General features: G+C 36.1%; 4 protein-coding genes and 1 non-coding gene across 9 annotated transcripts in view; 3 read left to right on the top strand and 2 right to left on the bottom strand.

Annotated features, from left to right (window-relative positions):
- Positions 1-10,448: 10,448 nt before the first annotated feature.
- LOC112282104 (cystathionine beta-lyase, chloroplastic) lies at positions 10,449-15,377 on the bottom strand. Of its 2 annotated transcripts, none has more exons than XM_024519321.3 (13): positions 15,168-15,377; positions 14,294-14,474; positions 13,981-14,090; positions 13,775-13,845; positions 13,519-13,610; positions 13,165-13,252; positions 12,634-12,869; positions 12,269-12,350; positions 11,946-12,063; positions 11,630-11,737; positions 11,164-11,266; positions 10,903-11,009; positions 10,449-10,713 (listed from the first exon to the last, which is right to left on the bottom strand). In XM_024519321.3, the coding sequence occupies exons 1-13, from the start codon at positions 15,363-15,365 to the stop codon at positions 10,645-10,647; spliced, it is 1,563 nt and encodes a 520-aa protein (XP_024375089.2). In that variant the 5' UTR covers positions 15,366-15,377; the 3' UTR covers positions 10,449-10,644. The 2 variants fall into 2 exon arrangements, with proteins under 2 accessions (XP_024375089.2, XP_024375090.2); XM_024519322.3 differs by having other exon boundaries at positions 12,634-12,842.
- A 33,432-nt stretch (positions 15,378-48,809) lies between these two features.
- LOC112282722 (putative wall-associated receptor kinase-like 16) lies at positions 48,810-52,716 on the top strand. Of its 3 annotated transcripts, none has more exons than XM_024520723.3 (5): positions 48,810-49,078; positions 50,081-50,318; positions 50,489-50,610; positions 50,838-51,042; positions 51,140-52,716. In XM_024520723.3, exons 2-5 carry the CDS (start codon positions 50,099-50,101, stop codon positions 52,216-52,218), a joined length of 1,626 nt encoding a protein of 541 aa, XP_024376491.1. In that variant the 5' UTR covers positions 48,810-49,078; positions 50,081-50,098; the 3' UTR covers positions 52,219-52,716. The 3 variants fall into 3 exon arrangements, with proteins under 3 accessions (XP_024376491.1, XP_090106334.1, XP_024376490.1); XM_024520722.3 differs by having other exon boundaries at positions 48,811-49,738; XM_090250208.1 differs by having other exon boundaries at positions 48,810-50,318.
- A 263-nt stretch (positions 52,717-52,979) lies between these two features.
- On the bottom strand, positions 52,980-54,817 carry LOC112282723 (polyubiquitin 4). The gene is given in 3 exon segments (XM_073534343.2): positions 52,980-53,525; positions 53,528-53,617; positions 53,619-54,817. Coding segments are annotated over 3 exon segments (1,173 nt in total). The 5' UTR covers positions 54,615-54,817; the 3' UTR covers positions 52,980-53,438.
- Positions 54,818-55,459: 642 nt separating this feature from the next.
- On the top strand, positions 55,460-62,145 carry LOC112282431 (uncharacterized). The gene is made up of 14 exons (XR_016502816.1): positions 55,460-56,741; positions 57,159-57,384; positions 57,721-57,948; positions 58,307-58,425; positions 58,578-58,676; positions 58,780-58,867; positions 59,070-59,284; positions 59,458-59,642; positions 59,998-60,197; positions 60,428-60,757; positions 60,867-60,968; positions 61,245-61,542; positions 61,654-61,802; positions 61,948-62,145. It is a non-coding gene; the product is annotated as an uncharacterized LOC112282431 (transcript).
- A 4,525-nt stretch (positions 62,146-66,670) lies between these two features.
- LOC112282668 (serine/threonine-protein phosphatase BSL3) overlaps positions 66,671-72,089 on the top strand; it is a 9,104-nt gene continuing 3,685 nt past the window's right edge. The window contains exons 1-13 of one of the 2 annotated variants that reach the window (XM_024520591.3): positions 66,671-66,839; positions 67,502-67,936; positions 68,102-68,162; positions 68,591-68,669; positions 68,806-68,885; positions 69,277-69,371; positions 69,459-69,558; positions 69,965-70,034; positions 70,327-70,428; positions 70,610-70,691; positions 70,908-71,087; positions 71,434-71,701; positions 72,087-72,089. The exon at positions 72,087-72,089 is cut by the window's right edge and continues 277 nt beyond it. In XM_024520591.3, coding sequence (XP_024376359.1) covers positions 67,618-67,936; positions 68,102-68,162; positions 68,591-68,669; positions 68,806-68,885; positions 69,277-69,371; positions 69,459-69,558; positions 69,965-70,034; positions 70,327-70,428; positions 70,610-70,691; positions 70,908-71,087; positions 71,434-71,701; positions 72,087-72,089 — 1,439 coding nt within the window. In that variant the 5' untranslated portion in view covers positions 66,671-66,839; positions 67,502-67,617. Of the gene's footprint in view, positions 66,840-66,879; positions 67,361-67,501; positions 67,937-68,101; positions 68,163-68,590; positions 68,670-68,805; positions 68,886-69,276; positions 69,372-69,458; positions 69,559-69,964; positions 70,035-70,326; positions 70,429-70,609; positions 70,692-70,907; positions 71,088-71,433; positions 71,702-72,086 lie in introns of those variants that run through there. The other variant, XM_024520590.3, reaches the window with a different exon arrangement.

Genomic DNA, 72,089 nt, shown 5'->3' with positions numbered 1-72,089 from the left:
TCCATACGTCGCTTTTTTTCTTCTATAGTAAGAGATTTGATACGTACCGCATCAATTTACATGTCTTCGACCTCTGAATGCGAATTCACACCGCTTGCCGACATAGTTGGAGCATGACGAATTGTATGTTGTCTTGAACATTGGTCTTGGCGACATTGGAATAGGCGATTATCGCACTTCATAGCTTGGCTAATGGCTTCATTGAGCGTTCGTGGATCAGGAAGAGTTAACAGCAAATCCTTCACATCATCTCTTAAACCCCAATAGAATTGACTCATCAACGCTTCTTCATCCCAATTGATGTCGCATACTAATTGCATGAAATCTGAAGCATAGACTGATGTAGAATGCATCCCCTGTCGTAGCGACCGGATCTTTGTTGTAGCCCATCAAACCTTATCGTGTTCACCAAATGCTTCCGCAAATGCTTCCAAAAAGGTTTCGAAGTTGTTTAATATGGATGATCGTTTCTCAAACAAAGGAGCAAACCATGATAGAGCTTGTCCCGTAAGTAAGGTTCTAACAAGCCCAACACGTGACTCCTCCGTTGGATATCGTTCGGGTTATAAAACTGTTATCAACCTGATTTGATTGACGAATCCTCGAAACTTGGAACGTGTTCCATCAAACTTATCTGGAACGCTAACTCGAGGCTCCTTATGTTGTAGAACTAGTGGTTCTTGTCGAACCTGAGGTAAAGTTGTTTCTCCAAGTGCCGAAATTTGAGGCTGGTGTAGTTTAGATTGTGCTATCCCAGATACTCCATCATTATGAAGCCTTGCCACCACTCCTTCAATCTCTGCAGTTCTTTGTGATAACGTAGCGAGGGCATTCATAATAGCATCTAACTTAGACTCCGAACTTTCTGTCATACTAATGTCTTGACCTCCGGCCATTCTAAAAGAAGGACAAAAATGACCCTATAAGAGGCAATATTGGTTTATAGGAAGGTAATCCACAACCAATAAAATGCCTTAAGAATTTCAAGAAGAGGGGTAATCCACTCTCTCCAAGAAGAATAAGACTCCAATATTGTAACAGAAGAAGTATCAATTTAGAGGAGGATAATCCGCAACCTCTAAAAAATGCTAGTATACCTTCAAGTAGAGGGGTAATCCACACTCTACTAAGAAAGAACTAGCTCTGATATCTCAAGTTAGTGTAGTCTCGACAAACTGTCACGGACACAAAATACAGACTTGAAATGTAACAAGAAGTTTAAGAAGAAGTGGCAGAATTAGATTAAACAGATGAGTACAAGAACAACACCAGAAAGGTGAGCTAGAACTCTAAGAGATGTGTTGTCGAGACTGAAGAACTCTTCAGCCTCGATTCCTATATATACTCCTACTTAGGAAGCTTTTCGAGCTACTTCTATTAACTAAGAAGCTTCTAGAAAGTTCCAGGGGATTCCTTTCTAGAAGCTTTTAGAAACTTCTCTTCTAGAAGGTTCCAGAGACTTCTTTTCTAGAAGCTTCTAGAAACTTCTCTCTAAAAGGTTCCAGAGGCTTCTCTTCTAGAAGGTTCCAGAGGCTTGTTTTCTAGAAGGTTCTAGAAACTTCTCTCTAGAAAGTTCTAAGGAATATGTCTCTAATAAGTGGCCACGTTCAGTCACCGCGTTACAGTCAGCCGGGGCATACTGAAATGCTCCATTCGATTCCAATAACGGGAGTCAGCAGGAAGAGAAAGGACCAATTCACACCACAGGTGAGCTGATTCGAAGAGCCAATTGGATCCAATTTCAAGAATCCAATCCGGGTCCTCTTACCTAATATGAGACCTGCATTGGTCGAGCAACCCAATGCAGTCTAGTTACGAGAAAATCCGAGTCTTGCTACGAGCCTCAGCCAGTCTGACGCGAAGGACCAATTTGACCCAATTACGTGAACATCCAGGTTACTATGGGCATCTTACCCAATATGAGACCTGAATCGGTCGGGCGACTCAATGTGGATCCGAGTACGGGGTTTCGATTCTGTTTCAGGCTGTCCTATTATCTGTGCCGTTTCAGGGAACGTTGTTTTTGGTAAATGGATTTCTTAAAGGTAAAAACGAAGGAGGAAGCTCTGACGGCGGGAGCCAATTTTGGATCTAAGCTCTGACGATGGGAGCCAAGTCCGGATCCAAGACAAAAGATTGAAGAAATTCAGAGGATAAAGTTAGGGGGAGAATAAGTTTTGGGGGGGGTTTTTTGGATCAAGGAGCTAGCTTCAAGCTCTTTTCAAGGTTACTAGTTCGGTTTCATTGGAGGTTTTTGAAGATCAAGAGGATTGGAGAGGAGCTTCATGCTTCGGGTCGGGGAAGAAAAGATGGAAAATTGGATTTTTCTTCTTCATAGAGTTTTGGGAAGACTGAGGCAATCGTTGCTGAAGTCAGTGTTGTAATGGTGAATCGGTATTTTTTAATGAAGTGGGTTTGATTACTCTTGACTGTTTTATGAAATCGAGTTACGTCTGTGATTGAAGGATTAAAAGGATGTCTATAGGATTGAGTATGCGGAGTGAATGAAATTTATTGGGTTAATCTAACAAGACGGTCAGTGGATACAAGATCGTAAGTACAAAGCGGTATCGGAGATTAGCAGATTGGGTTGTTTGGGGTTCTCTATAACGTCTAGAGACCTACCGGCTGGGATAAAAAGGACTTCGACAAGCAGTCGATGGGCATCCGTATAGATTTGTGGTGTATTCTTGCAGTCGTTTATATTCCAGCAGTCAAAAACTGATAGACTGCTTGACTATTGGCGAATCTCCATACTACCTTCTACAGCCAGACGCCCGGTGCATTCTCGAGCAGGAAAGCACGTATTACGACAGCGGAGAGAAAATTTTGACAATAAATATACTGGAGCAATATAAGGATTTTGAAGACGTGTTTTAAAAGAAGAATGTCAACATGCTATCGGAGCATCGACCATACAATTGTGCCATAGACTTGTAGGAAGGAGCACAACCATCTTTTGGCCCAATTTACAATTTGTCGCAGATGGAGTTAGCAAAGTTGCGGAATTACATTGACGAGAATCTAGCCAAGAACTTCATTCATCATGCAAAGTTGCCAACTAAGGCACCAATCTTATTTGTAAAGAAGAAAGATGGCTAATTGTGGATGTGCATAGATTATCGAGGTTTCAACAAGGTAACAAAGAAGAATCATTATCCATTACCTTTAATATCAGGTCTTCTAAAGGAACATGGGCATCCAAGGATCTTTACAAAGATTGATCTAAGAGGAGCTTACAACCTTGTGCAAATCAAGAAAGGAGATGAATGGAAGACATCTTTCTGTACAAGGTATGGCCATTTTGAATATAATATCATGTCTTTCGGTCTTACCAATACTCCGGCAGTCTTTCAACACATGATGAATGACATCTTCAGGAGCACCTTGATGATTTTATTGTCATCTATCTAGATGATATCTTAGAAGTTTTCAACCAAGATCAACTATGAGATCCATAATAAAGAACTTTTTGCGATAGTAGATTCTTTCCAAGAGTGGTGTCACTTTCTTGAAGGAGCTACGCATCTGGTGACCATATACACGGATTAGAAGAATTTAGAGTACTTCATGTCGACTTGGATTTTGAATCGTCGTCAAGCTCGATGGAATATATTGCTATCCAAGTTTGACTATGTTATTATTTATCGGCATGGGAAGCAACAAAGACTATCCGATATATTATCAAGGAGATTGTATCTAGCACCAAAGGTTAGAGAAGCAGCGTTTGATCAACAATGTACAATATTATTGAAGTTGAAATAATTCAGGCTTTGCTCTGCTATAGTGCCAATTGATGATGACTTCCTCAACCAAGTACGTATTACAACTATTGGAAATTTTGTAGCCCTCGATATCATGCAACGTGTCAATAATGACAAGTTTAAGGTGGAAGGAGTTTTTTTATACTTTGAAGAGCGGTTGTATATTCCAAAGGCACTAGCACGACTCTGAGTTCTCTAATCTCGACACGACTTTCCAACTGTGGGACATTTTGGATTCAATAAGACCTTAGAACTTATTTCCCAAGATTTTTGGTGGCCCCAAATATAGAAGGATGTCAAGGATTTTGTCCTCTCTTGTGACATTTGTTCAAGATCCATGAATCCTCAGCATTGTCCTTATGGTCTTCTTCAGCCATTGCCTATTCTACGTCGACTATGGTCTTTAGTTTCTATGGACTTCATTACGGACCTACTACCATCGAATTCATTTGACAGCATCTTTGTTGTGGTAGATTGGCTTACAAAGATGGCACACTTTATCCCTTGCAAGAAAACATCGTCAAGCAAAGACACAACAAGGTTCTTCTTTGATAGTGTATATCGATATCATGGTTTACCAATTGATATCGTGTCGGATCGAGGAACCCAATTCATATCAAAGTTTTGGAGATCTCTCTTTGAGATATTGAAGGTAGATATCAAGCTTTCATCGGCTTTCTATCCTCAAACTAACGGCTAAACGGAATAGATGAATCAAACTGTGGAGTAATATTTATAATGCAGCATCAACTATCAGCACGATGATTGGATTGCATATCTATCGTTAGTCGAGTTTGCATATAACAACACCCTTCATGCATCGACTCAACAAACACCATTTTTTTTCAACTATGGGTATCATCCGAAGCTTGATTTGTTGAGTCTGTCAACCAATAACAACTTGATAACTGAAGGATTTATGAAACAATTATCAGAGCTTCAAACTACATTGAAGCTTCAATTGCAAACCATCCAAAAAGCTTACAAGGCGTCCGTAGAAAAAATTTGGAATTAGGCACCTATTTTCAAAATTAGAGAAAGTATGGCTGCTTCGATGGAATATCAAAACCAAGTGGCCATGTGATAAGTTGGACTACCAGAGATTGGGACCATTTGTCATCTAGAAGCAAATCAATCTAGTGGCATACTGTCTGGGGTTACCACTTGCTATGAAGGTACATCCAGTCTTTCATGTTTCTTTGTTGGAGCCTTATCGAGAGTCGTCTTTTCCTAGAAGAGTGCAATGTCCACCACTTAGTATTGAAATTGAGAACCACGAGGAATACGATGTGGAAAAGATATTAGATTTGTGGCATAAGTGGGAGAAATTGGAGTACCTAGTACATTGGAGTGGCTATGATATCAATGAGTGCACATAAGAACCAGCGGAAAATCTTATCAATGCGTCACAAAAGGTATAGGAGTTTCATCGATGCTATCCTCAGAAACTTAAGCCCTTTCGATGAAAGTTTTTTAGTGAAGTCCCTTCTCCATGAAGCCTCTTAATCCTCGGTCTTACAAAGAAGGAGGAGGAGGAACCTCTAAAAGACATAGTTAGAGACTATAAATCTGTAACCTGAGCCCATTCTTTGATGTTTAGTGCTTGTTTTTTTTGATCTGATATGGATAGCCAAGAAATTGATACCATACCAATCATGTCCTCTCAACCAAGTATTTCACAAAGACAACCTCAAGATAAAGAACCACCTGTACCATGAAGATGACGGAGGATACTTAGTAACAAGTCGCTAGTGATTGTGTTTGAGGTAGAACCTACCTATGGTGATCTTTGCAAAGGAGTGTTTGCAAGGCATTTTCACAATGAAGACACAGAAATTCATGTCTGGTCAAAAATCAAAGGCATAGGACACTATCATTGGTTACAAGGACCAATGAACTACTTGCCGCACGAACAACAATTGGAGTATATTGCAGACACTATGTGACAACTTTTCAACTTCTTTCGTTGGTACTGACTTGCAATAGGAGTGCTTCTTGGAGACCTCGAAACTAAAGGATGGAGGTGATGTCAAGGACATACACTAAGAAGTTTTAGAAGTTTTTAGAAGGTTCTAGAGAAGCTTTGTAGTTTGTAGAGGCTACTTGAGAAGTTTTCAAGTTTGTGGAAGTTACTTAAGAAGCTTCCTAGCTTATAGTATATATAGGAACCAAGACTGAGGGGATCCTTTGTCTTGACAACATACTTCTTGGAGCTCTAGCTCACCTTTCTAATGCTATTCTTGTACTCATCTGATTAATCTAGTTCTTGTCGATTCTTCTTGAGCTTCTTGTTTAGATTCCTAGTCAATATTCTAAATTCGTGACAATTAGAGCAAATTTGATGGATATGTATGCCATTATGAAGAATATGAAGATATTTTTTATATTTCAAAAAATTTCAGGGATACTTTTAAAATTTTTTCTTTAAATTGTAAAAACATATTGTATATGTTGTATAAAAAAGAATAAAATATGTAGATATTTTAAAAATAAGGATAGCAAGTGACAACCAAGTTCTATGAAAAATGCACTATGTTAGTTGTAGAAATTTTAAAAAATCTTTAAAATAATATGTTTTTAAATAATAAGTTTAAAAGCAAGTATTGTATGAGACATAAATATAATTTATTTAGAATTAAGAAATATAGGTACATTATTTATTGCATTTTTTGTGTTAGTATTGAAATCACAAATTTCTTAACATGTACATATTTAGAATATATATAATGATGAAAGTAAATATTTGAATATAAAATAATCTATTAGAAAATATATACTTTTATTATATTTGGTATTTTTATTATATAATCATAATCTAATTAAAAATTAAAAAATATTTTTCTTTAAAATATAAAGTACTATAGCTTAAAATTTCATTTAATATAGTAATAAATTAACTAATTGTCTTTATAAATAATTCTATAGACATCAAATCTAAAGAAGTTTAAATTTTATTATTGACTTATTTAAAAACTTCTTTTTATATGGTACTACCAAATTATATATTGCCTTCCAACTTAGATGTATTTTTTACTTACTATTATAAAGATATTATACACTTATTAGAGCATAACTCAAATCATTAATAATACAAGATATTCAATAACATTCAACTCGTTTTTTATATCAAAGATTACATTACATTAATCTAAAAATATTTTTAATTTATTTTTTAAGTTTATATTTTAAATTTAGATAATTTATGAATATATATACATATATATATATATATATATATATATATATTTTTATATATTTTTATTTTTATCTAAAATTATATTATAAAAAATATTTTTAATGTAAAAAAATTAATTAATCCATTTAAAGGGCATCAAATTAAAATTTATCTTCTATGCTTTTATTTGCTTTTCTACCTCTTTTCAAAAATAATTTCTTATCCATGTCTTTCAATGTAATGTTTATAATGTATACATTTATAATAGAAAAATATTTTTTAATGCTTGGCTTTTATATTATTTAAGATTTCAACTAAAATTACTTGCATAGGAATATTTTTTAAAATAAGAATCTGTACTTAATCTCATTAAGGTAACATATTTGAACCATCAATTTTTTTGTATATAATTTTATAATGTATTAAATTACTAAATAAAATTATATTTTTAAATTATTAATTTAAAGCATTTTAAGAATTATACAACTTATGCTTTTTGGTACATACTTGAAACTATGTTGACTTAATAGATATTAATGAGGTTGTTAATATATTCTTAAAGCTATTATAAATAAAATAAATCTTTAAAAAATAAATAATAATTCAAATTTTATTATTTTTAGTAGTACCACTAATATTACTTTAGTTAAAGATATATTATTACCACCCTAAATTTCTAAATCATAGCAATGTTTTTACTTCTTTTAAAATTTAAAAAAGTTTTAAGCTTGTTTCTATGACTTTCTATCAATTCTATTAAAGATGTTTTAATGAATTTGGAAAAAATATTCAAAACCAATGTAGCATATGGAAATAGCTGAAGCTTAACATATCTATACTTAAAGTAGTCACTATCCTAACAAATTGACAATTAACAATAATCTTTAAAAACAAGTATTTAGATGCAAATTCTATATATAAGGAAGATTTGATTCCTTGAAGTTATAAAATTCATATGTATCCCATCTACCATTCTTTTGAAAATGATAAGTGTTATTAATAACACTATCTTAGAAACTAAAAAATACTTACATAAAGCCTATATTATATGAAAAATTTTAAAGGTCTTAAAATTTATAAAAATATTTTTTTTGTGTACTTGAAATTATCTAAAATATCTTCAACTTAGATCCAAGATGTTTTGCTTATAGTGCACTTAAAAAAACTTATAAAACATATTAAGATTTATATGCCAATTTAAAATATATTAAAGATCATATGTAATCACTTAATAAATTTTATTTAATTTTAGCTAAGAAAAGTAAATAAAAATATTACCAAGTTAATTAGTAACCATTATAACAATAATTTGAACAATTAGGATCTTATTTTTGTTTGACAAATAAATCCTAAGTTGTAGATATGCCTAAGATAGATTAATAAAATTATTGAATTGAACTTATTTACATTTTTCTTATGAAGCTATAAGGTAATTGTGTATAGATTTTAAAAAATTAGATTCAAATAATAATTTTGTATTTTAAAATTTCTATCATTTTTAATATATTGATGTTGGTTTGTTGTGTAAGTACATTCTTTCACAACATTGATTTGGAAAAAATATAGGATAGAAATGCTTGGAAATCTTATCTTATTACATTGATTTTTATAAGTATTAATATTAATAGACTTTTTCTTATATTGCCAATCTTAAATTTTAAGCTTCAATGGCTATTATTTTAATTTTTTTAATTTTTTTAATATTTTATCTATTTTGTTTCTTTAATATTTTTTTGTAATATGTTGTATTACATTTTTTAAAACAAAAATTTACACTATTATTTTTATATGTATTTTAAATTTCACATCAATTCAATTTTGAAGTAGAATAGCAAAAATTAATTGTAATATAGGAAAAAAATGGTAGAAAAATGGTTTTATGATTTCTTCAAAGAATAAGTGATTTTTTTTCTAAATCAAAAATAAGATTTTTTCTTATTTTGATTCTTTTGTGATTTATTTTCAATTTAGTTATTATCATGTTTTTTGTGATATTGACTACTTAAAGAACTTCATAAAACTACATATATATAGGATATAACTAATGCCACCATAATTTTTGTTACTACCACCACAATCTCATAAACATTTCAAAAACCAATTTGTCAAAATTTTCTTTTTTTTATTTCCACTATAACCATTTTATCATAGTTAGGATTAAAAAAAACTATAGAAATATGTCAAATGGGTGGCAAAGTTGTAATGGCAATAGCAAAGATTGTAATAGCATTAGCAATGCCCTCTATATTTAACTATCTACATATATACATACATACATATGTATATATATATATATATATAGCAAAATTGAGTCAGCTATCCAAAAATAGAAATTTGAGTCTTTTAAAAAACTCAATGAAAATTTTTTTATAGTTCTATTTTCATAAGATATCATTTCAATTTTGCTACCTAATATCAGTTAATATTCACAAATATACAAGTTGTGATTAGAAATTGCTATTTCAGCTTTATTACATGTCATGACTTAGTTTTACATGTCTCTTACCATCAAATACAATAATGTTAAAGAAGAGGAATTTAACATTGCAAAACTCAAATTCTCATGTACATTTGGACTATTAGCTCAAAGCTCTCTACATATTCTTTATAGATCTTGTTCAATAAGCATGGTATACCTAGATATGCTTTTTGCTAGCATTAGAATAGATCTTGATAACTCTATTTTTGTGAAGTTGCAAGTTGGTAGTTCCACAAGGGATGTAGCAAATGAATTGTTAGTGACTCAAAGTTATGCTCAAATCAAAAAGAAGAAATTGTCCAATTTTCAAACTTGTCTTAGTGGTAGACCACAAGTGCTTACAAATACACAAAAGAGAGTATGTATCAAAGCTGCTATGTTAAATGGAAGCATATTAAGAAATGTTGGGCTCCCATTACACCAGAGGAGTGTAAAAGGTTATGTGAAAGCATGCTGAAGCAAATCCAAGTTGTTTTAGCTAGTAAAGACATGATACAAAGTATTAAATTGTTTTGTGATGGAGGATACAAAAGTGAGTCAAAAAATATAATTTCCATAAAATATAATTTTCTTGGACATATTGATGTAAAAGAGACATTTTTTCCCATCAAAATGTAACTCAAACTATTATCTTGCACAATTTAAAGTTTGTAATGACCTATTGCCAATTTCTCTACATTGTTGATTGAATTAGGAATTTCAAGAGTTTGATTCAGTTTTCCTACATTTTGTGTGTGTGAATACATACATACATATATATATATATATATATACTAAATTTATATTCTCCAGTGACTGACTGGAAAAACTCCTACAGGCTGAGATGGTTGGAAGTCTTTCAACCATTTTACCGATGTACGTGCATTACGTGCACCACCCAGATGCGACTCGTCCGACTCTAACCATTTTATCGATGGAATACTCGATTGTGGTACTTAAGACACACCAATCGAGCAATTTCGGGAGAAAACAAGATACAACCACATATTCAATCACAAAACCTCCATCCAGAGTTGCACGAATAAAACGCTTTGTAATGTCCAAAACGAAAATGGGAATAGCTGGTTCATCACAAAAAAATGGTGCACATTGAAAGGTATGCTACTCTACTAAGGATCCAGCTACGCGACAACTAAAACTCTTCTCAACCTCAGTCTTGACTATGTCATTTCATTATGTAACATATTGACGAGTCTCAGTTCTCTGCCAGATCGTTCTAATACATTTCACTTGGGAGCTGTCGTTAGCGCCTGCTCAAGATCTGCAACCAAATCATCCACGTCTTCGATACCAATCTGTACAGAATCGTGCGCACAGTGATCACGTCATAAACAATAGTAAATAGACGACAGAGGATATTGAGGATTGAAAGACTCGTAACTGTAATATGTCTTACGAACCCCCATCATTTATGTACTACACTCCCAAATTTTTCACTGTGATCAACGCAATCATTATCAACCGCGACAGTGATAGTTATTTACCGAAATGCGTATGAGGTCTTCGGTCAGACCACGCGCCTCCCGGACACCTGCAGGAATGCTTGCGTGTGACATGAAGCATGGCAGGCTTATCAAAGACTTCACACTTCCTGCAGTATTCGCAAGTCTAAACACTGTTAAATAGAATGAAACTCTTTAACTATACATTAAAATTCTTGCTCTATTACATAGTCATCAAGGAGTGCATGCATTGATATTATCGAAAATCAAGCCAAAAATTAAGAAGCAGGTCAGACAACAGACCAAAACTGACGGTGATGCTAAATAGCTTGGTTTGTTCAACCACATGCTTCGATATCGCCAAAGAGCCAGTATTGAAGCTGAAAACGGACCCAGCCCCTTTACACTGCAAACAATCCAATAAACTCAAATTCAGCTTCATCCCTCCGGACCTCGGGTACCTCACTAAATCACTAACCAGCAGTGGTGAAGCGTCCCTACACGCTAGGGCATGCAGGTGACTAGTTGAGGGGTAAAAAGACAACCCAATCTTCACAACCCTTCAGCTCTTTATATGGAAGACTACACCAGAACAATTTCATACAACAAGGTTGTCAAAAGGTATTTTGATTTTCCTCTCTTCAATTCTCTTGCACCACATATCCCAATAAATATTGATGAATAGTAATGTCGTATGCGCAACTAATTATTGTTGAATAAAATAAAAGTTTGCTCGTATATCACAAAAGCAATGGTAAAATAGACAAACCTGCGAGTAATGAAGATCACGGCCAGTGTGCTTGGGAAGGCCTGCATAGTTCACGCGAGTGACAAGTGGATGATCCACTAGAAACTCAGCAATTCTCTGCGCATTGGCCTATCATGGAAAACAAACACACCATAAGGGACGAACTGATAGAGTGCTGATAAGTCAGCTCCGATTCAACTACCGTAACTGATAGGAGCCGCAGCTGGTCAAGTTCTAGCACAATCTATATAACAGTGACTAGCTTCCTCAATTCGATAACGCCGATTGCATACGTCAAACAACTTTAAGTTCTGTTTCCACGGTCCGCGTATCAAACCTGTTGTTTCTCGACTCGAAGAGCCATCGTCTTTATTCCACGTAGGCACAGCCAACAATCGAACGGAGATAGACCCGTCCCTTCCGCATTTTGTAAAAAGTAAATCTCTTTCGCCAGACTGCAGATCATGGTAATATTCTGAGCGCAGATCGCACGAAGAGGGGAGACCACTAAAGTTATATCAAGGTTCTTAATATAACCTCAACCACCGACACCTTCACGGTTCTCAACACGAGACCTACACAAAATAATGTATCCACACCCCAGTCCCATGCAATCTCAAACAGAAATTGTCAACCGTCCCACACAAACTCGATGCCCACCTCTCTCCCTTGACAGCTAGAACTCCAGCCATTACATCGCTGTGTCCGGCGATAAACTTCGTGGCGGAGTGCATCACTATGTCTGCACATGAAAACCATAAATGGGACTCGGTCTAGTCAGCCTTCCGTTCCCGAAGCCCCATAACCCAACACACGGTTGTGAAGCACACCATTACAAACCAACGGATGCGTAGACAGTGCCGACACGTAGATTGTGCTACAGCGTGATACACTCCTACACACTCCTTAATTCCATGTGCTACTCGCAACACAATAAGCATGACCCCCTCACTCGCTCTGAGACATTACACATCCACTTGAGGTGGGTTTACGAGTCCTTCACTAAACATGACCAAAAATCTTACCAGCACCCAGATCCAGAGGTCTGGAAAGAACAGGTGACATTATGCTGTTGTCAACAATCACCAGTGCACTATACTCGTGCGCAATTTTAGCTATCTCCCGGATATCGGATATCATTTGCCGTGGATTCGTGGGGCTCTCAAGCCACACGATTTTAGTTTTGGGTCCGACTGCTGCCCTAACTTCATCCAAATTGCCAGTGTCTATTCGCCTGTGGAAGAACACTCGAAGCCGTTCACTTCAATACACAAACACAAAATCTGGTCGATATACATGCGACTTGCCTTACTAGTTCCACTATTCAGCTCCAACCACTTTTAACTCAACAACTAGTGGCATGCTTCTTGTTCTTGTGTCTTGCTGGGCTGAGCGGATGAAGACCGTCACAGGATGCCCGCATCAGAGGTGTCTGTCCTAAAGAGCAGCAGGGCATAAACAACCGTTCGTTCATGCCTTCAGGAACCATGCTACCGTTAGCACTACGCAAGGTACTAAATAATCGAGCAAAGAAAATAGCGCCCAGATTTACTTACTTGACTATCAAACCAGACTTGGGAGCTACTTGGGAGAGGAGTCGGTCCGACCCACCATAAATATCGTCACCAGCAACAATTTCTTGACCTGTTGATATTCAAACAAAGTATCTCATGTAAAGAAAGCAACACCATCTCATCTACTTCAATACAGTTGCCGTTATGAAATGAGCAGTGCGGTCCGAGAAATTACAAGAAACAAGAGCATAGACTTTTCTGGAATGATAGCGTACGGTGAAAAGTGGAAAAAAAGAGGAACATAAGAATGAACAGTGCGTAAGATAAATGGCAATTCCAATGGCAGCATAAGTGGACGTTGTGTCCATGGTATGACAACTCAAAATCGATATTGACCTGCTTCAGCGAGCCGCATGACAGTGGCTAGAGCTGCCATTCCTGTCGAAAAGCAAAATGCTCGATCTGCACCTTCCAATTTCGCTAAAGTTCTGCTTGAAAGACGGTAAAGAGGGTGAGGAAAAGGCTAGAGATGAGCGGATAAACCAGTTCCCAACAGCAGCAGGGGAAAAAACACGGCCCATTCTGAGAACCAACCATAGTCGCCGAGTATATGTAGACCACGTCAAACAGCCGGAGAACGGACCAGACTTGCCTTTCAAGAGCATCTCGTGTCGGATTACCACTTCGAGTGTAGTCATATGGTCCACCTTCGGTGGCTGATGGCTGCCATCATCACACCAAAAGGATCGGCAGTCAGAATGTTTACACGTCTCCTTCGAAAGCGGAGAGATTCAGATCAATGACAATATTCACTACATTGTCGTAGAAGAGAGTCCAAATGGTACTACTTCTGCATACCTGTTTAAAAGTGGCGGTTTGATATAAAGGTGTACTAAGGGCACCATATGGATCGAAAGGATTGTCTAATTGTTGAAGTTGAGTGGAAACATGAAGTTTCCTTTCTGATTCTGGGCACAATTAAGATCCTTTACATCAGCAGTTTAGATTTGGGCGCACATCCTTGCATTGCAAAAATCTTAAGTTAAAAATTAGCTAAATAAAACGATTGTGAGAGGATGTTGATACATAGTCAACCAGTTCAACATATAGTTTCGAAGCAAAAGATAACACGGGCAAAGTTTATGATACTCTTGAGGAATGTGAAGGAAACCTGGTATCCCATCATCTTCCCACATAGCGCCTCCCTCTTCCAATTCACTCATGCGTGTAGACACTGCCCTCGCTGGTGAAATCAGTATTGATGCTGGCGTCTTGACAACAGTTTCGAAGTCCCGAAGATTGCTAGCTATAAGACTCGATTTCAATGGAAGAGTTAACCATCCAACAGAGGCCTGCATAGAATGAAGTCCAAAGTTCAGGTGAGATACGTAACTAAGTGGTCGTGATTGCTTGAGGTTTCAAAACTGCACTATACAGAATTTTCTAACGCAGCACAAAAATGATCACTACATCAAATTTTGTTTTGTGCTCTTAAACCCTAAACCCTGACATGTCCAACCACATCCAATTACTTACGTAAAGATCCGTTCAGTTGAGCTAAACCCGGAGGGAGAACCTACACGTAACTAGTAAAGACATTCGACGCTTGAAATCATCTCGGTCATTCCAATTATCTAATACGCTCACTTGCGCCATTTACAGACAATGAGCGAGGGCAAGTTCACAGAAAATGTTCCAACAAGCCTCAGAAGTAAGAAATGTGTGTCTCGAAAGCAATTCGCGACGAAATTGTATCAATGCTGCATCGCATCCAGAGCAACAATAGACAGGTCATCCCATTCAAGCGACAAAAGATGTAATGAAACACGATTATGTTGGAGAGCAGCGCCCGATTCGACCTCGCGAACACCGCAAACGAGGCACAAACCACCGCTTCTACGTAAAAATCACTCAAACCACAAATGAAGAGATCGGTTCCCCATGCACAAAAATCCCGAGGAGAATTTGCGGCACCATGTAAGAGCGGTGGTCTGCAAATGTTACCAAAAGCGAGAACAAAACATCGAATGTCACCCGCAATGCACCTGAGAAGTAGTAAATTGAGCAGAGGAAGAAGTCGAGACACTGTTGAATTTGAGACTGGCTCCGATAGCGGAAACTCCGAGAGCCGTAGCAGCTGCAGCCTCTGCCATCGCCAACGCCATCGCTACAAGAGATTTAGCTTCTTCGAACCAAAGCTCGAGCAAGTCCCCGTCCTTCCTAATGGCCACTTTCCGCATCATGGACGGATGATATTTTTCATGTTCATCCATCAGCATCTCGTGCTGCCACTTTGTTGATGAAGTCTTGTTTGTGGCAGCCAGCTCAGCTTTTGGATGAATCAGCTTTTGGGTGAATCAGTTTTTTTATTTATTACCCCGAAATTATATTACATTTAAAAAGCTCTTGTAATATTCATGTTTATATTTTTTTAGGTAATTTTGGATATCATTCAATTCAAGATTGTGAAGAGTTTGGAGTAAAATTTTGAAAAAACACCTTCAAAATATAAAGTTAATTACATGTATTTTAAAAAATTAAACACAAAATTTGTACAGTAAAAAAATGTAGTGCTCAACATACACTTAGAATTGAAAAATTAGTGAAAACCCTCCAACCAACACATATCTCAAGAAATACATAAACGTAAATATTTAATACATTGTAGTTTTAAAAAAATAAAACAAACAATAATATATATGGCTCATGAAACTTAGAATCAAGTATGTGTCAAAGAATGAGCATTTGCCATGCATTTAAATATAAAAAATTATTACACATTATAACTTTAAGAAAAATACAAAGTAAATTAAACATTCAGCAAAAAATAAAAATAAAGTATCATTTTAAGAATTAACCGTCAATGTGTATTTTGAGGAAAAGATAAGAATAAAGATTATGTGTGTATATACATAAATATATACTAAAATAGTAATAACTTGGTCTTGAAGTATGCTTCAAAGAATTTGCAATTAACATTGATTTACCAAAAACATATCAAAACAAAACCAAAAAAATATTAAAAAATAAATCATAATACTAAATTGTTCTTTGAAGTTTTGTTTACAATTACTGTTAAGACAGTAGCTTTGTATTATCAGGTCAATCTCAGGTTCACAATAGTTGCTAGCAACTTGTTAGCAACCGACTCAACATTATAATTACATTTTTTTTAATATCCTCTTTTGCTCATTGTTTGCTGTTTGTGCTAGTTTCAGCTAGAGAAGTGATAATTTATGTAAAATTCAATATATATATATATATATATATATATATATTAATATAAAAAAAATGATATATTTTGGCATAAATAAAAACTACAACAAAACCACAAACCAAACTAGAATTAAAAGATCTGAAATGAACCAGAAAAGAACAGTGAACAGGAAAATACAACCACTCGAATAAGTAATGCAACTAGAAACAAGGACAATTGATGTTATGTTTTTCCTGGCTTTAGGGTTTTGCAAAAATCATACAACAAAGTGAAGGCTGCTATTGGCCAAGTTGGAACGCAGCATTCATCGCTGGTTTAATGTTGATTCATGGATTGTTTACGTCGCGAGGTGATTCTAGAGTCCGCACATGGTCTTCGGAAGGAGATTGCAAAAGGCAGGAAGTAGGTTGAATGAATGCTTGAAGAGGGTGTGCACTTTCGGAGACAGTTTTTTGGAGAGTATACCGGAATAGTGTAGATATGAGAGTAGTGCAGGTTGTTTCACAGCGTGTAAGCAAGCACTTCGGTGTAGAAACATGTGAGAATCGTCGCTCGCGGAAATGCAGACCAGCAACTAGATGGAGGCCTCTTCAGATGCAAACCACAAACCCATGCACCCACTAACCCACGAACCTCAAAGTCACAAAAACCATGAACCAGAGACAAGGAATCACCAAAGGGCAGTGGCCACTTGGAAGGGAATTGCATGCAGGGAAGGCAACTTGGAAGTGAAAATGAGGGCGACAAGGTGAGCTCGCCGGTGGAATTCCTTTCGACGTAAGGGATGTACTGTCAACTTGGTCATATCAAGCGCCGCTTCAACCAAAATGATACCGAAATGGGACTTATAGTACATGTTCAAGAGTTTTGCCGCGCGCTACCGACACTGAGGTCACGACTTCCATTCAGAGCTCCATGAGAGGTGAAACTGAACGTGGTCGGTTTCGGGGGGCGATGACGGATAATCTGGTTCAGAACCTGGGGACCTAGAAACGAGATTGTTTGCAACTGCACGACACTTCCACTCAACTAGATTCAACAAAGCCTGGAGACTTTTCGCAAATTGAAGTGGATTTCTTGACAGTTCTGAGTTGAGGAACGAGGTCTGACGTTTCTGTATGGCGTTTCTGACTATCGTGACCAGCCGGACGAGGAGCTGTATTTATTTTTATTTTTTATGTAAGAATCAGTATGCCGATTTCCCATGGATATCGTCTTGTGCGAAGCAGTGCCGCCAATCATCCCAACATTCTGTTCGGACGTCAGGGGAGAACTGTTCCGAAATGGACAGTTATCAAATCTGAACTGTTTACATGATTTGAACATGATTTGTGTGTTTCAAGTTGAAATTTGTGTCCAGATTAATGAGATTTAGAGATCTGTACAGTATTTGGGAGATAGATTATTCCAAAATTAAGATCAAGTCCAAGTTGTGGTCAAAGTGAACCGTGGGTTGACTTGGTTAAGTTAAGAACCAACTTCAATCGGTGTGTAACAGCACAATCAGAGTCACGATTCTAGTGAAATAATTTATTTGCTCATAGCATTTGTCGCTGTCAGCGGGAACTGAGCATCATATTCTGAATCCGCTTTCAGCACATTTAAAGATCCATCTTACGATTTGCGTATATCGCGTATATTCGAGGCTTTTATTTTGATTCCATTTCGGGTAAGGCTGGATGCTTTCATGGTATCAACGCCTCTACTGCTTTAAAGGGTCAAAGTTGCCAAGTATCCTAACGCAGAAACAATGTCGGCTGTATAACCACCTCTAGATGATCTTCCACGAAGTACTACTAGAAGTTTACTGGAAGAAGCATGCGGATGGCAGTGACCATTCAAGAAACAAAGTTGCATACTTGGCACGGGGTGACGACACACCGCACAGTCTCCAGCATAATGAAAGCATATATTGCTAAACAGCATGTGTAGTAGAATTTCATTATGCAGTGGCTTTCAATACATGAAGATTCGACGAGTTTTCTGTTGTCACACGATGCGCATCTTAGCATCAACAAACATGTTGACTGATACTACAACATAACTGAGAGGTCAATTTGAGAGAAAAACCTGCGACTGACGATCGTGGAGAAGCTGGAATTGACCCAAGGCCATCACGCTGAAAGTAAAAAAAAAAGTTGGTCTCGTGCTTCAAAAGCTCTGCAATGGCGTTCACTGTGATATCATGTCCCACTCTGAAGCCATGAATCAAACTTTCTCAGATTATCATCATCTAGCTTCACATGCACGATTAGTGTGATTGCCTGGTTAAGTGAAGGACTTGTTCACTCGACGACATCACTTCCAGCAACACCAAGAACTGACTGCAAAGGCTCAGTATCGGCCGCAAGGATCACTATCGCCTTTGCCAGTGCCCATTATTCAACACTAACTCCTTCCTTCACAACCTCAACGCCACAGTCCTTGCTTGTGCCTCTATGCAGAGGCTTGGTGTTGCACAGAATGCCCCATTTGATCATTCAGCAAGGAAAGATAAATGTTGTGAGAAAACAAAGAGGAAGTGTATTGCTTAGATAGAAGTTTTATGAAGCAAATATAAAAGAATTCTCTACCTTACTATCAAGGATTCAAGAGAACAATCGCTTAAAATGAATCTCTACTTCTATTCTTCATATAGTACAAGTCCATGGTCTAACCACATGGACTTTTTAGTATGAACATACAAACAATTAGCTTAGTCAATAATGACCAATTAACATGTGGACACTCGTTTTCTTAGGTCATATGATGGCTTAGTAGGTTACACTCGTTTTCCTAGGTCATACGATGGCTTAGTAGGTTACAGCGGCAAAATGATATTACCACCACCAAATGGCAGCTATAACTTGTCAACTAGCAAAGCGGTGTTAGGATAGAGAGAATTTGCATTAAGAGAGTGTTAGACTTCTAGCTATCACCAATTGCTCAATTAAGCCTTAAGATTAAATAAAACAACAAGTTTATATATAAAATTGTTCATATAGAGGCAATTACATCAATACATAAGTCCTAAGCATTAAAGATCACCAAAAATAAGATAAAAATATTATAAAACCTTCTATATCCTTATAGTGAATTTTTTCCAAACTTCAACAGCTCATATCTCATGATCGGACTGTTTAAAAAACCAAAATTTTATATAAAGTATTGATATACTTTTAAAAAATACCACAACAAATTTTAAATGTAAATTTGTTACAAATCTTGAAATATTATCAAAATCCTAATAATAGCTTCAAACCCTTGCATTCATATATCCATGTGTAATTTTCTTTATATTTCACAAATTAAGTATTCAAATACCATAAAATTTTGATATATTTCTTTTTAACCTAATAACACACACTTTTAGAAATTTTGAGCCAAAAGTTCATCTGAAAACTTAAGAAATGGCTCCAACCATTACTATCAACAAAATGGCTCACTTTCTACCTACAAATTATATGTGTTATTTTTAACACTGTATAACTTTTACATATAAACTTCAAATACAAAAATTCTTTTATAAAAGATATAAATCTTGAAATTACCCTTGCGGTTGTATCTCTCGATCTCCCAAATCTTTTATAAAACTCATATCTTCAAAAGAGCAACAATATATGTTGAAAAGACACCTTAACATCAAACGGCTATAATTTCATCATCCTAATTTCAAATCCTCCAAAATTTGTGCAAAAATTTTAGCTCAAATCTTAAACATTACAATACTTGCTTTTGATTCTCAAATGCCTCTACTAAAGTCGCCAAAATCCATATTATGGTTATAGACAGCCTCGTGAATGCCTATTGGACATGACCTTATAATAATACAATTGAAGAACTTTACCTTTTTTCTTCATCCATCCATACCTTACTTTCATCCTTCCAAATAAGTTTCTTAGAAATTTAGATCTTTATCTTTGAGCTCCAATCTTTTCCTTAAATTTTATATTAAATATCTAAATTTTATATAATTTAAATATTATAATCAATATAAGTAAACCTCAAAATAAATTTTCTTATATCAACTGTCTTTAAATTAACCTACTAACTACTCTAATATACATCAATAATTATAAATATATTATATATTTCAGTTAATTTTTACATACTATAAATAATTATAATACAATAATAGTGCTAATTGTTCATTCTACTTTATGTCTAATAGGAGTTACACTCCTATTAAGATTCCCACTTAATGATATATTAGACTAACTCAATTTGGTGATATCCATCATCTCCTTGAATTTATAATATTTCTCATAAGTTAGACCTTTGGTCAAAATATCCACAACTATATTTTGAATTTGGTAAAAAACTAAGTTGATATCACTACTTTTAATTTTCTCACAAATAAAGTATTATAAAATTTTAACATGCTTAGTATGAGCATATAATGTAGGATTCCTTGAAAATAAAATATAAATTTGATTATTACTAAAAAGAGTTGAAAAAAGTGAAGAAGGCTTCACTCTTGTCTCTATATATACTATCTAATTAGGGGCTACATGGCAATTTTCTTTAGGACCTTCAATATGTGTTGACTTTTTAGGACACTTGCTTTGACTTACAAGGTAAGTTTTTTTATATGTGGGCCACATAGTTAGCTTGGTCTTCAAGCTTACAATATGTGTCGCACATGGCCAACTTGTTGACCACGTTTCTAATCCAAAAAGTCAACTAAAGACACCTATAAAGTCAAAATAGCATCTATAAAGCTTCTAAAAAGCTTCCATAGAAGATATTATAGAATTAATTTACTTTTACCTATTTATACATGTAAATATTGGCTAACATGCATATATCCGTGACATTACTCCTCCTTCTAGTGATGAGTTCCACGAGAACCAATCATCATATGTTGAAGAAATCTATGATGCGATGAATTGTATTTGCCACATACTCAGATCTTTGTTCTCTTCGAAGATGGTTGATAGGACCTCTCAACCATCGATAGTATCCCATATCAACAGGAAAAGACTATCCTATTATTTGATCATTGTTGAGGCCTTCAGAACTTCCTTCAAATAAAATATTTGGAACACCGTCAAGAGTTGTTCCCACCTCTAATAAAATCACCAAGCATCGAGAGTCTCTTCTAAGGTCATGATACCAAATGCATTGTCATGTTGTAGTTCGGCTACTATATGAAAATAATGTAATTATGTACTTAATATATAATTCATTAAGTAACATGGTAAGAGCTATGTTAGTAGATTTTAGTTAGTTGTAGATTATAATTTGGTTATTATCATGAGAAGAGGTTGTTTATAAAGACTACTATAGAATTTGTATAACTTTAATTTTCTTTTGATAGTGGCTTTTAAGATTGGTTTTGGTTGATAGTAACTTCTAAATATTTAAAATCACCTTTATTAGACATTGGTGACCTTTAAAAACTTCTTTTGGTTCTTCTATTTAGTGTTTAGAGCATAAATTATGTAAATCTTATAAGAAAAAGGATTGAAGAAGGATTTTGGTAGCAAAGGGAGTAATTAAGGCACCAATATAGATGAATGGAGATGAATAATGAAAATCTCCATTCCTATTGGTCAAAAATCATGACCAATGGGCTTTGAGGAGGCTGCACGAGGCCATATTAGGGATTAGGGTTAGTTTCTCGAAGCCATTCGAACTTTGGAGGCTCGGATCAGAAGGTTTAGGGTTTTGGATATGGTTTTGGTGCAAAATTTGTGTCATTTGGGGTTTTTATGAAGAAGTTATAGGCGCTCAAAGTTAAAGTGTTAAATTTTGGACCTACTATCACTCTTTGGGGCATTGCGCACGCATATAGATAGCAAACGAGGATCGGCGATTGGAGTTGGAGAGAAAACTTTTTCAGCTACAATTTATGTCTATTTTTTGTCAAATTCCAAGCTTTGATGAAGGAGATATTGGCACTTGAAGTCAGCACTTGGAATCTTAGGGAAGTAGCCCGATTTACTTGTACTTGTAATTTGAGCTATATCTTAGACAATTTGACGAGGTTTTGACTCAAAATTTCCAAGATTGTGTATAAACTTGTTATAAAACTTTCTAGATAAGATTTGTGGAATTTAGAATTTGGATTTTTGAAATATAGGGAAAATAGTTTTTGGGTGCTTGTAAGTTAGGATTTTGTGCACCTGCTAGGGTTTCTAAGATTCTGAAAGATCGGTGATAGATGTACGGTTCATATTTGTTGTGATAATGGTTAAGAATAGCATCTATTTTATGTAGAAATTTGAAACAAACTGAATGGTTGAATCGAGATATATGAGATCCTAAAGTCTGATGTAAAAAGGTCTTTGTGGGAAGAAAAATGTTTTGAAGGATTTTAATATATTTTGAGTTTTTATACCAAGCAAAGAGGATTTTTGGGAGCTAAGGCATAATATACAAGTGAAACCTAAACTCTCTATAGCTAGATACCTAGTGTATTCTCAGATAGCATATCATGCCATACGACAGCATTGTATCTTGTAATCTATTTGAGGAAAAATATGTCGTTCTTGAAGATCTTCATCTCGATTGCATTGTATATTGCCATCTATTTGAGAAAAAATATATCATTCTTGAAGATCTTCATCTTGATTGCGTTGTATCTTGCCATCTACTTGAGAAAAAACATATCATTCTTGAAGATCTTTATCTCAATTGCGTTGTCTTGAAGGATGTGATAATCACAATGTCTCGTCTAACAAGTCAGCAAATAAAGGCTCTTGAGTCGAATCCACTAGTTATTGGTTTTTCATCTCTTTAGCTACAAACAAAGATTGAAAATACAATGTTATCTTGTTTAGATTTTGTTTCATTTATAGGAAAGGTTTTCATCTTGATTTTGATAGATGTCATCGATGAAAAGCCTCTACCGTCTTTATTGCATTTGCAAGATTCTTTACTAGCTCCTATGTGCATTCACTAATATTCATATCCATGCCAATAGACAAAATATTTTAATTTATTTTGCCACCACATTGAATCTAAGACTTCTTCCTTATCGAATTCTTCATCATCGTCCACTTCTATAAGAGGAGGTGGAGCTTCTCTTCTTCTTGGTATGTCCACTGACTTGTATGGTTCAAGAAGAGATACGTGGAATATTCGATGGATTTTCATTGACTCTAGTAGGTGTAAATGATATGCAACTGGATTGATTTGTATAGAAATAAGAAATGGTTCAAGTCTATAATAGTCCAACTCGTCATAAGAACCAATGGTCATGATATTGCAACGAAGTAACCATACCTTATGACTCATGTAGAATGGTGGTTGTTCCTTTTGATAGACATCCGCATTGAACTTTTGTTGTTCTTGATCTTTTTTTAACTACACCTTCATTCTTGCATATAGCTTTGACAAACGAATTGCTAATCTTTTGCTACACGATTATGAGCTTTTGAGAAGTCAAAAGTATCAAGTCATGGATGATAATTATATTTGACAAAGAAAGGTATTTGTTTTGTATAAGAATGTACTATATTATTATAAGCAAACTCTGCTAATGGCAAAAGAGTTGTCCAATCATCTTGTTGATAGTTGATGGTACATCTTAAATACTGCTCCAAAACTTGATTAATATGCTCCGTTTGTCCATTAGTTTGAGGATGGAATGCCAAAGATAGTTTTATATCTACTTTTAGAATCTTGAAAAGAGTCTGCCAAAATGTTCATACAAACTGAGTTCCCTTATCCGATATAATATCCTTGGATAATCCATGATAGCGATAGATATTATTTAAAAAGAGCTTAGCTATTTTTTCACCTAAAATAGATTTTAAACATAGTACAAAGATGCCATTTTAGTAAAATGATCTACTATTAGGAATATTGAGTCATAAGAACTTGAGATTGGAAGATTCGTGATGAAATCCATAGAAACAAAAGACTATGGTTGTTTTAGGATAGATAATAGTTGAAGAAGTCCATAAGGTCAACAATGAAGAGTTTTTGATCTTGAACAAATGTCATATGAATGAACAAAGTCTTTCACATCTTTTTACATTTGTGGCCACCAAAAATCTCTAGATATAAGCTTCAAAGTCTTGTTGTATCCAAAATGTTCTACTGTTGGAAAGTCATGACATGCTTGAAGAACACGTAATCATGCTTTTTTTTTTGGAACATACAATTGACCTTCAAAATAAAGTAGGTTGTTTTTGAATTCAAATTTAGAAGTATCTTGGAACTTAGAAGAAGGATTCTTGATATCGTAAACAAGAGGATCAGAAGACATACTTGATTGGATATGTTTCACAAGGGTCGAATCAACAATCAATGTTGATTTCATTACTCAAAGATGAAAATACTCTGGCTTCAAGAGAATTATTCTTTGTTGATGAAAAGATACATCTCTTTCTTTTGGTACAAGTTAAAAATGTCTAAAAAGGGCATTTGACAAATCTTGTTGTTTTTTGGATCGATATGTGATCTTGAAATCAAATCTTAATAAAGACATGCTCCAACGTGTTTGACAACAAATTAAAATACGTGCTGACATAAAGTACTCAAGATTCTTGTGATCCATATATATGATGCATAGATTAGAAGCGCCTTCTAGATGATGACTCCATTCTTGAAATGAATCTACAATTGTAAGAAGCTTTTTATCATGGATTTCATAGTAAACCTCGGCTGTTGAATATGATTTGGAATGAAAAGCTAATAGGTGAAGTTTATCATTTTCTCCCATTTGTGATAATATAACACCCAAAGCAAAGTCTGATGCATCTGTTTCCATAAAAAATGTCTTAAAAAAGTTGACACGATATAAGATTGGTGTAAATCTAAAGATTGATTTCAAATTTTTAAAAGATGTTTCAGGTTCTTTGCTCCAGTGAAGTTTTTCTTTGCAAGTCAAATGTGTAAGTAGAGTTGCAACTCGAGAGAAGTCTTTGATGAAGATTTGATAATAGTTGGAAAATACCAAAAAGAATTGAATATCTCTTACCATTTTTGGAATCTTTCAATCCATAATTATTTGAATTGTCTTAAGATCTATCATAAGTCTATCATTTAAAATGATGTATCCTAAAAATTAGACTTGAATAGTATAGAATACACACTTTTTTATCTTGGCACAAAGTCCCACATCTCTTAATTTTTGTAATACATGACAAACATAAAGTTTATATTCATCTATATTCTTAGAATAGATTAAGATGTCATCTAGACAACAAAATCGTCTAAAAACTCTTGAAAAACATCATTCATTAGATGTTGAAAAGTTGTCAATGCATTTATAAGTCCAAAAGGTATGACATTGTATTCAAAATAGCCATATCTAGTTCGAAACACAGTCTTCCATTCATCTCCTTCTTTAATACGTACTAGATTGTATGCTCCCTATAGATCAATTTTTGATTAGATCTGTCACGGACACAAAATACAGACTTAAAATCTAACAAGAAGTTCAAGAAGAAGTGGCAGAACTAGATTAAACAGATGAGTACAAGAACAACACCAGAAAGGTGAGCTAGAACTCCAAGAGATGTGTTGTCAAGACTGAAGAACTCTTCAGCCTCGATCCCTATATATACTCCTACTTAGGAAACTTCTCGAGCTACTTCTATTAACTAGGAAGCTTCTAGAAGGTTCCAGAGGCTTCCTTTCTAGAAGGTTCTAGAAACTTCTCGAGCTACTTCTATTAACTAGGAAGCTTCTAGAAAGTTCTAGGGGATTCCTTTCTAGAAGCTTCTAGAAACTTCTCTTCTAGAAGGTTCCAGAGACTTCTTTTCTAGAAGCTTCTAGAAACTTCTCTCTAAAAGGTTCCAGAGGCTTCTCTTCTAGAAGGTTCCAGAGGCTTGTTTTCTAGAAGGTTCTAGAAACTTCTCTCTAGAAAGTTCTAAGGAATATATCCCTAACATCACCCCCTCCTTTAGCTTCGAGGTCTCTGAGAAGCAATGTTGTTGATCAGTACCAACGCAAGAAAATGAAGATCTGTCGCATAACTTCTGCTATGAACTCCAACTGTTGTTCACGAGGCAAGTGGTTCATCGACCCTTGAAGCCAACGGTAGTGGCCCACGCCTTCAACTTTTGACCAAGCATAAAATTCCGTGTCCTCATTGTGAAATTATCCTGCAAACACGCCTTTTGGTTGACCATCGTAAGCAGGCTCGATCTCAAATACGATCACCAGTGATCGGTTACTCGGTATCCTCCGTCGTCGTCGTGGTATATGTAGTTCTTCATCTCGTGGTCGCCTTCGTGAGCTACTCGGTTGCGATACTCTGACTGGCATAGTATCTATCTCTTGGCTATCCATATCAAAAGACCAAACTACGATCTATCTTGGAGAAAATAACTACATCAACTATGAATTTTGCTGGTGCTCTCCCCTTTTCTTATATTGTTGGGAGAACAAGCTTCAGAAAGAAGCTATCATTGAATTGATTTAAGTTTATCGGGATGTCGTTGATGAAACTCCTATATCTTTTGTGGTGCATTCACAAGATTTTCAGCTGGCTCCCACGTTCGCTCATTAATGTCATAGCCGCACCAATGAACAAGTTATTCTAACTTTCTCCACCTTCGCCGTAAATCCAATACCTTTTCAACCTCGTATTCTTCGTGGTTCTCGATTTCAATACTAGGTGGCGGACATTGCACTCTTCCAAGAAAAGATGACTCTCGATAAGGTTCCAACAGAGAAATATGAAAGACTGGATGTACCTTCATAGAAGCCGGTAACTCCAGCCGGTATGCCACTGGATTAATTTGCCTCTGGATGATAAATGGTCCCAATCTTCGATAGTCCAACTTATCACATGGTCGCTTGGTCTTGATATTTCGTCGAAGAAGCCAGGCTTTGTCTCCAACTTTGAAAGTAGGTGCTGGATTCCGAAATCTATCTACAGACGTCTTATAGGATTCTTGAGCGGATTGTAATTCAAGCTTCAACATAGTTTGAAGCTCTGATAGTTGCTTCGCAAATCCTTCAGCTGCTGGATTGTTATTTGTTGACGGACTCAATAAATCAAGCTTTGGATGATACCCATAGTTGGAAAAGAATGGTGTTTGTTGAGTCGACGCATGGAGGGTGTTGTTATATGCAAACTCGGCTAGCGGTAGATATGCAGTCCAATCGTCTTGCTGATAGTTGATGCTGCATCGTAAGTACTGCTCCAAGACTTGGTTCACCCGTTCCGTTTGGCCATCAGTTTGAGGATGAAAAGCTGAAGAAAGCTTGATATCCACCTTCAATATCCCAAAGAGAGATCTCCAAAACTTTGACACGAACTGGGTACCTCGATCTGATATGATATCATTTGGTAGTCCATGATATCGATACACATTATCGAAAAAGAATCTTGCTGTGACTTCACTGGACGATGTCTTCTTACAAGGAATAAAGTGTGCCATCTTCGTAAGCCGATCTACCACGACAAAGATGCTGTCAAATGAGTTTGATGATGGCAAGTCCGTGATGAAGTCCATAGAAATTGAAGACCATGGTCGACGTGGAATTGGCAATGGCTGTAGAAGTCCATAAGGGAGATGCCGAGGATTCTTAGATCTTGAACAGATGTCACAAGAGAGGAAAAAATCTTTCACATCCTTCCACATTTGGGGCCACCAAAAATCTCGAGAAATAAGCTCCAAGGTCTTGTTGAATCCAAAATGTCCCGCAGCTGGAAAATCATGGCAAGATTGAAGAACTCGGAGTCGTGCTAGTCCTTTTGGAATGTACAATCGCTCTTCAAAGTATAAAAGATCTCCCTCCACCTTGAACTTGTCATCATTGGTACGTTGCTTGATATCAATGGCTACTGAATCTTTAATGGTCATAGCACGTACCTGGTTTAGGAAGTCAGCATCAAATGATACAATAGCAGCACAAAGTTGAAATCTCTCTGACTTCAATAACGTTGTACATTGTTGATCAAACGCTGCTTCTTCGGCCTTTGGTGCAAGATACGATCTCCTTGATAAAGCATCGGATAGTCCTTGCTGCCTTCCAGGTCGATAAGTGATAACAAAATCGAATCTAGATAGCGACATATTCCACCGAGCTTGACGCCGATTTAAAACTCGAGCCATCATGAAATACTCCAAATTCTTGAGATCCGTATATACGATTACTGGATGTGCAGCTCCTTCAAGAAAGTGACGCCATTCTTCGAAAGAATCCACTATAGCAAGAAGTTCCTTATCGTGGATCTCATAATTGATTTCAGTAGCAGAGAACTTCCGAGAATAGAATGCAACTGGATGGAGCTTCTTATCTTCACTCATTTGTGAAAGCACAGCTCCCAAAGCAAAATCTGAAGCATCAGTTTCTAAATAGAAGGCCTTTGTAAAGTCTGGATGTACCGAAATTGGAGCTGTAGTAAATGCTGTCTTCAAGTCTTGAAACGCCTTCTCCGCCAAAGGTCTCCATTCCAACTTATCTTTGCATGTTAATCGAGTGAGAGGAGCAGCAACTTGAGAATAATTCTTGATGAAGATTCGATAGAAGTTAGCAAAACCAAGAAAGCATTGTACGTCCCTAACCGTCTTCAGAACCTCCCAAGACATGATTGTTTCTACTTTCTTGGGGTCCATCTTCAAACCTTCTGTAGTCGCAATGAACTCCAAAAATTCCATCTTCGTTTGGTGAAATAAACACTTTTCTAATTTGACATATAGTCCTCGCTTGCGTAGTTTCTCCAAGACCAAACGAACATGCTCCTCATGCTCTTCCTCGTTTTTAGAGAATATTAGAATATCGTCCAAGTAGATGACAACAAAATCGTCGAGGTGTTCTCGAAAGATGTCATTCATCATATGTTGGAAAACCGCTGGAGCATTGGTAAGACCAAAAGGCATGACATTATATTCGAAATGACCATACCTTGTACGGAATGCTGTCTTCCACTCATCTCCTTCCTTGATTCGTACGAGATTATAAGCTCCCCTTAGATCAATTTTTGTAAAGATCTTCACACGTCCAAGTTGTTCTAAGAGACTAGAAATCAAGGATAATGGATAACGATTTTTCTTTGTTACCTTGTTGAGGCCTCGATAGTCCACACACATCCGTAATGATCCATCTTTCTTCTTCACAAATAAGATGGGTGCTCCAGCTGATGATTTTGAATGACGAATGAAGTTCTTGGCTAGATTCTCGTCCATGTACTTTCGCAACTCTGCCAACTCTATTTGCGATAGATTGTAGATTGAGCCAAAAGGTGGTTGTGCTCCTTCTTGCAAGTCTATGGCACAATCATATGGTCGGTGTTCCAGTAGTATGTCGGCGTTCTTCTTTTGAAACACGTCTTCAAAATCCTTATATTGCTCCGGTATACTTGCTGTTGAGATCTTCTCCTCGGTAGTTGGAGCTGCATAAATGAAAAATGGAGTGCCTTCCTTAGATGATCTTATAAACGCTCTTGCTCCAATGAATAAGGATTTCTTTTTTCGAGGTTTTTTACTAGGTTTTTTCTTGGGTGGTTTTGTGGGAAAAGTCATCTTCCGCAACCTCCAATCTATCAATGGATTATGTTTTTCCAACCAAGAAAGACCAAGAATAATAGGATTTGATGGGGTTCTAATAATATTAAAAATAATATGACTACTATGGTCTTTAAACGTTACTTCTATAGGTTTTGATTCATGGGTGATGCTACCAGACAATAAAGGTCGCCCATCTATGACCTCAACATGAACAGGTTTTGATTTTTGTACTAAAGGGATCTTATGACGCTTTGCAAATTCTTCGTCTAAAAAACAAGCAGATGCTCCTGAGTCTAGTAGTGCTAAGGTTCTCAGTTTTTGAGGGCCGATAAACAGAGGGATTGTAAAACAAAGTGCAGGTTGGGCAAAAAGAAAGGAACCTGATTGTTGTTGGGATATTTCATTGTCCACCCGCACGGTTCCTACTGTGGCTGGGCATCCTCGTTTTCCTGAACAAATACTCCCCTAGTCTTGACTATGCCTCGATTTTGCTTTTTGGGACAGTTTCCGACTTTGTGGCCTTCTCCACCGCAATACAAGCATAAATTTTCCTCCATACGTCGCTTTTTTTCTTCTATAGTAAGAGATTTGATACGTACCGCATCAATTTACATGTCTTCGACCTCTGAATGCGAATTCACACCGCTTGCCGACATAGTTGGAGCATGACGAATTGTATGTTGTCTTGAACATTGGTCTTGGTGACATTGGAATAGGCGATTATCGCACTTCATAGCTTGGCTAATGGCTTCATTGAGCGTTCGTGGATCAGGAAGAGTTAACAGCAAATCCTTCACATCATCTCTTAAATCCCAATAGAATTGACTCATCAACGCTTCTTCATCCCAATTGATGTCGCATACTAATTGCATGAAATCTGAAGCATAGACTGATGTAGAATGCATCCCCTGTCGTAGCGACTGGATCTTTGTTGTAGCCCATCAAACCTTATCGTGTTCACCAAATGCTTCCGCAAATGCTTCCAAAAAGGTTTCGAAGTTGTTTAATATGGATGATCGTTTCTCAAACAAAGGAGCAAACTATGATAGAGCTTGTCCCGTAAGTAAGGTTCCAACAAGCCCAACACGTGACTCCTCCGTTGAATATCGTTCGGATTGTAGAACTGTTATCAAGCTGATTTGATTAACGAATCCTCGAAACTTGGAACGTGTTCCATCAAACTTATCTGGAAGGCTAACTCAAGGCTCCTTATGTTGTAGAACTAGTGGTTCTTTGTCGAACCTGAGGTAAAGTTGTTTCTCCAAGTGCCGAAATTTGAGGCTGGTGTAGTTTAGATTGTGCTATCCCAGATACTCCATCATTATGAAGCCTTGCCACCACTCCTTCAATCTCTGCAGTTCTTTGTGATAACGTAGCGAGGGCATTCATAATAGCATCCAACTTAGACTCCAAACTTTCTATCATACTAATGTCTTGACCTCCGGCCATTCTAAAAGAAGGACAAAAATGACCCTATAAGAGGCAATATTGGTTTATAGGAGTGTAATCCACAACCTATAAAATGCCTTAAGAATTTCAAGAAGAGGGGTAATCCACTCTCTCCAAGAAGAAGAAGACTCCAATATTGTAACAAAAGAAGTATCAATTTAGAAGAGGGTAAACTGCAACCTCTAAAAAATGCTAGTATACCTTCAAGTAGAGGGGTAATGCATACTCTACTAAGAAAGAACTAGCTCTGATATCTCAAGTTAGTGTAGTCTTGACAAACTGTCACGGACACAAAATACAAACTTGAAATGTAACAAGAAGTTCAAGAAGAAGTGGCAGAACTAGATTAAACAGATGAGTACAAGAACAACACCAGAAAGGTGAGCTAGAACTCCAAGAGATGTGTTGTGAAGACTGAAAAACTCTTCAGCCTCGATTCCTATATATACTCCTACTTAGGAAGCTTCTCGAGCTACTTCTATTAACTAGGAAGCTTCTAGAAGGTTCCAGAGGCTTCTTTTCTAGAAGGTTCTAGAAACTTCTCGAGCTACTTCTATTAACTAGGAAGCTTCTAGAAAGTTCCAGGGGATTCCTTTCTAGAAGCTTCTAGAAACTTCTCTTCTAGAAGGTTTCAGAGACTTCTTTTCTAGAAGCTTCTAGAAACTTCTCTCTAAAAGGTTCCAGAGGCTTCTCTTCTAGAAGGTTCCAGAGGCTTGTTTTCTAGAAGGTTCTAGAAACTTCTCTCTAGAAAGTTCTAAGGAATATGTCCCTAACAAGATCTTAGCTTAATTCAATCGATCGTGAAGTCTGACTATCAATGGTAGACAATACCTATTATTGATGGTGATCTTGTTGAGTCCTCGATAATCAACACACATCTGTAATAACCTATCTTTCTTCTTCACAAATAAGATTGGAGCTTGTGTTGGTGATTTGGAATGGCATATGATATTCTTGGCAAAATTTTCTTCAATATATTACTTGAGTTCAACTAATACATTTTGTGATAAACTATAGATTGATGCAAATGGTGGTTGTGCTCCTTCTTGAAGGTCAATTGAGCAATCATAGAGATGATGTTCTAGAAGAGTATCTGCATTCTTTTTTTCAAATACATCTTGAAATTTTTGATATTGGCTGGAAATGCCAGTTGAAGACTTTGCATCATTAAAAATAGTTGTGGTATAAGGGAAACAAGGTGACCCTTTTTTAGCAGCATGCAAGAAAGCTCTTGCACCTACAAACATAGGTTTAATTGTACTAGACTTATGACTTTCTACTAGATTAATTTCACTCTTAATTATGCTTTTAGAAAAGTCAAGGGTATAAAAAATCCAATCTATGCAAGGATTATATTTTTCTAACCATGATAAACCTAAAATGACTGGATTAGAGGGAGATCTAATTATATTAAAGATTATGCAACTACTATGACCATTTATTACTACATCTATAAGAAGTGTTTTATGAGTAATATCTCCAGAAGACAACAGATGACCATCTATGACTTCTACATGAACATGTTTGATTTTTTGTACTAATGGTATTTTATGACTTTTAACAAATTTTACATCTAAGAAACAAGTTGAGGCTCCTGAATCTATCAAGGTGAAGGCTTTATGATTATTAGGTCTTAAATGTACATCTATTTTAAAATAAAGAGAGGATTTTGAAAAAACGATAGGACCTTCGTTAGAAATTGTATAAGATTCCAACTGCATGGTGCTTATTGTAGCTAGACAAATTTATTTTTCGACACATTGTCTTCGTTGAGAGATGTCCTCTTCATTTTGTGATTTTTTTGCTTCTTTGAATAATGGTGAAGAATGTGTTTAGATTCTCTACAATATAAGTACAATTCTTCTTGACGACAATGATTTTTTTCTTGCTCGATACGAGGTTTAAAACATACTGTATCAATTTATATATCTTCTACTTTTGAATGTTTGTGTTGAGAAGATATTGGTGTTGCCATCGAATTGTAGTAATATTGAGGCCCATTTGTACAACTCTCAAATTGAAATTCAAAAAGTCGATTGTCACATTTCACAACAAACTCAATTATTTGACTCAATATTTGAGGCTCATTTAAGTTGAACATCAATTTCTTTACTTCATATTGTAATCTATAGAAAAATTGGCTAATAAATACAGCATCATCTCACTTGATATCAGTTACAAGTTGTCAAAACTGTGAAGTATATAACATTACAAATCGATTGCCTTATCGCAAAATACGGATCTTGTTGGTTGCAACATGAGTTGCATCATGCTCTCCATACATGGCTCGGAATTTTGCCAAAAATGCCTCTAGATTATCCAATATTGAATCTCATTGTTCAAAAAAAGATAAAAACCATGATAGTGTTGAACTTGAAATAAGAGTACTAATGAATCTAACTTATGAAGTTAGAGTTGGATAGCTTTGAGGTTGAATTTCAATCACAAGTTGTACTTGATTGATCAATCCTTAAAATTTGGATCTTGTACCATCAAACTTCTCGGGCATGGCAACTCTTGGTTCTCTAATATTTAAAGGATGTTCTACCATGGGTAGAGAAACATGATTTGGTGAAGATATTGAAGCAGCTCTAATCATCTCTATATCCTCACTTCCTGCCATTCTTGTTGATACTTGTGGTAGTAAGCTAAGTTGATACATTGCAAGTATCAACTTCCTCAATTGCTCTTGCATTTGTGCCATTGCACTCTTTATTTCAACAAGTTCTGCCATAATAACACTCAAAAAAATATCTAATATCAGTCAAGATAAGTAGAAGAAAGAACTTGAGGACAAAGAAAATACTAAGAACAATATCAATTTAGAAGAAGGTAATCCGCAACTTCTAATATGCTTATGATTTATCATGAGAAAGACATAATCCAGTCTTAATCAAGACAAGAGAAAGCTTTGATATCATAAGTGTACTCTTGTTAATCTATCAAGGATATGAACTAAAAGATGATGCATAAACTAATGAAATCTATGTCAAAGAAAGAGTGACAAAATAGAAATAAAGAAATACATATATTTAAAAGTAATTAGAATGACTTATTGCCAAAAGACAAGAAAACTTGAGACTCTTGAAACTAGACTAGAAGTGAGAAAGGAGTTGACAAGAGTGAAGAGGGCTTCACTCTTATCTCTACATATACTATCTAACTAGGGGCTACGTGGCAATGTTCTATAGGACCTTCAATATGTGTTGACTTTGTAGGACACTTGCCTTGACTTACGAGGCAATTTTTTTTATGTGTGGGCTACATAGTTAGCTTGGTCTTTAAGTTAATAATATGTGTGGTACATGACCAACTTATTGACCACGTTTTTAATCCAAAAATTCAATTAAAGATACCTATAAAGTCAAAGCAATATCTATGAAGCTTCTAGAAAGCTTCCATAGAAGATATTATAGAATTAGCTTACTTTTACCTATTTCCATTTACTTCTATCTATTTATATAGGTAATTATTGGCTTTCATGCATATGTTCGTGACATAGCATATGATTTATTGTACCTTGAAGATATGACAAAATGCGTTTCACCGCTATTTAATATTGTAGATAAGGATTTGTCATGTATTCATTAATAACTCATACTAGATATAAAATATCAACCTTAATACCTATCATTGTATAAACTAAATTGTCCATTGTATTTTGGTATGGAATCTCCTTCATTGCTTCAACTTCCTAAAGAATCTTTGGAATCATATCTTTTGATAATTTATTATTAAAATCCAAACGTATAGCCAAAGTTTTACAATCTTTCATGCTAAACCTTTTAAGGATATTTTCTACATATTTTTGCTGATTCAGGTAGATTTTACAAATCTTTTGATTCTTCATAATCTATACACTTAAAATATAGTGGATTTCTTCCAAATCCTTCATTTAAAACCTGTCAACTAAGTTTTTCTTTATTTCTAAAAGAAATTCTTTGTTATTGGACATAAGCATCAAATCATCTACATAGAATGCAATGATCATGAAGAATCCATTAATTATCTACAACACATAAATGTTAGAATTGGTATGGCTTCTTTTCAAACTTTGTGAGGCAAAATAATCATCTATTTTTTTATACTATGGTCTACGAGATTGTTTGAGCCCATAGAGAGTTTTAGACAATTTACACACCAATCATTCTTCACCATCTATCAAAGATACAAACTGAAAGAAGATACATAAACTCGTGGAATCTATATCAAAAAGATAGTGACAAAATAGAAGAAAGTATGTATATTCAAAGAAGAACTAGAATGGCTATCGCCAAAGACTAAAAAACATGACTCTTGAAACTAAACTAAAAGCAAGAAAGGAGTTCATAAGAGTAAAGAAGGCTTCATTCTTACCTCTAAATGTACCACTTAAGTAAGAACTATGTGGCGACATGCTACAATATGGAAGAAGCTCTTTGAATTATACTTACTTTGATATTTATTCCATTCAAAGGTAGTTGGTAGGTCCCTTCAACCATCATTAATATCCCATATGAGGGCGAAAAGACCACCCTGATATTTAATCATTATTGAGACTTTTATAACTTCCTTCAAATAAAACATTAGTAATACCATCAAGAGTGGTTCCTACCTCCAAAAGTATCACTAAACAACGAGAATCTCTTCTAAGGTTGTGGTACCAAATGCATTATATCTTGCCATCTATTCAACGAAGAACATGTTATTTCTGAGGATCTTTTTCTCAAATTTGCCGTCTTGAAGATTATGATAGTTGCAATGTCTTATTTAGTAGCTCAAGAAATGATAGCTCTTGAATTGAATCTGTTGGTTGTTGGTTCTCCATCTCCTAAGCTCTAAAAAATCTAAAGAAATAATAATACAAGATAGAATGAAATCTCCATTGAACTTGCTTTACTTTATAGCAAAGAATTTCTTAACTCTTCATCTTGATTTTGATGGATGTCATTGATGAAAAGATTTAACTTTAGCTGATGCATTTACTAGATTCTTAGATGGCTCCCATGTACATTCATTAATATCATATCTATACTAACGTACCAGATATTCTAACCTATTTTGGCGCCGCCTTGAATCTAAGACTTCTTCCACCTGAAATTCTTCATTATTTTCTACTTTTATAGGAAGTGGTGGCATATGTCTCCTTCTTTGTATATTCATTGTCTTGTATGGCTTAAATAAAGATACATAGAATACAAGATGGATTTTCATAGACTCCAATAGGTGTAAACAATAAGAAACTAGATTAATTTGTCTACAAATTAAAAATGGTCCAAGCTTATGATAATGCAACTTGTTACAAGGACAAATAGTTTTAATATTACAATGAAGTAACCATATCTTATCCTCCACATAGAATTATAGGTTGTTCCTTGCAATAGACATCTGCATTATTTTTTTGATGTTCTTGAGCTTCTTTTAATTATGCCTTCATTGTTGAATGTAGCTTTGAGAAACGATTTGCCACATCTTTTACTCCAAGATTATCAACTTTTAAAAAGTCAAAAATATCAAATCATGGATAATAATTGTAATTGGCAATGAAAGGTGTTTAATGAGTAGAAGAATGTACCAAATTATTGTAAGTAAACTCTACCAATGGCAAAAGAGTTGTTTAATCATCTTATTGATAGTTGATGGTACACCTCAAATACTATTCTAAAACTTGATTTATTCGTTGTGTCTATCCATCAGTTTAAGGGTGAAAAGCCAAAAATAGTTTTATATCCACCTTCAATATCTTGAAAAAGTTCTCTAAAATCTTGATAAAAATTGTGTTCCTTTGTGTGATATAATATGCTTTAATAATCCATGATAGCAATAGATTTTGCCAAGGAAGAGTTTAGTTGTTCCTTCACCTGTGATAAATTTTGTACATAGTACAAAATATGACATCTTGGTGAAATAATCTATAATCATGAATATGGAATCATATGAACTTGAAATTCGAAGATCTGTGATAAAATCCATAGACATAGAAGACCATAGTTGTTTTAGTATAGGTAATGGTTGGAGGAGTCCATAAGTCAATGACAAGAAGTTTTTGATTTTAAACAAACATCACATGTTTGCAAAAATTCTTTAACAACCTTCTACATTTGAAGCCACCAAAAATCTCTAGATATAAGCTCGAAAGTCTTATTATATCCAAAATGTCATGTTATATGAAAGTTGTGACGAGCTTTAAGAGCATGTAATCGTGCTTCTCCTTTTGGAACATATTAGCATCCTTCAAAATAGAATAGATTTTCTTTAAACTGAAACTTGGAAGTATTTTGAAACTTAGAGGATTTTTTTTTAATATCATGAGCAAGAAGGTTTAAGGACATACTTGCTTAGATCTGCTTGATAAAAGTCAAATTGATAATCATTGTTGATTTCATTGCTTGGAGATGAAATTGTTCTGGCTTCAATAAAATTATCTTTTGTTAGTCAAAAGCTTCTTCTTCTTCTTTTGGTATAAGACCAGAACATTTAGAAATGACATCAAATAAACCTTGTTGTTTTCTTTCCCGATAAGTGATATTGAACTCAAATCTTGACAAAGACATGCTCCAACAAGCTTAGAGATGATTCAAAACATGTACTAACATAAAATACTTGAGATTCTTATGATTCGTATATACAGTGAGTAGACTTGAAGCATCTTCTAAATAATGAAATCATTCTTAAAAAGAATCCACGATTGCCAAAAGTTCTTATTTCTTGGATTTCATAATTTATCTCGACTACTGAAAATTTTCTTGAATGAAAAGCTACTAGATGAAGTTTGTCATTTGCATCTATTTGTGACAAGACTGCACCTAAGGCAAAGTTAGATACATCTGTCACTATAAAAAATGCTTTCAAAAAGCTCACCCAATGCACAATTAGTGTAGAAGTAAAAACTTTCTTCAAAGCTTCAAATGATACTTTTGCTTCTTTACTCCACTTGAGCTTGTTTTTACAAATTAAGCATGTAAGTAGTATTACAACTTGAAAAAAGTTCTTCATGAAGATCCGATAGTAATTGATAAATCTTAAAAAATATTTTATATTTTTTACTATTTTTAGAATATTTTAATATATGATTATATAAATGTTTTTAGAATCCATCATTAGACCATTGTTTAAATTGATGTATCCTAAGAAGTCAACTTGAATAGTCTAAAACATATGTTTTTCTATCTTGGTATACAATCTTGTATCTCTAAGTTTTTATAATACACAACAAACACAAACTTCATGTTCTTCTGCATTCTTAGAGTAGATTAAAATGTCATCTAAATAACATATAAAAAAATCATCTAAAAACTCGCCAAAAATATCATTCATAAGATGTTGAAAAGTAGCAAGTGTATTTGTGTGTCCAAAAGGCATGACATTATATTCAAAGTGTCCATACTTTTTTTGAAATAGAGTCTTCCATTCATCTCTTTCTTTAATGAAGACCAAATTGTATGCTCCTTATAGATTTATTTTATATAGATCTTATCTTGATTTAATTGATCAAGAAGTCTAGTTATCAAAGACAAATGATATCTATTCTTGATGGTAATCTTATTGAATCCTCGATAATCTACACACATTCACATTGATCTATTTTTTTCTTCACAAATAAGATAGGAGCTCATGTAGGAGATTTTGAATAGCATATGAAATTTTTGGCCAAGTTCTCATCAATGTACTTCTTGAATTCAGCTAACTCATTTTGTGATAAACTATAGATTGGACCAAATGGCAGTTGAGTTCGTTCGTTTAATTGATTGAGCAATCATATGGTTGATGCTCAGGGAGAATATCTGTATTCTTTTTCTCAAAAACATCTTTATAATCTTAATATTGACTTGGAAATTTACTTCAAATCTTTCCATCATTTAAAATGGGTGTGGCGTAAATAACAAAAGACAATCCTTCTTTTATAGCATGCAAAAAAGCTTTTGCATCTACAAGTACAAGTTTAGCTACACTAGACTCATAGCTTTCTATTAGATTAGAAAAACTCTTAATGATATTTGAAAAAAAGTCAAGTTTACAAGAAATCTAATCTATCATAAGATTATACTTTTTTAGCCATGATAAATCTAAAATGATTGGATTAGAGTGAGATCTAATTATATTAAAAATTACACGATTATTATGACTATTTATTATTATATATTTAGGAATTATTTCATGAGTAATATCTCTAGAAGATAATAAACAATCGTCTACGACTTCTACGTGTACTGGTTTAGTTTTCCATACTAACTGTATATTATGACTTTTAACAAATTCTTTATGTAAAAAACAAGTTGAGGCTCTTAAATCTATTAAATTAGAAACTTTGTGATTATTAGATCCTAAATGCATATCTATTATAAAACAAAGAAAAGGTTCTCAAGAGAGAATAAGACCTTTATTAGGAATTGTACATGATTCTAGTCACATGGTGTCTAGAATAGCTGGACAAATTTGTTTTTTGAAATGTTTTCAACTTTGACTACAGTACCCTTCATTTTGTAGTTGTGTCATTTCTTTGGATAATATTAAGTAATATGCTTAGCTTCTCTATAATATAAACATAGTCCTTCTTGATGACGATGAGTCTTTTCTTATTTGATAAGAGGTTTAAAACATAGTGCATCAATTTACATATCTTTTACTTTCAAATATTTAAATTGAAAAGTCATTGGTGTTGTCATTGAATTATAATAACATTGACGTTTTCTTATGTAATTTTTAAATAAAAACTCAAAAAGTTGATTATCATATTTCATGACAAAGTCAATTGTTTGACTCAATGTTTGAGGATCAAGTAAATTAAGCATCAATTTCTTTACTTCATATTGTAATCTGTAGAAAAATTTATTAATGAATGCTATATCATCCTACTTGATATTTGTCACTAATTGATAAAATTGTGAAGTGTATAATATCATTGATCGATTGCCTTATCGCAAGATATAAATTTTGTTAGTTGCAATATGGATTGCATCATGTTTTTCATATATAGATCAAAATTCTACTAAGAATGCTTCTAAATTATCTGATATTGGATCACATCGTTCAAGAAATGATAAAAATCATGATAAAATAGAACCTGAAAGTAGTGTTCTAATAAACGTGACTTGTAATCCTTGAGCTGGATAACTTTGAGATTATAGTTCAATCACCAGTTGTACCTAATTAAAGAATCTTCAGAACTTGGATCTTGTGCTATCAAACTTCTCAAGTAATCTAATTTTTGATTCCTTGAAACTTAAACAATGTTCTATTATAGGAACAGTAGTATAGCTTAGTGAAGATGTTGAAGCAACTCCAATCATCTCTATATCTTCATTGCTTATTAATCTTGTTGTTCCTTGTGGTGGTAGACTGAATTGATACATTTTAAGCATTAATTCTCTCATTTTTTCTTGCATTTGAGCCATTGCATTCTTCATTTCAGTAAGCTCTACTATGCTAACACAATAAAAAGAAAGTTTTCTATTTTCATAGAATAAAATACTCAAGAATCAAGAAAAAAAAATCTAAAAAAAATCTAAAAAAAATATCAATTTAGAAGAAGGTAATCTCTAAGTTCTAATACGCTTATGTCTTATCAAAAAAAAGGAATAATCCACTCTTAATCAAGAAAAGACAAAGCTCTGATATTGTATGTGTATTCTTGTCAATTTATCAAGGACACAAACTAGAAGAAAATATTTAAACTTGTAGAATCTATGTCAAAAGAAAAGTGGCAAAATAGAAGAAAGTATGTATATTCAAAGAAGAATTAGAATGGCTATTGTCAAAGACTAAAAAACATAAGACTCTTGAAACTAGACTAAAAGCAAGAAAGGAGTTGACAAGAGTGAGGAAGGCCTCACTCTTGCCTCTATATATACTATTTAACTAAGAATTATGTGGAGACATGCTATAGGACCTCTAATACATGTCCAACTTGCAAGACACATGTCTAATTTGCAAGGCAAGTTTCCTAAGTGTGCACCATATGTCCAACTTGTACTACAAGTGGTCAATATGTTGACACGTGGCTTCCTTGTTGGCCAAGTTTTCAACCTACCAATCACCTATAGACATGTATAAATACAAAATTGCATCTATAAAGCTTCTAAGAAGCTTTCTATAAGATATTATCATATTTATCTACTTTGATTTACTTCTACCTATTCTTATTATCTAGATAATTATCAAGATAAATATGTTTGTCCATGACACCTTCTAATATATAGCATTTTGGTTGGTCCATATATATCTCTTCTTCAAGATCTTTATTCAAGAATGTTGTCTTGACATCCATTTGATGAACTTATAAATCTTCAACTAATGCTAGTACAAGAAGTGTGCAAATTGAGGTCATTTTTTCCATTGAAGCAAAAGTCTTATTATTTTTTTTTGCATATAATATTTTGCAATAAGTCTTGTCTTATAATACTCTATTAAATTATTTATATTATATTTGATCTTGAAAATTCATTTACAACCAATTGATTTTCTATTTGCTAGTAATAGTGTTAAAATTCAAGTCTTCTTGTTAATGAAATACTAATACTTTGAATCCATTGTTTCTTTATGCTTCCAAATATTATGTCTTCTTATAACTTCAGTGATAGTAGCTGATTCTTCAATGCTTGTATAAAAAAACATGTGCAATATATGCTAAAGATATGAATGACTTAGAAAGAATCCAAGTCAATGTTGATTCATTAGTTACTTGTTATTATATCAAAAGTTAAGCTCTTACATGCATCATTACAAGTAAAGATTGAAGTGGAGGTGGAATTTGAGGTGGATTTAAAACTACATGTTGTTGTCTAAGTGCTCAAGCTTATATTTGAATATCTCAAATAGGATATAAAGATTCAATAGTTGGTTGTTGGTGACCTTTGCCTGTGTCCAAATCTCCTATTGTATCCTTAGTTTTATTTTTTGAATCTAATGCACATTCCATAGATTCAATTTTAATCCTTATTTCTTGAGATTTATCAATAAAAACCTCCAAAGTTCCTTCTTTTTGCCTATTGTCTTCAAATTCAAGAAATTTAACATCACAACTCTTAATTATGGAGCCATTTTTAACATCATACAAACGATAGTACTTAATACCCTCAACATAGCTCAAAAATATGTACTTCTTTTGAAGTTAAGTTTTGTGCATTTTTCATCTGAAACATGTGCATAGGCATTACATCTTAAGACACAAAGGTGTTGTACTGAAGTTTTTATATTTGATCAAACTTCTTCTGATGTTTTTTTTTTTCATAGTTGTAATAGGAGCTTGATTAAGGATATATGTTGTAATATTAATGGCTTTTGTCCACTATGCATTCAAAAGTTGTTTATGATATAACATGCACCTTGCACTCTCAAATAATGTCTGATTCTTGAGTTTTGCAACTCCATTTTGTTGAGGTATATAAGGTGTTGAAAATTATCTTACAATGCCATGTTGCTCACAAAATTATTTAAAGGCCTTAGATGTGTATTCTCCACCATTTTTACTATATAATTTTTGAATCTCCAAGCTTATTTTTTTCTCAAGTAAAGCCTTAAAATTCCTAAAGTTATTGAAGACTTTACACTTTTGTTTCATGAAATATACAAAAAAATTTCTTAAAAAATTATTTATAAAAGTAAAAAAGTATTTTATTCCTCCATAAAATGTTGTCTTTATAGGACCATTTACATCAGAATGTATCAATTCTAAGAATTTTGTTACACAAGTATCATCTTTTGTTGAAAAAGCATCACAATGTTGATTTTTTATAAATGCATCCTTTGCAAAATTCTAACTTTGTATCCTTATATGTATCCAAGTGAGTGACCATATCACCTACTTATAGTTTTTTTAAGTCCAAAATGCTAAGATGATCATATTTTTTATGCCAAAGATTAGACTTGTTTAAATTTTGTTTTGTCTCAGTAATAAAAAAAAATCCTTTTATCTTCATCTAAAGATCCCAATAGCTTGTACAAGCTACCATGTCTAATACCTTTGATGGTTATATTATCTCGTTTCATAAGACATGTATTAGCTTTAAAATTGACTTTATAACTTTAATCTATCATTTTGCTAACAAAAAGCAAATTCTTGGTCAATCCTTTAATATGCAAGATATCATGTACATCCTTGCAAACATTGTTTGGAAATTAAAAAGAAAATTTATCCTTCTTTTTGATGGCAAGTCCAATATCATTATCAAAATAGACTTTAAGACCTTATAGTAGATTTTTATAACTTAAAAATCAACTTCAATTTCATGTTATAAGCTAAGAAGCACCAAAATCAATGTATCATTCTTTGTCACTTATAGTGATATATAATGTAGCTACAACGACATGTTCATCATCCTTTCCATCTTTTTTGTCTATTATATTAGCTTCCTCTTTTTTAAAAGTCTTCTTTAACTTTTTTGACTTCTTGTTCTTCTCTTTGATCTGACTCTCTCTCTCTCTCTCATGATGACCTTTCTTACCACAATATCTACATTTGATATCCTTCTTCTAATCATGTGAAGATCCTACATGAGTATGAAACTTGGATTTTCTTTCTACAACCAATGTCACCTTGAAGGTTGACCTCACATTCTTGTCATGAAACTCTTGTTATAATAGTTGAGCTATGATCATTTGTAATGTTAGTTCTATTGGAGGTCTTATTCCTAATATCACTACCAATGTTCCATATGATATCGAGAGATTCTCTAGTAATGCCATTATAAAGTGTGTATCAAAAACCTTTTTATCAATAGGAAAAAGTTGTTTAGTCATCTCTTATAGCTTACCTATATGCATTCAATGTTGTCATCTTCACTACATTTTTATGATCCAAAACCTGCAAATCAAGTATAAAAGGTTCAAAGTATTTTTTACTTCATATGTTGCTTCTAGACCTTGTCATGTTGCCTGTGCACTTTTTGCCTTACTCATGGTCAAAAATTCTATACTTGTAAGATATAGGCAAATTACAATTAATACCCTCTGATTTATATTTTGCCATTTTTTTCATTCTTCTAGATTTATGGGTGTTCTATTAGGCTTCTTGTATTTTCAACAGACAACTTTCTATAAATCCTTGTCAATAAGAACAAATCAGATTTTTTTTCTTCCAAAAGTGTCAATTGTCTTTATCAAATTTCTTTATAATATTGTATTTCATTACCATCTTACAAGAAATACATCCTAAATAGAAGAAATTAGAAAAATGGAGGAAGAAATAGAATGTGAATAGAAATGAAATCTAGATAAGATTTCATATTTACTTATAGATTTTTTGAATATTAATAAAAAATATTAAAGAATTCCTAAAAAAAATTAAAATAATTTTATAATATGTGAAATTATATCACTAGTATTTTTAAAAAAATCAATTCAAAATTTCAAAAATTGTGATTTCTAGAGCTTTTTACGTAAAATTATGTCCAAAAACTTGAAAAAAAAAATCAAATTTGGAGCTCTCTGGTCTTATTGGAGTTCTTTCAACCATACTAGCTCCACTTCCAGTGCTAGATCTTTCTGCTACCAATGGGTCCCATTATTGGTCTAATCAAATCAATAATTGTAAGCTCCACTACTTATTACTTGTAATACTGAAATTTGAAAATGTTCTTTTTCTTTCAAAATTAATGCCTTGTTGCTTCAATTATGAGGTACCTAAAACATTAGTGGCTTGAGTTTTAGGCTCACTAAAGGTTCAACTCCTCTTCAGCTAATGCAAAAAAAAACCTTTTCAAAGTTAATCGAAAGATCAAGTCCTGCAAAATGACCTCAATTGATTCACTCAAACCTATCAAAGGATAAATCTAGAATAGTAAGGCTCTCATACCATATAAACTAAAAAATAAATAAATAAATAAAAATATATTGCTAAGATAGAAGTTTTATGAAGTAAATATAAAAGAATTTTCTACCTTACTATCAAGGATTTAAGATGATAAATGCTTAATATAAACCTCTACTTCTACTCTTTATATAGTTTAAGTCTATGGTCTAACTACATAGACATTCTAGTGTGAAAATAAAAATTACTAGCCTCGTCAACAATGTCCAATTAACATATGGACACTCATCTTGTTAGGCAATATGACAGCTTGATAGGCTACAGCAGCTAAATGATATCACTACCAATAAATGGCAGCTACAACTTCTCAACCAGCAAAGCAATGTCAAGTGCCCATTCTACTTTATGTCTAATAGGAGTTAGACATTCTATTAACATTGTTTTGCCCTACATTTTGAATTTTCTCATCATTACTAGTAAATCCCATGTTTGTGATTGCAATAGAAAGGTAGTTGGTGGCCTTAAGATAGTTGTATTGTGATAGTATCTTCTACTTCACATTGCAATTAAATCATAAAGGTTGGTGAGGTATAAACAACATTAGCAATAAAATTTGTAAGATGAAAGCAAAGATTTAAATAGAAAAAATGACAAAATTTTAAACTATAAGTGAAAGAATCTTAAATAAAATTTGATATTTTTACAATAGTAATTGAAAATATATATATATATATATATATATATATATATATAAAAATTGATGACATTTTCATAAATTTTAGAATACAAATTTGTAATATTTTAGATAATTTTTAAAAATAAAAAGATTTAAAGAAAATTTATATAAAGATTTTATGATTCTATTATAATAATATACTAAAATAATAAGCCAAGAATGATTATAAATATATTGGGTTGAAAACTATTTGGCTATTTTCAAAGTGTTATCATTAAATAGAGTATGTAATTATTACATAAGAAAATTTAGATATAACACAAAAAGACAAATATGTCTTTTGATTGGCTGAGAAGAAGAGAACTCATACAACTTGGAAAATGTAAGGAATACATGGAACATAGAAATGCAAAAATATAGAAACTAGAGAACATAGAGAGAAGGGAGCATTGATGATTGAGAAAATGGATGGATGTATAGTATCCAATGGCACAAATTTTTGCTAGTAAAAAATAAAGTTAAGTTTGTTATTGTCTAGAAGCTATTATCATGTTAAGTTTTTAGTTGTCAAAATTTAATAATGAATAAAAGAAATTATATTAGGTTGCAATTAAAGTTTATAGAATAAATTAGTATTATTGCTATAGAAATTTAAAAGGCTAATCTAAGAACATCCAATAATAAAGAAGTTTTTTACTTGATATATATATATATATATATATATATATATATGAATTTATTTGATGATGTAATCTTTGAAAAATAAATTATATTTATATTAACACATATTATCTATTATTAGATAATAACTATTGAAAATAAATAATTATCTTATTTAATAATATTCTTATGTATATTTGCTAATTTTTTAATATTTAGAACCTTTTAGAAAGTCTTTATACTTCAAATCTATTTAAAAAATCATTGTATAAAAGTCCTACAAAATATATATATATATATATATATATATATATATATATAATTTTAAAGTGCTTACCATGTAAAAAAATAAAAGGTAAGAATATGTCATAAATACACCAATTTATTTATTATTGTTAGTATAATTTTGAACATGTCATATTATTACTTCTGAAAGCTATAAAAAAAATTACTTAAATTTTAATAGATATTTTTTGAAGTTTCTAACATAGCTTTTTTTCTTTATTTTTGAATATCAACTCTTTAACAAATACCTACTTCAAACCATAAAACATCATTATTTAAAATATCTAAGAAAAAATAAAATAAAATAAAATAAAATAAAATATCTTATTATTTTTTCTTTCATAGCTCTTGAAAGCTTATTTTAGATAATGCTAACCTCGTGAAGTTTTTCTTTCATAAGTACAAATAATTTTTTGATAAGTGGTTTTTTTCAATAACATATAGATATTGATAAATTTTGAAGAGATTGACATAAAAAAATTATAAAAACTAGTGATAAATTTGTATAAAAAATATTATTATCTATTATTGAATAATTAAAAATTAGAAAATTAGAAAAAAAAATAGGTATTTTATTTCAATAATAACATTTAAATTTAAATATTGGTTTATAATATTGATGTGTAGAAGAAGAAAAAAATACAAAAATTACAAATAAAAAAAATAATTTTTCTAAAACATTTACAAGTATAGACATCTAACATATTATTAAATTAGTTAAACAAAATTATCAAAATTACATTCATTTTGAATTTTTATATTTAATAAATAAAACTAATCATTAAAATTATATTAAAGTTTTTTACAAAATAAAAACACATGATACTTAAATAAATACCAACATATAGATTTGTTTTAGAAATAAATTCATCAAAGAAATTAAAAATTTGATTATATCTATGACATATTTATTTGAAAATTAAAATTGATTTATTTAATCTATTTTAAAAGATATGTATGTATATATATATATATATATATATATATATATATATATATATATAAACTCTTTTTTATTTTATTTACATATTAAGCCTCATAAAGTATCAAATCTTTATGATACATGTAATTTATTTATTTTTTGTCTTGGATTTAAAGTTTGTATTACAATAGAAGTTTCTATATATTCACAATAGTCTTATATTTTATCAAAATTAATATAAACATGTTTTATTAAATTTCAAAAATATATATTTAACTTTTATTAACCTTTATCATGGTCGACCATCAAAAATATTTTGATTAAAATATTTTTTGAAAGAAAAAATAAAATTACATTTGTCAATGACACAAGACACATAATTAATTTGTAATAATATACATTTTATAATATAATATGTTTATATTTATATATATACATCTGATATAGTACAAAAAGAAAAAATACAAAAATACCGAAATAATGAAAAAAGAGCCTACTTTTAATACATATCAAACACTAAATATCAAATATATGCACTGAAAAAATATATGAACACATAACCAAAAGTTTATAAAAAGAAAAAAATAATTTAAGTAACAAAATTATATGTAGATGTATGTGCGTATATATATATATATATTGAAATGTCGGAAGAAGTACAACAGTAATTTATGTATCAATATGTAATCAATTAACGTATACCTTTAAAACATTTAAACCATATTGTATACAGTAAATAATTTAGTAGAATTATTGAAACATAATAAGAAACATGTCAGGAAACAAGCATTGTCTAAGCAATTTTGAAACCAGAAAAAATTATTTTAAATTTCAAATCTAGGTATAAATATTTCTTTAAAATTTTAAAACAAATAAAAGTTTACAGTGTTCTTGTTGATAAATTTAATAATTATTTGTGAGCCACTCAATAATGATGCATACATGTATGTACACATATATTTACATGCTCTTGATTTCTTAATCTGTACATTAACAACAAGACCCAATTTTATTTTATTTTGTATTTATCTGAAAATGCGGATACTTTCATGAACTTATATATATATATATATATATATATGGAATTGTAATGATATGAACACACACTTTCATCCACTCATCAAAGTAGAATCATTTAAAAAAAATTCCATCACTGTTCGTTTTTGGCCAATACATTTGTACCACCAAATTTTAGCAATATGATTTTAACACTCCCTATTCTGGTTGCGATTTATAAAGTATATAATAAATCAAAATGGTTGCAGTTCTTTATATAAGAACTGGATGTGTAGATGAACGTCATCTACTAGGTATCGCAGAGGATGGATGTCCGCACATTAGTCTTGTGGTCGATTCCTCCCAGAGCTTGTGGCTGCTCGCCGCAACTTGCTGCAATTGTTGCAGTTCTTTATATCTGGATCGAGAGATGAGGCATGGAAGCAAGATGCAACAAATGGATGCGAAGAAGGGGAGGGAGGGATGATCGTGGAGCTTGGATTCTGAAACCCATCTCTTCATTCCGGAGCAGGACGTGTCCAGCTGCAGCAAGACATGAATTTGGGGTTTGAGCGGCGCATGCGTCCACTCGCGAGAAACGCCGATGCACGCGCGAGTCTAAAATAAGGTAACCAGGATGCTATAACCACACAGTGCAGCAGGACAGGTTACAAGAATTGCTGGGAGAGAAAGTTGGCATAATTGGTTTCGTGCCCAGCGCCAATTTGACCTGCTTTCCAGGCGCGGAGATGTCATATTTGGCACTTGTGACGCTGCAGGTCCCTAGATCCCTGCTGTCGTGTCTGTCCCGCGTCTTTGCATCCAGGTGCATTTGGGTTTCAAGGCTCCGGGTTTACACCGGTGCGCGCGAGAGAACTGATCTCAAGCTCTCCGAGCACTGTTGATGATCTAATCGCATGATGGATCGCTTGGTTTCGTAAACTTCGACTGCGTGTGTGACTGCGACGCAAAGATTCTCCTGCACACAGTGTTAGCCTGCTAGATTCTAGAGCCATTACCCTTCTCGAGTGTTCGGCATTAGCTTGGTTTCACGAATAGAGTAGTGTGCAGTTGATGGTGGTTTGATCTTGAGGATACAATGGGAGGTTTATCGCCCGTGGCGTGCACTAGCTTGAAGCTAGAATGTCGACTATCGTTGTCTGCTTCTAGGATAGGTGCCATGGGTTGATGGATGTGAAGAGGTTCTTGCGCCGCTGCAACGAGACTGGGTTGGGTCGGTGGAGCTCCTCGCCATCTCCTTGTGCGAGCTCTGATTACATGCGAGGAGGTGAGACGAGATCTGATCGAATCTAGTGGAAAATTGTCAGGGATGTGAATGTTGTTTGGCTCTTTCGGGTTGTGATTCCGCTGGTCATGCCAATGCACCCTAATCGCCCTTTTGGAAAGCCTCATCTGCAGTATTCCTCACAAAAGGTAGTCTTCAGAAGTGTTGCGCTCAACAGTCAGCTGTGAACAGTCGCATTCAAATATCATTTGATCCTCTCACGGTGTTTCTTTTTTGAAACAATTTGGGATTCATGCCTCTCTCCCGGCATATGTCCGCAAGATTCGGCAGGTTTAAAATGTCGAACTAGCAAACTTACCGCGCCCTTGGGGGAATCGTGCGCAGAGACGAAATAGCTCCGCCATGGGTGCCATGAAATTTACAGCCGCTCGTTGTGTACGAGTTACGTTGAACCAGTTAATTATTGTGCTTAGCTTGCAATTTTCAAGCAGCCAGGCGCAGGCAAAGTCGGTGAGGGTAGGAGGGGAACAAGGCTGGACAAGTATTGACTCCGCAACAGGACTTGTTCGTGATTATGCCGATTGGGCTGCTTCTCAAGTTCTGTTCGTTCAAGACTCACTTGGTACGAAACTGATCTTTGTATACCTCTAAGACCCCCGGTTTTATCTATTTTTGGTTTTGTGTGTTTGTATGTAAAAGCACACATTTTCCTGGCTGGTTCCAGAAACAACGAAACTTGGGATAACAGGAAGTCAGTATTTTGCTGCATCCTCATGTACTGTTTTGATGCAGAATTCCATTTCACTCCTGGGGCTTGCAGTTTGTTCCGATTTCAGTCGCAGGTAGCCCTCGATGGGTGCGATTTTACGAACGGCGTGTTTTTGTTTGATCTTAATTCCACCAGCCCTGTCAAGGTGAGAGAACTCCGCCTCCGCCTTCTCTGAACTGTCTCAATAACGGTCTCTCTCCATTGTCCGACGTAGTCTTCCACAATCTGAAATACCCTATTTGTTAGATTTAAATTCCGTATCTAGTCACGTCTGAGTAGTGCAAAATTGTGTTTGAACTCCGTCCGTGTATTGAAGGCATCATCAAAACAGGTCATGCTTTTCACTGTTAACTCGCGGTTTCCTCCAAACAGGTTACTTTGACAGAATCAGTCGTACATTATTTAGGATGTGGAAGAAAAACGGCCAGCGGAGTTTCACATTGCCAATTAGGTCAAAGTTTTGCAGTGGTTGTTCACAGCTCCAGGGCTCGAAGACAACTTGCAGATTTGAGTCCTGGCCCGGGTCCTGATGAGGCATCGACCAAAAGTAGCAGTAACAACACTACAACAATAGCAGGTTCGAGCACAGAACCTTTTGAGAGTCCCTTCTCACCAATTTGGACCAGTTGAATGCAGGCTAGTCCATCTCTAACAATTGTTCGGTGTTTTTGCAGCCGTCATCTGTGTTTTGCTAATTGTAATTGGAGGAATCCTTGTATGCTACTGCATGCGAAATCGAAGAATAGTGCAGAACACAACTCTTAGGAAGCGGGTGTCCAATACGGATCTCCAGGAAGTTATATCTAATATCACTCATGGGAATGCAGCAGTTACTGTCTTCTCCTTGAAAGAGCTTGAAAAAGCAACTGAAAATTTTGGAGAGCACCTTGTTCTTGGCCTCGGCGGCTTTGGCACGGTGTATAAGGGCACATTGAGAAACGGCATGGTTCATGTTGCCATCAAAGTGTCCAACTCTGCCAGTAAAAGCGGCAAGAAACAGCTCATGAATGAGATTTCTATTTTGTCGCAGACCAGTCACCCTAATCTGGTGAAACTATTCGGGTGCTGTGTTGAGACGGAGGTCCCGATTCTTGTGTATGAGTACATCCCAAACGGAAATCTATTCGAGCACTTGCATAGACTGAGGTTTGGAGTGAACCTCAACTGGGCCAAGCGTTTGCAAATTGCATCTGAGACTGCTGACGCACTTGCCTATCTCCACTTTGCTGCACAGCCTCCTATTTATCACCGTGATGTGAAGTCAGCTAACATATTGCTAAGCAACACCTTTTCTGTCAAGGTTGCAGACTTTGGCATATCTCGTTTGACGAGCCCTGAGAAAACGCATGTCTCCACAGCCGTTCAGGGCACCCCAGGTTATCTCGACCCCGAGTACTTCCACAGCTATCACCTAACGGACAAAAGCGACGTCTACAGCTTCGGTGTGGTCTTAATGGAGCTTATCACGTCCCAGAAACCCCTGGACTACCATAGAGGAGACGAACACAGCTTGGCAGCATATGCTATACCTATCATCAAGGAAGGAAACATAGACATGATCATAGATCCTCAGCTTAAGGAGCCGAGGGATGAGTATGAGAAGTCATTGCCGATAATACAGTGCGTGGCCGAGGTAGCTATGGATTGTTTAGCAGAGAAGAGGAAGGATCGTCCTACCATGAGGATGGTTGCCGACGACCTTCAAAGCATCAAGAGCTTTGCTCGGCGAAATGTCTCTGGACGGAACGTGTGAACCGCGCAACTCAATGACAATCTGAGTTTTTCTGCCAGCATTTAATCAATGCTCTACTCTTCTCTCACAAGAACTACATATACCGGCGGGTCACTTGAATGGGTTTTGCGACTCGCCACGTGAAATAGAAGCATGACGTGATCATCAATTGCATGCCCAGATTATGGCACGAAGATTACAATGTAGAGCATATTTTGTACTTTTAACGAGTTTGTAGTTATAAACAAGTGCACATGGATAGTGAGTAAGAGTCATCTGACCACGAACGTCCCCTGCTGCATGAGTTCAGCGAGCTTTGGCTATCTGCATTGAAGCTTGCCTAAGAATTCGTTGCAGCAGGTCATTCAAAGTTCTTAAACTCCACTTGTCCATCTCTAGGAGTTATCATCCTCATAGGTGAGTTGAGTCACATTTGTTCTCTTCGATTGAGCGATTCTCTTGCCAAGATGCTGACGCATTTTCCATCTTTTTGACAAATGATGAAGGAATTCTTATCAATGTAGCATGCAGTGTGGATGCAAAAACTGCCGTTCTCAGTACCATCGGATGTACAGGCAATACTAATTTTCTGCATGTCTTTTCCTGTCAACCGCATTTTGATTTCCAGTCATGATGTATCATAAGGAATGTTTGGGTGTTCTCATAGATATTCAAGCACCCAATTTCACATGGTTGTTGGGATGAAACAATATGTTCACATGAGGATACGTCCCGACAAGTCCTCTCTCTCGCTCTCTCTGTCTTCACTATTTGGGTGTATGTTTGCATCTGACAACGAAGAGGGATTTAAGGTTTTCAAATGCACAGCCAATGACAATAATGAGTATCAGTTGAGTTTGTGTGCTACAGAAGCTGCTCTGCACTTGCAAGGCCGAAGTGTGTCTTCTCTCTACCGCAACTACGTGTAACTTTTATTAATTAGTCCCAGCGTGCGTAGCATTCATTTTTTTTTTTTTTTTTTTTTTTTTGTTGTTGTTTTTTTTGAAAGGGAGACTAGTGAACAAGACATGTGATGTAGAATCAATCAATAATGATCTGTTTAATTCCACTAATGATAGTTGTGAGTGACACCTTCCATAAGCTACTTTTTGAAACACATCGGTGAACAGGATTCGTTATGCTCACTTTTTGCGGAAGCCGACTTGCCCCGGAATATCTGCCCTTCCTATAAATATAGAAAACGGAGCAACCTCTTTTGTGCGATATGCTTCAGGTATATCTTATTTGCAGTGTCGCGGTGCAAGTGTCTGAGAACCACCTCTCAACCGGCGCGCCAAATTCAATGCAGGTACACTCAGAATGTTGTATGATCTGGAAGGGCTTGACCACCTGCGATTTGCTTGCCCCCCAAGTTCAGATGCTTATGGTCGGTTGGAATATCCTCCATGACTTGAGTTTTTTGTTTTGAAGTCGTCGATGGGGTCGGAGCTTTCGACCTTCTAGGTTATGATTTTACTGGCCAAAGTATCTTCAATGATTTCCATTCCTCCGCGCAAACGCAAGACCAGGTGCAAGGTCGATTCCTTTTGGATATTGTAATCAGCAAGGGTGCGGCCATCTTCTAATTGCTTACCAGCAAAGATCAAACGCTGCTGATCGGGCGGAATCCCTTCCTTGTCTTGGATTTTCGTCTTCACGTTGTCAATTGTGTCAGAGCTTTCGACCTCAAGCGTGATTGTTTTACCGGTCAAGGTTTTAACAAAGATTTGCATGCCACCTCGCAATCGTAGGACTAAATGCAAGGTTGATTCTTTTTGGATGTTGTAGTCTGCCAAGGTGCGACCATCCTCCAATTGTTTGCCGGCGAAAATAAGCCTTTGCTGATCGGGAGGAATGCCTTCCTTGTCTTGAATCTTCGTCTTAACGTTGTCAATCGTGTCAGAGCTCTCCACCTCCAAGGTGATAGTCTTCCCCGTCAACGTCTTCACAAAGATTTGCATGCCACCTCTCAGTCGCAACACTAAGTGCAAAGTGGATTCCTTCTGTATGTTATAATCCGCAAGAGTGCGTCCGTCCTCGAGTTGCTTGCCCGCGAATATGAGCCGCTGCTGATCGGGAGGTATTCCTTCCTTATCCTGGATCTTCGTCTTCACGTTATCAATCGTATCAGAGCTCTCCACCTCCAAGGTGATTGTCTTCCCTGTCAAAGTCTTCACAAAGATTTGCATCCCTCCACGGAGACGCAGCACCAAGTGCAAGGTGGACTCCTTCTGGATGTTGTAATCGGCCAAAGTGCGACCATCTTCCAACTGCTTCCCTGCAAAGATGAGCCTTTGCTGGTCCGGCGGTATGCCCTCCTTGTCTTGAATCTTGGCTTTGACGTTGTCGATAGTGTCGGAGCTCTCGACCTCAAGGGTGATGGTCTTCCCCGTCAAAGTCTTCACAAAGATCTGCATCCTTGCTCACACGAATCGAAGCCCCGAGACGCTAAGTTTGAATAGGGATACACAGAAGGCCTGTATATGCTCTACGGCAGAGCAGAGCAGGAATAGAATGGCTGTGCACAATGCGGGAGGGCACTATACAGGCAAAGTAGGGCAAGCAAGCGCAGGAAACAAAGGGCATGGAAGACAGCTTGAATAAGAAAGAAGGGAGGAGGTCCATATGCACCTCTTCCCCTCTCAAGCTGGCGCCTTTCCGGTCTTCCTTCCCGCCGTTTGACGTGTCGCCCTTTCGGGATCCAATGGCGCCACGTATGATTCCACGTCATCGAACTGTTTCTTTATGCTTGGGCACAAATCGATATGTATACATATATATATATATATCTTAACTGCTATTCTTGTCTTTTTCCTATTCTTCTTATCCTGGATTTGATTTCGGTTTCTAATTACAGTAAAGCATGCACTCTACCTACGCAACAAAATTTAAACTTTGACCAGTATCATAAATGTTCTCATAGTTCTAAACTACTTAGGATGAAAATAACAAGAACCCATAAATAAAAATAATAATATACATTCATCGTGTTTTGTTAAGCGGCCATATCACGTGGTTCACAAGTTTTCTGGCGCTTCAATCCTCCCAAAGAAGAGGTGAAGCGTGAGGACACGTCAGCACAACCTGGGGGCTTGAAACCGCCGATCACCCTTGACCGCGCCACTTGTCCGGACGTGGTTGATTCCCAGATTGAATGACCTCGGGAAGGGGGGGTGGGGAGGAACAAAGAAGTTTCGATGCTATTGCGATGCTTTGTAAATGTTGTTCTTGTTGCGAGTGTGGGAAGAAGGGGGGTGGGGAGGGGAAAGGGGGAATTCGCGTCAGCCCCGCTACCTGGTGAGACTCGCCGAGCACACCAAGTCCGTTAACTACGCGTCGCTTGGGCATTCGGTGGGCGTCTGCCCACACCCTAAACCAGGGATTCCTGGCGATGGACGTGACGTGTTTGAAAGTGCAATGAAAGTTCCTCGGCAATGCAAGCAATACCATTATCCCTAGCGATGGTTTCAATTTCGCAGTATAGGTGTCGCCTTCTCTGAGTGACTGCGTGGGAGCGCATTCAAACTTTTGGGAGTGTCGCTTCAAAGCTCATCGCGAGTCGTCCACGAGTTCTTTTTCTATGGCTAAGTAGCGGTTGATGACGAGGAGCAGCAGCCTGAACTTGTGGCTGGATTTCCCAGGATCGCAGAGGCGGTGATTTGCTGGTGCCTCACGCGACCCGGTGCCATTAGCTCTCTTGGAGGCTACGGTATTGCGCTCATTGAGGGGCTTGTGATCAGGCAGGAGGGTATAGCACTATTGCAGGTTTCTGGGTGGATATTGGGAGAAGCGACTTAGGGGCAACTGGAATTGCGAAGTTGACGGGGTGTTTTGTGCTCGCGGTGGAGCGTACATGCAATGATTTAGTTGGAGGAGTGGGGTTAAAGTGGTTTGCTTATGGAGCAAGAACTGTGGTTGATTGCAGAGGACTCATGGTGGAGACTGGGATTGTTTTTTTTTTTGGTCTGATGTCTTTGCCTAGGGAGGGTGAGGAGTAGAGTGTTTTGAATTCTGGGAGGAGGGTCATTTGAAGGAAAGTGGGTCACGGAAGTCGGGTGTGCACAGGGCTGAAGGTCCTTGAAGGCTAATGAAGCTTTTGTGTGTAGATTTCTGGGTGATTTTGGGGGTGCAGAAGTCCAGTCCATAGTGTAAGTTGTGGTGAATGATCACATTTCTGAGTACAGAGTTCCTGAGTGCTTGACGAGTATGTATTATACCGATTGAATGGGTAAGTGGTTAATGAAAGAGGACAGCATGGGGAAGACGATGAAGAAAGTGAAGAAGAGAACGGTGCGTAGAGTACGGACAATGCTCCAACATGAATACCCCTACCCTCACGAGCATTCACAGCATGCGCTCATTGCGGTGGTAGCCGTGGCGCTTTTCTTCATCTTCTCGGACAATCTCCACATTGTTTTGCACAAGCTAGACACCAACATCAAATGGTGGTCTATTTATGGATTCTTACTGGGCTTCTTCTACTTTTTCTCTTCGCCCTTCTTGGGGAGCACCATTCAGCCCAGCTACTCAAATTTTAGTCGCTGGTGGGTTAAGCTTCGAAACCAATCACCTATTCTTGATTTGGCATGAACAATGTTTATTATTAGCGACATGCAAATTCTGGAATGATGATCAACTGTGCATTTTTGTATTTACACCAATTGAAACTACTACTCTAGACGAAGCGTTACGCACCGGGGTGCCCAGGATTGGTTTTTTTTAGGACTTCAGTTGATAATTTCGAATATTCAAAAGTTTGGGAAGATAATGCGTAGATAGTTACTTTCGTCTGAGGGAAGAAATTCCCGAAATACCTGGCACTGTCTTACTGCTCTTAGAATCGTTGCACTAGCGAAATGAAGTATTAGGGTTACTAATCGACAGAGCTAATGGATGTCTTTATTAGTGTATATATGTATATTTTTTTTTGTGCGAATAAAATAAGTATAAGTATTTTGCAGGTACGTGGGGTGGCTCCTAATTGCTGCCGTGTATCACTTGCCAAGCTTCCAGTCAATGGGAGTTGATATTCGGATGAACCTCTCTCTCTTTTTGACTTTATTTGTTGCATCAGTGCTGGTTCTTGTCCTGTTCCACGTTGCTTTCTTGGGACTCTGGTACCTCGGATTTGCAGCTCGACTCGCAGGAAAACGTCCGGAAATTTTAACTATCCTTCAAAATAGTGCGGTATGCTTCTCGTCTAATTAATTTATGTTACTTTACAGTGCTTCAATTAGGCATCACTGTAATGTTCAACGCATCGTGTTGTGTTCATCCTATAAATCTGGTCTGCAGCGAAGTTATGAAGTAGCCATTTTAAGAGAGGTGTCTGTTGTCCACTAAATTAAGTAATTTAGTGCACTCTCTTCCCTTGGACAGAGGTCAATAACTAAGTGGTTGGAGGCGGTCTATGTTGATCAGAACATCGAAGGCAGCCTTCTCAAGAGAATGCGTACCAAAATGTTTCGTAAATGCCCTTGGGTTCGTTCTAAGGTATTGCTGTACGATGTGTTTCTGGTGCAGGTGTTGAGCATTGCATGTTGTGCATTCTACAGCCATTGTGGGAACCAAGCTCCGGCCCAACCTGGTATATTCCAGAGGCAACGGTCTATGTTCGAGGATCTGCCTAAGTGGTTTGCAGGTTTGCAGAATATGCACCATGCTAAGGAACAGATGTGCACTGAGTGGTTGGGCCCTGTTGGCACTGCTGCTGATTACCCCGTCTTCTCCAAATGGGCTCTTTATGGCGAGGTATTTCCTCATTAACATATTTTTAACTTATATCATTGAAACTTCCATATATAATTCGGTTTTTGAAATTGTGAAAAGAAATGTCGGATGTCTCATCATTTATCTACACAATATGTCCAATTACAAATAAAAGACGGTGAAGTATAACAGTAATTCAGCGGAAGCACTGTCTATTTTTTACTTTCTTTACTTCTAATTTTTAATCACCAAATTACTACCATTGTTATTTTTAATAAGAAATCTATGATTGATTATCCAGCATGTCTGCTTACATGACTGACAATACATCAAACTTGCTTATTACTGATCATTGGGATTTTGTTTTTTAACATGTTTTTTTAATTCTATTTTGGTGCAGTTAGTGTGCAATGACGGATGTGTCGGGGGGCCTACGGACATTATCTCTCCTGTTTACTCTCTGTGGGCAACATTCATAGGGTTGTACGTTGCCAACTACGTGGTGGAGCGCTCAACTGGGTATGTCATAATATTGGTTTTTCTTCCCTGGATTTGCTTCTCGGTTAATTGGAGCGTTTAGTTGGTCTAATGTTTCTACACTATTAAGTGAAGCATACCGCATCTGGCTTTTGGGAGAGTCTTTTACTCACAATTCTAACCTCTTTCTACAGATGGGCATTGACACATCCTCAGCCGGAGACGAAAAATGGACCGCAGAAAACGACTGTCACTGCACCTGAGTTTCTGGATATGGTTCCTTGGTATTCAGGGTGCGTGGACTTCATTTCATCTTAGTATCTTAGCATTCTTAAACCATTCTATTGTTGTTGGGCTTACGTGGTGAAAATGGGATGGTGGCAATTGGGGGGTCAGAACATCTGCAGATTTGTTCAAGACAGCATTTGATCTTCTGGTGTCAGTGACACTCTTTCTAGGCCGATTTGATATGAGGACTATGCAGGTATGCTCTTCACGAAAATATGATGAATATCTGAGAAAGAAAGTTTAGATTGGAATGACTTGTACAGAAAATCGCATAAATTTTGATCGTGTCAAGCACTACCGCTCTCATCTGCCTTCCTACTGGTTTTTTGGACGAACGCTGTCATATCTATTTACGAGATATTGAACATTGCTCTAATAAGTGCATTCGCTCACTGCAGGCAGCAATGACACAGGCTAATCAGTATAAGGACGACGGATTCTTCTACGATCATCTCAGCAAACGGGATGGCCTTTGGTTTGATTTCATGGCTGACACAGGTGATGGTGGTAATTCCACTTACAGCGTTGCGCGACTTCTTGCACAGCCCTTTCTTAAAATGGGAAAAACTGAATTACCGCGTGGTGATCTGCTTATTATTGGTGGAGATCTTGCGTACGTTTCAGATCCTCTTCGAGTATTCTTTAATGTTGCGGTCAATATATGTACATGGTTTTCTTATTACTGTTAGTGTTGTTTCACAGCAATTATATAGGGTATTTGCAGGGAAAAGTGATGTTACTCTTTGTGAGCACTCTCATTTCATCGTTACCGTAATTGTGCAACAGCTACCCAAATCCATCTACGTACTCCTATGAACGACGTCTATTTCTGCCTTTTGAATATGCAATGCAGCCACCTGTTTGGTACAAGCCAGAGCATATAGCAGTGACGAAACCAGAGCTTCCTGAGGGTGTACATTCTTTGGAGGAATTCCGGGCTCCACAATGCTTTGCTATACCTGGCAATCATGGTAATTTGTTAACTTCAACAGCTGTTCGACCCATCTTTCTCGTAAATTAATGCTGCAATGTGTAACACTTTGTATTAAAAGGGCATGATTTTTACTCTTTAAATTTTACTTTAATTTTTACTTAGAGAGTTGGCAGATTGGAACCTTTGAATGTGTCAAATAAACGTTACGAATATTACCGTAGTATCTTTCCATACGGATGTTGCTCATAGGATCTCGAAGTGAGGATTGTTTGATTTTGTGTGTGTGTGTGTGTCTGTGTGTGTCTGTGTTTGAAATTAAAAATTAAAAAACAAAAAAACAAAAAAACATTAGAGTACTTGGCTAACATTGAAGTGGTTTCATCTGTGTGCAGATTGGTTTGATGGGCTCGATACATTTATGAGGTATATATGTCATAGGAGTTGGCTTGGAGGTTGGTTGTTACCTCAGCAGAAAAGCTACTTTGCATTGCGTCTTCCTTGTGGTTGGTGGATTTTTGGCTTTGATCAAGCTCTTCATGGTGACATTGATATCTTCCAGTTCAAGTATTTCACAGAAATCGTGAAAGAGCATGTGAGTTTGATAGAATTTTCTCTTTCTAACACGTAAGCAAGAATCAAATGCATTATTTAGTATAATGTTAAGGATGTGTATCATTAATCTTCCATTATTGTTACTTGATGTTGAATACTAGACCAGTAGGAAGTTCTATTTTTATCATACTGCTAAGACATACTTTTAGCACTGCATATATCAGAAAAGTAGAAGGTTGTTCAGACTGTTTCTTTTGGTTCGTGAAACAGGTAGGAGAGGACGATTCGGTCATACTGGTGACCCATGAGCCAAACTGGTTGCTAGATTGGTATTGGGACAGCACTACTGGATCGAATGTTGCTCATTTCGTTGAACACTATCTCAAGGGTAGGTGCAGACTTCGTATAGCAGGCGACCTCCACAATTATATGCGACATAAACTTGTGTCCGGTTCGTCCACATCAGTCGAGCATCTGATTGTGAATGGCTCAGGGGGTGCTTTCCTCCATCCAACTCATGTATTTGGAGGCTTCAATAAATTTCAGGATGGCGTTTATGAGAAGAAGTTTGCCTACCCTTCCCTCAAAGAATCTGAGCAAGTATGTAAATCATAACATTCTTCAAATTACTCAAATTTATGCCTGTCTAGGACATGATATTGGACAAAGCTTATGAGTAAATTTGTGTGTATGGTTACCTTCCTTACAGATTGCATGGGGAAACATCTTGAAGTTTCGAAAGAAGAATTGGCGTTTTGATGTAATTGGTGGTGTTGTATACTTTATATTGGTTTTCTCAATGTTCCCACAGGTGAGAGAACTGGCCTCTTTTTTGCTTTCTGTTCTTTTTTTCTGTTTTTATTTTTATATTATTTTTTCTGTAAATTTCTTTTTTCTTTTTTAATTTTCTGAATACCTTTTGGACACTTAAACAGAGAATATGTAGATTTGAGGATATTGTATTAAATTTATATTTAAAATTTTCAGAACGAGGGTGTCAGATAGTAGCCTGAATTGGACTTGCAACTCTAACTGTTTGTTAGGCCCATATCCACCGTTATACTGATGATTTGGAGTTTGGTATCAGTGTGAATTGGATCAGGTACTTCGAGATGACACTATGTTGGGCCATGTGTGGGAATTTGGAGCCACCATGGGTCGAGCTTTTCTGGATATGTTGGAGCATAGCTATGTATCAGTGACAGGAGCATTGGTACTAGTAATATTATCCATACAGTTTGTTCCAGTTAAGGTATCGCGCAGCAAGCGAATTGTGATTGGTCTACTACACTTCGCGGCTCATCTTACATCAGCGATTGCTTACATGATCCTGTTGGAGATTGGTATTGAAATTTGTGTACGCCATGATCTACTTGGCACTTCTGGTGAGGTTCCGCATTGAATTGCATTCAACTCATTTATTTCGCTCAGGTCTCTCCTTTGCTAATATGTACTGACTTATCGTGGGGTCCATAATTCTCTTACGATATTTGCAGGTTATCACTCGCTGTACTCATTTTATCATACAAAAGAGGGAGAGCACTTTCCAGATCCTACTGGATTAAGAGCACGTATCGAGTATTGGACTATGGGCTTCTATCCTGCATGCATAAAGTACCTAATGGCAGCGTTTGATGTACCAGAGGTTTGATACAAACATCTACGCATAGAGCTGAATCTTGTGCAATGTGCCTACTAACCAGTATATTAACATCATGGCCAGTGTGCTTGCTTAAGGAGGCGCAATCGGGTGTATTAAAGGGATTGGTATGTTTCCTCACTTGTGGCAGGTTATGGCTGTCACAAGAGCCAACATCTGCAAAAGTGGGATGGACTCCTTACCTCGAGGATTTGTACTTGCCTATTATGCCTCTGTATTTTTGTACTATTGGGTATTTTCAACGCCAGTAGTCTCATTGGTTTTTGGAAGCTACCTGTACGCCTGTATAAATTGGTTCCATCTACACTTTGACGAAGCGTTCTCTTCACTTCGCATCGCCAATTACAAGTCTTTCAACCGTTTTCATATCAACAGTGATGGCGACTTGCATGTTTATACGTTGGCTGCAGACAAGGTATATTTTCAAACTCGTAACATTCCTCAGGATGAGCACATATATTGGCAATATGGCTTCTATTTGACCTAGAATTCGGGGCGTTTATGATATGATTTTCAAGTTATTGGTTATATTGTACTTTCTAATTGTGATCTTTTTAATACATTTGAGTGGCCTTTTGTAACGCTTTTGTAATAGCCATCACCATATCTGCACTCCCTTTTTATTTTCTTTGAGGTTCATGCATTTATGAGTGTCAACATTACTTACAAAGTTCATACATTTAAAGGTGCCAAAAGAGTGGGCCTTGGATCCTGAATGGGAAGCAGAGCAAGCAGAGAAGCCCGACTTGCCATCACACAAGCGGAGCTGTCCAAGTCAATGGACCCCTGTAGGTCACATTCGTGATCGGTTCTCAAAGGTTCGTGTTATTGACGAGTTTGTCATTCCCAAACGTCGCTCCCCAATGAGCAATGGTGCTAGTGAGAAAGGGACGGCGAATAGCACGAAGGGACATGGATTTGACGAGGACGATCTGAAAGAGAGGGTTGCAAAGGATACAGAAGCTGATGGTAGCTTGGGCAACAGCGGTTTGCATTTTCAAACTTCATCACAGCAGTCAAATTGGACATGGAGTGACGAGGTAGAAGAAAACAGTAAAGGTGGCAGATCAGTTGTATATGATACCAATGACCATGTTAAGATGTTTGATACCAGTGGAGAAAGTGATACCAGTACAAGCAGTTATTGACGATTCAAATTTTCGGTTGCTACCAGAGAAAGGAAGTGCATCTTTGTCGCCTATTGAAGAGGTATATTTCTCACGCTGATCATTCTCAGTACGATTCGTACATTTGGTCCTTGTGTTCTGTGCCTGTTGGCTTATGGCGTTCCTGATGTTGTTGACTAGTGGTTCATCCTGTACATATTTTTATCGTTCTTTCTGTTTGCCATCTGTTTCTTTTTTTGTCTCCTATTTGTCCTAGACACTATGTTACAATGCTCAACTGAACGTTGATAAGCTTCAGTTTTAGGATATCTTAACACCAGATTGTGTTAGTAATTGCCAATGTATACTATTTTTTTTCCTACGCAAACATCTTAGAACGAAGATATCTGGAGTGATCAAGTGTAAACAAACAAAAAAGTGGTGTGCTGATTAAGTCATTCACTACTGTCAGTGCACTATCTATTGGATGACACATTTCAGTTTAAGCAATTTTTTACTTGAGACTAAAACGTTTTTTTATTTATTTTATTGATCTGTTAATATAGAATCGTTGATATATTTCAGGGGCTCTTTTAAGAGTAGTTTTTTTTGAGATTATCTGAGGTCTCGGCGTCGGGTATGATGACTTTCATCAACGGTTTTTCATGCTTTGCATTCGCTTGCGGAGGATCATTTCCACTAGTTGCTGCATGAGGTATGCTTTTTTCCGACATCTTGACATTAATTATACAGCATTTCTCACAAATTGATGAAGCATTATTCAAATACATTATCGAAGCACCAATTTTTATGTGCTATAATTTATTAATTACCACGATTAGTATTAAGTTTGATGGAGTTATCATGGACTTTGTACAATGTCTATATTTAGGGCATATTCCTATGGGTCGCAATCTGCTTAGGAATGACGTAGTTCCAATAGTTACCTACAATTCCACTTGTACATATGAATTAAGATGAGGTAGCAAAAACTTATACAACTTTGGCAATGGTCCATGTGTCATGACTACTTGGGCTGTTGCTTTACTGTATTGTTCAACCATTTCATCTTATTGTCAGAGGCTGTGCGAGAATCGGTGATATAAAGCATTTACCTGCACATCATAGTCATTACACAAATACCCAAGCCCAATAGAAGTGGTATTAGTTCTCAATACCTGTATTTTTTCAACCTTTATGTAATAAGGAATTAGCAAGCTTAATACGAGTATAACACCAGTTTGCATATCTAGGACACCTGACATGAGAATCAGCTGTGTCTTTCAATTTAAACTTAATTTTTTTCCAATTTATCAGTAAACCGGCAGTTCGCACAATAATTTCCATCACCAGATGCATGTGAAAATTCACGGAGGATAAAGGCTAAGTTAATATTGATCCGCCATGTGGTATTATTTTTTGGTTAGAGATTACCATGGTCTCCCAACTGAATGAATATTATTTTCTGTCAACATTGTCTTAATGAAAATGAAACCAGAGGATTTGAACATAAGTAGTCCTTCAGCTCATTGCAGCACCTATGGCTAAAAGTGTTGGTTTTGGAGGAGGTCCCGTACCCTGAAGCAAACACACAAGCGGCTTCCCAAGAACATGCATCGTTGAGAATACGAACTTACATGATCTTTTCTTTTCTTTTTCTTTTCCAAAAATTCAACGGCTTACTCAGATAGTTATTCTAATGCCAGGACCAACAGAAAAATAATTCAATCTTTTCATTGTTCTGGTCAAAACAAAGGTGACAATAAAGTAGCCAAATTCTGCAGAAGAAGAAAATAAATAAATAAATAAAACTTTGGAGGTAACTATCTGCCACGTTGGAGACTCTTCTAGGCAGCTGTTGTTTCTCCGACTCTTATCAAGATCCAATCTATAAAACCTTAAAATATTGTTAACCTTGAGGAAGTGCATTGAAACACCAAGTTGATTGTTTACCATACCAGGAGTTGTTCTTTTCCTTTGGCTGTAGGAAAGTTTGAAATCCATGAAGATTTTCTTCGTGAATTTAGAGCCTGTGCACATGTTTGAAGAGAATGTGCAAGAGTGAAGTGCCAATTTCTCCTTACATCAAATTATCACCACACTTTCAATATCAAAATCTCTATGTGTACAATGAACCTATACCACATAAAATGACATCAATTAGAAAAAGTTGTAATAATGCAAGAGAGATCTTTAGACTTGCAAGGTAAATTAAAACTTCTTTTTAATTAAAATCCAATATTCTTATTTAAATAAACATCATTAAAAATACCAGTTAAATTTATTAACATACATATATAAAAAAACAGGAAAAAACCAAATGTTTTTTTAAAAATAAGTCTGTATATAAATTACACTTAATGTGGTTATAATATATTAGTTGATAATATATTTTAGAAAAACATAAATTTTTGTTGTACTATATCTTGAATAAAAAATCAAAGCCAAAATATACTGAAATCGTTTCCAAAATAAGGTTTAAACTTTATTTATTTCATTTTATTATGTATATATATATATATATATATATATATATACTTATATACTTATAAGTTAGTACCTCTCTAGTTCATTATAAATAAATAATGATAAAATATTGTTATTATTTTGGATTGACTACATTTTAATATATATACATATATACCTTTTGATTATCACATTTAATTTATTTAGCAATCACATTATATATCATAAAAAAACCTTATGTATTTCACTCATGTACTTTTAAAAATACAATTATTTTCTCATTTAAATAAATAAATAATTTATATGAATATAAATTTAAAGGTTTTGTAATAAAGTAAAAAATATGTTACTCTAAATAATTAAGAGTCAAGTAATTGAATGTATAATAAATATTTAATTTATTTTAAAATTTTAATCTAAAATTTTTTTTTTTTTCTTTTGTTTTCTTTTTTTTTTGTTGAAGATTAAATGTTATAAAAATATTCAAAGTTTATATTTGGTTCTTAATCTTCAGATGCATTACAATATAATCTAATGTACTTGCTATGATCAGTACATATTTTAAACTCCCATTACAATGATATACTGAGAAGAGCAAAACATTCATTAATGAACACATGACATTATTGTTTAAATGGATAAACTAAGATCTTATCTTATTCAGTATCAATCTCATGAACTGTTTTAATAGCTCAAACCAATTGAAAGCCCTATTTTCTTTCATGCAACAATTAGCATATAAAGATTAAGAATAGGGCACGATGCTTTTTCTTCTTTCGCCACCTTTTACTTTTTTACTTCTTTCCCCTTTATCGTCGAGGATTGAGAACGAGGAATCCCTCGTCGGTTCTCGTCAGTTTATCGTCTTCCCACAACGACAAATGGAGAGAGCTCTTCCTCGACGACAACGACGACGACGTTATGACAACGAAAGGAAGTTGTTGCGACGGAGTTTCTGGAAACAACAGAATTACAAAACCCAATGAAGTCGACGAGAAACGATGCCAGTAAAATGGACGGGGAAATTGCTGGAGTCATCAGGGTTCAAGTACTTGTTGGGTTCCACCTCTGTCCACCATGTGTCCATCAGCCTAGGAGGGTGAATAAGCAGCAGCAGCAGGACGACGACGACGATGCGGACACACGACGAACGAGCATCACCCTCGTCTTTGGCAGGAAGAGAAGGGCCTGGACGGGCAGCGAAGGGCAGGGCAGGGAAGAGAGACTGAGTCCAAAGTCCATGGCGAAGAGGGAGGGGGGGGGGGTCTTGAATCAGTGCAAAAGAGCTGCTCACGTCCGTCTGTTGCCACTTGCCAAGCATCCTCACATAGCTTGTAAGCAGCTGCCTAGCTGCCCGACCTCCCTCACCGGGGCCAGACTCCCGCCCTCCCTTCCCTTCCCTCCCGGGGAATTTACCCAGTCGTCGCTGATGCAAGCTCTGTGAGAGACTGTGAGTCTGCCTGTCTCTGTGTCTCTGTCTTGTGGTACATTCACACAGCTCCTTTTTCTCCTCCTCCTCCCTCTTCCTCCTCAAACCAACCTCTCGTCGTTGTTGATTTTTTGTCCCCTTACCAAACCGCATCACTATCGCCAGCAATCACTGGTTTGCCTTCAAGGGTTGTCAGTCTCGCTCTCTCTCTCTCTCTCTCTCTCTCGCTTTTTTTTTTTTTTTTTTTTTTTTTTTTAAATCTCTCCCTCTCTATCACTCTCTCTTTCTCTTCCTCTCGCCCTCTCGCCCTCCGTAGCCTCGAGGACTGGAGTGAGCGTGCAAGATTGTTTTCTTCTGCTAATGAACTGTGATTCTGTTCATACTCTTGAATGTTCATACTATACCATAGTAGGGTGCTCCTTCGCGCATGTTTGAGGTTTTTGCGGAGTCGGTTTCTGTCTGTTTCTGTCTTGCGTCATCAATGAGCCTGGCTCGCTGCTATCAGCCACTAGCTGATGAATGTCAGATTATTGCTTGATTAGGTATACGAGTCCCTTCCTCTCGGCCTTTATTGTTTGTTTGTTTGTTTGTTTTTTTCCCCCTCTCTTTCCCTCACCGGTTCTACGAATGGGGTGGTGCGATGAGCCATGAAGATGATCGGATGTGGTATCGCTCGGTTTTAGGTGGGAGGACAGGTGCGCTGGGGGACGATAGCTGCGGTAGAGATGGAGGGCAGTGAGGGGGAGATGGAGTGGCAGGTTTTGTAGCGAATTCAGGAAGATCGATCGAGGTTTGGATTATGGAAGTAGATGTAGGAGGGATGGTGGAAAACGGGGGGACTGGGCAAGAGCAGCACCAACATCATCAACATTATCAGCATCAGCTGGCTGGGCCACGGCCTGCGCCCGCGTTCAAGGCCATAACCGCAATATGCGAGAGGAAGGACGATGGACCAGGTCCACGCTGCGGGCACACATTGACAGCAGTGGCAGCTGTGGGGGAGGAGGGTTCGCCGGCCTACATCGGTCCCAGGCTGATTTTGTTCGGCGGTGCCACTGCGCTGGAGGGCAATTCGAGTCAAGCTGGTCCTCAGACGGCTGTAGCCGGTGCCGGCATTCGTATGTCTCTTGTCCCCTGTTTTTGGCTCCGTGCGTGGATACCTTGTCATGAACGTGTTGGACGTGAAATTCTCTTACAGTTTTGGAGTTTACATGTTGGCATGAAATTATAGGTATAATATCAGCAGTACCTCCTCTTAAGCTTTGTAAGCTCGTCATGGACAGGTTTAGCAGGCGCTACTGCAGACGTGCATTGTTATGACGCACATACCAACAAATGGTCCAGGTCAGCTCGTCAGGACTGAATCTGTTTCATTTCGTGCATTCATTTGGGAAGCTAGATGATTGGTTATGTTTTTTGCGGGGAGCATTTCAATTTACTTTCTGTCTAGACCTCGTCTACTTAAGCCCTGGTTTCTGAAGTTTTAAAGTTTTGTCGATTTTTTCTTTTTAAAATGTTCGTTGAATTCTATGGAAAGTCATAGTTATTTGTCTGTGATTCTTCAGTCAACTTGACACCTATCTTATATTGAAGCTTGGCTCAAGTTTCTAACCTTAAAGATTGTCAGAAGAATGTGTCACCCTGGAGTCTAGTTGTAAAATGTTGAATCTTGGTCCCAAGGCAATTCTATCGCAATTCCAGCAATCCATGCAATGCCGGCATCTCATCCTCTCTGCATTAGCTTTAAGCCCAGGATTCGTTTTGCTATGCAGGCTCATTCCAGTTGGTGATCCTCCTTCCCCTCGAGCAGCACATGCAGCAACTGCTGTTGGTACCATGGTAGTGATTCAGGTATGACGAATTACAGGAACTCCCGTAAGCATCTTCAGTGTGACAAGGCAAGAAAGATAAGAGCTATCACTTTTGGAGTTTGTAGCATAGACTCGCCATTATTGCGAAGAAGCTGACGCCGGTGGAGGTGACGCAGGGTGGTATAGGTCCAGCAGGGCTCTCAACCGAAGACTTACATGTTCTGGATCTTACTCAAGCTAAACCCAGATGGCACAGGTGGGTTATTTTGGTAGTATTTTAGGCATACGATCTAATTCTGATTAGCTTTACATTTTATCCACTAGTTTATGTCGTGATGAGCTGTAATTGTATTGGATAGGCCGGTAGCTCTTGTTATCTTATTTTTTTTAATATTTAAAACAATCACAGACCTGCTCAGAGGATAGGTTTTGTCAAACATCATATCACAATTATGTATTTGGAAGATTACATATACTGTGATAACGAAAAACCACACTTTGTTCAATTCACACCATTGTTCCCAGCACGTACCAATTTTTTCACCCACCTTTGTAGCTGTGGACACAGCAGTTATTTGAGAAGTTGATGGGGAAAATGGTGATGTTTTGTGGACTATGCTAAGAAGGGCCTTGGGTGAGGTGGTCAGGGTGGTCGTACAGGGTACGGGTCCTGGTCCACGATATGGACATGTTATGTCCTTGGTGGGGCAACGCTTTCTTCTCTGCATTGGTGGAAATGATGGTGAGTCAGGATTCCAGCGGGCTTGGTATTTCTCTCAGAAAGAGTGCATCTATGTACTGGAATGATGAGAGCAATATGTTATTGCAGGTAAGCGCCCACTTGCAGATGTATGGGCTCTTGATACTGCAGCCAAACCCTATGAATGGAGGAAACTAGAGCCAGAAGGAGATGGACCTCCACCATGCATGTAAGTTTACCTATGGAAACTTTCATTGCAGTTAGGGTATTTAGGAACCTTTATTTGTAAGAGAAGTGGTTCATTGTTGTTTGAAATATCATTTTAGAACTCGGTTTAATTCAATAGCTGATTGTTCTTCGTTAATGATTGTGAATTATGTCTATTGCGACTGTGTTTCATGTAGGATTGAGTTTTGTCTTTGTGGACTGCGATTGCTTATTCGAATGTTTGTGAACTTTATCAGCTCTGCTTTACTGCCGGTTTTAGGGTGAACGAATTTGGGCATGTTAGGTTATGAATTTTCCTTACATGATTGGTTATCATGTCTTATATTTGGTATACATATTTAGTATCTCTTTTTTTCCGGTTAGGTTAACTTCAGTAATTTCCGGTAACTTCAGTTAATTTGCTGCAGGTATGCTACTGCTTGTGCACGATCAGACGGCCTGTTGCTTCTTTGTGGCGGAAGAGATGCCAATAGCGCGGTGAGATATTACAGACGTTGGCCTCAAATTTCAGATGCTTGAAAACGATCCTTTTTTCTTTCTTACAAGACAAAAAAATTAAATTCAAATTTTTGTCTTGTAGTGTATTTTTTTGATTTGTTTTCCCTCTTCCCTTAAGGTTATCTAATCAGCGATAATATGAGTTACATGTTTCAAATTCCATGTTGGGATTCTTCATTTCCTTGGCTTTCCATTTGCACGTGTAGTTAGCATTATTCCTGTATTATTTCTTGTTAGGGAGTTTTTGCTAATGTATTAAAAGTCTTTGCAGCCAATTGATAGTGCTTATGGGCTTGCTAAACATCGGGATGGAAGATGGGAGTGGGCAGTTGCACCCGGTATATCTCCCTCTCCACGGTATCAGCATGCAGCTGTAAGTCTCTATCCTTTGATAAAGTAGTGGGGTTTTTTCTTCTTTTCTTTTCTTTCTCTCTTGCAGGGTTCAAGCTTACTTTGAGCCAGTAAATAATGGATGATTTTCACTATCATTATTGTGAATATTTCTTGGTTATTTTATAACACTAAAAATGTAAGTTTGCTTGGCATTCCTGTAGGTGTTTGTGAATGCAAGGCTTCATGTTTCAGGAGGTGCTCTTGGTGGCGGACGGATGGTGGAGGATGCATCTAGTGTGGCAGGTGCTTTGTAGCTTCCTTTCTGTAAGAGGGCACACAGAGTTGGAAAGGAAGTTTGGGAAGCTATCGTGTTTGAAATATCCAGAATGCATGGTTGTCGTCATTTTGTTATTGACCGCACAGGAGAAATCTAACCATCAATCTCTGACCTTTATTCTCCAATGAAATCTTCTGCTGATGAAGGTGGAATGAAAACTTTGGCCTCCTGTTATTGTGCAGTTTTGGATACAGCAGCTGGAGTGTGGTGTGATAGGAAAGGGGTAGTGAATAGCCCACGAATAGGGAGGTACAGCAATGATGCAGCTGGTGGAGAGGCAGCGAACGAATTGACAAGACGCTGCCGGCATGCCGCTGCAGCTGTAGGTGATCACATTTTTATATACGGTGGACTCAGGGGAGGTATGTGCTACTGCTTATCAATTTTCTCGTCTCCTGTCAAAGAGAGAAGTGTGTTGTGTGATGTGTGAAATGATGTACCTCCTCAACACATTTTAAAGAATCTAACTACATGGTGTTCGGTGCCTACTTCTCCAAGGCAGACAAGGTACATAATCTAGGACTTAATTTTTTCATGTAATATATGCTGAGTATGTATAATATGGACTGGGTGAAGGACCTTCTATGAATGGCGCACTTGTCACATTCTTGATGTGACTGTTCATTGCATAAGGTTCGGTTACGTGAATTCATGGGGTATAAGGTCTACATTTTAATTGTTTAGTGCGGTTCACATATATTGGAACAGGAGATATTTTGGATGATCTTCTCGTAGCAGGCGACCCGTCAGCTGTCGAAACTACACCAGCAGCTTCACAAATAGCAGCAGTTTCAGCAACCTCAACAGTGTCACCTGCTCGCTCAAACAAACAACAGGAGATGCGCAAGCCATCACAAACTGAATTGTCATCTGCTGATAGGGCTTCAGTTGCAATGGGGAGTCCGGTAGCAGCTCCAGTCAATGGCGACACGTCAATGGATATTAGCACCGAAAATGCTGTGTCACATGGACACCGGTATTTCCTCTAATTAATCATCCTCCCTCAGATGATGCATACGAACAACAACGTTCAATTAAAATTGTTGAAAGTATGTGTTCACATTGTTAATTTCACACAATTAATTTCATACCAAAAAACCGTTGACACACCATGTCACATTGCATGCGGAATATGTGTAAATAATTTCATTCATCGTATGTGAAATTAAAACTGTAGAAGTCGTCAGTGGTGCTTTTCTGTTTTGGTGTTCATGACATGCTTCGTTCGTGTGCGTTGAACTTTCACCTAATTAGGACGTCTGTGTCCACACAATGCGGTAACCTTGCACCTAGAAACATCGCCATCCTTTTCTATAGTTTCATTTGGGCTTAGAATGGAATGTATTTTTGTTGTGTATCAGTAC

This window comes from Physcomitrium patens, chromosome 5, assembly GCF_059467195.1.
Source record: "Physcomitrium patens ecotype Gransden chromosome 5, ASM5946719v1, whole genome shotgun sequence".
NCBI lineage: Eukaryota > Viridiplantae > Streptophyta > Bryopsida > Funariales > Funariaceae > Physcomitrium > Physcomitrium patens.
This window is presented reverse-complemented; position numbering and strand designations above follow the sequence as displayed.

Bases quoted from the DNA above. Each gene is read 5' to 3' on its own strand.
- LOC112282104 (XM_024519321.3), bottom strand. From the start codon at position 15,365: ATGATGCGGAAAGTGGCCATTAGGAAGGACGGGGACTTGCTCGAGCTT. The intron at 14,091-14,293 runs GTTTCCTTCACA...AATTGTGCCCAG, and splicing joins GGAAGATGATGGGATACCAG to AATCAGAAAGGAAACTTCAT. The intron at 11,267-11,629 runs GTTTGTCTATTT...GATTGTTTGCAG, and splicing joins GTGATCTTCATTACTCGCAG to TGTAAAGGGGCTGGGTCCGT.
- LOC112282722 (XM_024520723.3), top strand. From the start codon at position 50,099: ATGGGTGCCATGAAATTTACAGCCGCTCGTTGTGTACGAGTTACGTTG. The intron at 50,611-50,837 runs GTGAGAGAACTC...TCCTCCAAACAG, and splicing joins ATTCCACCAGCCCTGTCAAG to GTTACTTTGACAGAATCAGT. The intron at 51,043-51,139 runs GTTCGAGCACAG...GTGTTTTTGCAG, and splicing joins CAACACTACAACAATAGCAG to CCGTCATCTGTGTTTTGCTA.